Source organism: Sphaerodactylus townsendi, linkage group LG10 (genome assembly GCF_021028975.2).
Source record: "Sphaerodactylus townsendi isolate TG3544 linkage group LG10, MPM_Stown_v2.3, whole genome shotgun sequence".
In the NCBI taxonomy this organism is placed as follows: domain Eukaryota; kingdom Metazoa; phylum Chordata; class Lepidosauria; order Squamata; family Sphaerodactylidae; genus Sphaerodactylus; species Sphaerodactylus townsendi.
Genome location: NC_059434.1, coordinates 64,165,223 through 64,237,311, shown reverse-complemented (window position 1 = coordinate 64,237,311; position 72,089 = coordinate 64,165,223).

The following is a 72,089-nucleotide window of genomic DNA, read 5'->3' as shown; positions in this document are numbered from 1 at the left end:
CAGTGGTTCTCAACCTTCCTAATGCCATGACCCTTTAATACAGTTCCTCATGTTGTGGTGACCCCCAACCCTAACATTTATCCATTTTACAGATGGAGAACACTGATGCAGAGACTCTTAGGCAACCCCTGTGAAAGGGTCATTCGACCCCCAAAGGGATCCCGACCCCCAGGTTGAGAACCACTGATCTACTGCATGATACTATTGACACCCCAGTCTAATCCCAGTGAAATCAATGCTAGTCTTATAGGCCTATGCAGACTGGTGGTGATTCCAAAAGGTCTCAGTCAGAGAGATCTTTTTCCAACTCTGCTGCCTAACATGCTGAAGACTGAACATAAGGCCTTCTGTATACAAAGCGGGGGTTGGAGCCAGCCAGTTTTTTGTTTCTGCTCAGTTGTAGTTTCTTTCCGCACTACATCCCTTATACTACATGGCTTTTATCCATGCAGACTTCATGATTCCCCATGATTCCATCCTCCCTTTTTCACTATTAGAAAAGCTGGTTGGATCCAACCACATGTATGCTGCTACTGAGCTACTGCCCTACCTCATATTTAACAAGAAATTTGGGAGCCATATGGGAGCCAGTCTTTCATCCCAAAGGAAGTAAACTGTAGGACTAGCCCAGAAACTAGTCATCTCTGTGGAAGTGAACAGTACATAACAATCGTATTGCTTTCATTTTCCTATCCATCCGCTGATCATCACTCCTGCTCAGAAACCTTGAATTCACCTTTACTTTAAAGGGAGGAAAAATACTTTAAGCCATTATCATGGAGAGAAGCATGATTAACTGATTAACATCCTGGTCTAGAAGGTTAGAAAGTGAATTTTCCATTATAGAGCAATTGCTGTTGGGATGAAATCCTGTTTATTAACTGGGCTTTTATCTTCTCTTGAGGTTGCTTGACACAAGATAATGGAATTTGCTCCCTCTTTATTGTTTAAAACTACACTCATATCGAGAAAGGTAAGCATTTACAGTACCCTTGCACAAAGGCAGGGAGGGATGACTTGAAGAGGTCTACATATCCCATAACCTATTTTATCATTTCAATTAGCATTGGCAAATATCCTATTTTATATTACAGTCATAAATGTGGTTTTACAGTCCTTCTAGGTATGTTTATATCCTAATTAATTTGAGTAATTGAGATTAGTAACAGAACAAGGTTCTTTAGGAAGAACAATTATTTTTTTAAAAAGCAGTTCTTGAAGCAAGAAGGCCTTAAATGTGATGTCAGTAAGGCTACCACAGAATCAAAGTTGCTGGCAAGATCCACCCAAAATGCATGTTACATTCATAATAAATTTATACTTCTCAAATATTGATTTGAAGGGTTGATTTACTTTCCTTTTTATCCTTTGGAAAAACAAACTCCTTCCAATTCACCAATTTCCAGCATGACATGGATTGTGAATTATGTTACAACAATATATTTTGTCACATCAGAGAATTCTATTCCAACAGCAGAAGATAATCTGATGACTGCATGGATTGGACAGATGGCAAATATTTTCCTTGAACTGGTTTGTACAGCAAGAAGCATACTAGGTACACAAAATTACACATTCTGTAAAAGCACAATGAAATTAAATTTCTCCACGTTAGACTTGGGATGATTTTGAATTTCTAAGCCCTGCTTGTTTGAACCTCAAACTTCCTTTTAAATATTGATTCTTCCTTATAAAATTGATCACACAATTATTTACTTTCAGTCTATCTTCTGTTTCCTTGCATTATTTTTATTCCCAGTAAAAGGTATCCATTTCCAAGATTATGTGTAGAAAAATAGTATACAAGGTATAGAACCTGCAAGTACTTTGTGTATGTGTGTGGGAGGGAGGGGTGGAGTCACTTTCTTTTTTATCCTTCTTCCTACACTATTATCTTCTTTCCCACCTCCTGGCAACCTCCATTATCCTTAGCTTTCCCTGCTTCTTTATCTCTTCCTCATTCACCAACCAACCTACCTTTTATCTGCCCACTGCCCACTGGTTTATCTATTTATTTACTTCATTTATACCCCACATTTCTCCACAATAGGATACTAAAAAGAATCACATCTTCAGATGCTCTTATATCATTTTTTTCATTGAAACACTGAAATTGTATCCAGATGTACACTTTAAGTGGGTCAAGTGCTGCACCCTTGCTTAGTTCTATATCTCATATATTTACCATTTGTAAGGCAGCTAAAAAGTGGATTTAGGGTTCTTGTGAGACTTTCACTGCTGTGAGACCTTCTGAATTTCCTAGAGGTTTTCATGAAAGGAGGGGTTTAAATTGTCCTCCTAGGAGTCTCTTTAAAATGAGGTTTGAGAGGTTTGGAACTAAAAAGAGAAAATAAGATTAAAACATAACTGTTAATTCAACACATGCAATATTTTTTGTTATAGGAAGCAGAGGGTGTTCCTGTCCCCTAGCAGTTGTGATTGGGCCACTTAGGCTCTGTCATGCCTCCAGAGACACCCTCACTATTTTCCTTATTTAAACCTCAGTTGTACCCTTAGTTAGAATGGGGTTAGTTGCCTTCTGTACAGTATTCTGTGGGAGGGAATTGTAATGCCCCTAGAGACACCCTCACTATTTTCCTTATTTAAGCTTCAGGCTGTTTCTTCACCGGCAGAAAACAGCGTCCCAGGGAAGTTAAAACACTGTCCCTGGGGTGCTGTCCACACTGTTGGCACTGCTGCATCGCAGCAGCACCACGCCAACCCTCCCAAAACGTCGGGAAACCACCACTTTTGAAACTCGCTCCTTCATATTTAGTTGCTTCATATATAGAGACATTGATATAATAATAACAGAGAGTGCTTAGAAATAACAAGCCTCTCTCTCCTTCAGCGGTTACAGCAGCAGCAGCAGCAGCAGCAGCAGCAGGAAGTGTTTGTGTGTGGAGGGGAGGGGAGAGGAGAGGAGGGGAAAACAATATCAGCTCTAGGACAATCCCCTTCTAAAGCAGCCTGTGGGCCAGGGAATTGTTTTGACTTTCATTGGGGAGGGGGATTATTTTTGGAAAAGTAATATTGATATAAGTGCAGTTTAAAAGGCTAAGCTACAGTCTTGACTTCCCGGTATAATGAGATCTATATGGATTACTTGATGGGCAGAATTAAGGGAACCAGGCCCAGGAGAGTTCTCTGCAGTAAAACTCCATGGTAGAAGTGAGCGCCTCCTCACATATAAACAGGGAAATGCAAGCCAACTGCGCAGAGAAGAGCCCCGCGGAAAGCATTCCACGCATAATCAGCCAATGGTCATCAAGTCACAGCTCTCTGTGGCTAAGTGCTGGGTCCAGGAAGGCAATCAGAGTTACCTTTCTATATTGCTTTATTGACTCTGTTCAGACACATACCCTAGGCAGAGTCTAATTTTTAACAGGTGCTTGCCTGCCTTACCCGCTCTTACATGCACTTGGTTTGGTCAAAAACTCCCTAAGCCGGAGTTTGCTGCTAAATGCTAAGAGTGACAGCTAAGACTTTATGGCCAAGTAGAAAATGTCTTAAATACTTAAAAACTTATATCTGGGATAACAATTTCACAGAGGAGAGTGAGATTTTATTTGAGGCCCTGATGGAGGACTAAGGAGATGCATAAATACTGCCACAGGAAAAAATTGTGTAAGCCACACCCATTTCAAACCTTTTTGCTTTGTGAAGATCCACTTGTGAAGAATTTCCTTAAATTCCTTCAAATCACCTTCTGATATGAAGAAGGTAGCAGGAGGATAGGTTACAATCCAGAAGATGATAAAGCCTCTGTGAACACAATTTCAACACAGTACAGAGAAGAGATTGATCAATGCAAAGATTTCCCTTGTCAAGGGGAGTTTGATAAGTGAAAAGAGTAATCCACTGTCCATCACTGTTGTCCTGTTCCATCTACCTATAACTCCACTAATACCTTTTCTTCAGAAGAGTGTGATAGGTGAACCGCTCCAAATAATACTAATGAGAACACTAAATAGTCCTTTCATTTTAATGCAGTTAAGTAAGAGTTTTTGGTTTCAGTACAGTTTCTAGTTTGAACAAAAGAAAACATGAGTTTTCTAAGCACTTTCCTGTTTGCAGTACATATTCCCCTGTTGTGTACTTGTTTCACAGTGACTTCAGAACTATCTGAATCATTGTCAAGCTTCTTGGAGGGGCAGATCTGGCGATGTCACTTACAATGATCCTTGGGAGGAGCCAAACATGTTGGGGAGGGCCACTAGATTTCATTAACAGACACTCTATGTTTGGTGTGGTGAAACCAGAATGATCCTCTCCCAATTTATGTAATGCTCATTTTGCAAGTTGGAATTTATCCATTTCAATCTACTGTACATACTAGACCCTTCTCTGTTAGCTTGATCGAGATATGTGCAAGTAGAAGGGAGCCTGCCTCAACATAAAGTTCATATGAGGCTTGTTGATTTAAGAAGGAAAGGGATATTTATTGATAAAGAAATCCATACTGTGATGAGAAAAAAGACATAGTAATTTTAACTAGCTGTTTAATTAGATTAGATGGAGAATGCATTATGACTTCTTGAAAGCACAGTTGACAACCTCCTGGTAAGGCCAGGAGACCTCCCAGAATTACAGCTGAGCCAGGGCATAGCTAGGGAAAATGGAACCTGGGGCAGACTCCCCTATGGGTTCCCTGCCCGCACCCACACCCACGCCCTGCACTCCACTTACCTTAGCCACCAGCTAAGGTCCACCTTCTCTCCTCTCTTTCTCCCAAAGAGAGGCCAGAGCAGGCTCTTCTTGGATGAGGAAGCCAGGGAGAAACAGCAAAACTTCTCCTTTGGCAGAAATGGATCTGTTTCATTTTAATTGCAGTGTCTTTGTTCCCAGATTATTACTATTTTTCCCCCTGAGCAAAGTGTTGCAGGTAAGTTGGCACTAGAAGTGTTGCTTCTACCCCCTCCAGGCTTTGCACTAGAAGTGTTGCACCCCCTCCAGGCTTTGCAAAGTCCGATTAGGTGTTTGTCAGCTTCTCCCAGTCAGGAGACAACAGTGGGGCATCTAGGCAGCCTCCCGGACCCAGGGTCTCCTCAGAAGATGAGGGAGGGTGGGCAGGGCACCAGACAGTAGTCTGCGGGAGTTGAGCTGGCCAAGCCTCCCCCGACTTGATGTCCACAGGGGCATGCACAGTGGACTCCACCAGACCTGGTGGGGTGGGGGTGGGGTGAAGGGGAAGGGGAAGGGGAAGGAGGAGGGATGTGGGGGTGATTTTCTGCACCTCACGTGACCCCAATGGCGCCCACCTGGGGGTGCCTATCTCCACCCCACCCTGAGGAAGCTCCATTTATGCAGCTGAGCACAAAATTACAGAGAAAATGGATGATTTTTTTAGGGGGGTGGTTAAACTATGGCAATATACCCTGCTGAGGTCCCTCCCCTCCCCAAATCCCACCCTTCCCAGAGCCTACCACCTAAATCTTCAGGAATTTCCCAGTTCAGAGTTGGCAACCTTACTTGGAGATTGGCGAAAGAGAGAAGAGATTAGAAGAAGTATAGAAATCCCGGAGATTAGCAGTCTAGGCAATGAAAGGATAGTAGTTTAGGCAATGAAAGGAAAGTAGCAGAACAGATAAAAGCATACAGAAAGATCTGACCAAAAGTATACAGAAAGATCAGACCAGCCACCCCAGCTGTTTCTCTTGCTCCTATGGTACATGCTCGCTGTAAGAGGCATTGCAGTGTCCTTCATTTCCAACATAAAATATATTCAGCTGAGAAAAAGCCACTAACCCAAGGTAATCCAGTGACATTCATGTCTGGATTTGATTTGAATCCAGGTCTCCTTTACTTTCTAGCAATTATACCACAATGTATGTCAGTGGAAGACAGATGAGCCAGCTGGTGTTACCAGTAGACAAAAGAGAACACCTGGAATAATATTCTCCCCAACTCTATCTCTTTGAACAGCCACTGAGGAATCTAGGGTCTTGAAAATATAGCTAATAGCTATGCAGTTCTTATTTTCTACAATTATAGGTGCTGGTGTTAAAACTCATTTTAAGAGCACCTTCCATAACTAGGGAAATTATCCTTAATCTGATATGTATGTGGACATGCACAAAGACTCTCCGCCCATATTTTAGATAACAGAGCTTGTATTATATAGTAATTACGTGCAGCAGACTCAGTCTGGAGAACCAAGTTTGATTCAATAAGCTCATTGGATTCGATGAAGACTGCTGGGTGACTTTGGGCCAGCTATACTTCTCTCATAACTCTCACAGCCCACCCAGAGTCAGGTTATGGCACCTAACCTCTGAATGTCTCTTGCCTTGAAAATCATATGGGGTTACCATAAACACATATTTTAGATGGCAGGGAAAGGGAAGGTTGAGAGAATATAGCTAGAGACGTTATCCTTTGAATGTGGAACTTCAGAGTAATGTCATGAGTTTTGAGCCACTATGCTAAGGTTGCTGTATTACTCTGTTTTCTGTTGCAGCCCTGGGAGTGTAGACAGAAGAATGTTTTGCATATATTGCATTAGTAGGTTGGCTTATTTGGATTTCAGTTCTATCAGAAAAGGAAGCATGATTGATCTTAACATATTGGTAAATCCTGGCTTCAGGCTAGGAATACAAACAGTATTTTTCAAGGCAAGCATTTTACTTCTCATTTGTTGCTCATTGATTAACTGTCAGTGATAAGATCTTGGTTTTCAGACTGTGCCAGCTTCCGGTGGTCCTTGCAAATTATTTATTTAATTGTTAGAGTCAAATACAGAATCTGTAAAAAACAACAACATCAGAAAAGGAAGTACAATGTGATATTTGGAAGTTAGCATTTTGATAGAATATGATCATGTTAAAGAACAGCTCAGAATGTTTCTCAGGACCCCCAGGGTATAAGACTTCTGAATTTTTCTTTCAACTGTTTGCAATGGGTTCAAATGCAAAGCTCTGCAAGCTTCATTAAGGAGAGGGGAAAAGGTGGAAGCTGCATGCTTACAGTATTTTTTATTTTATTTATTTATTTTATTTATTAAACTTTTATACCGCCCCATCCTCTAGGGGCTCTGGGCGGTGTACAGCATAAAACATGGTAAAACAAGTCACTAAAATCTTTAAAACAGCGGTAACAAACATTAATAGTAATCCATAAAATAGCTTAAAACTCATAAAACAGCAAAAAACCATAATACATAATAAAAGGCGTCCGACCCCAATTTAAAACCTACCCCCATGGGGGGGGATGGCAGGACCCCTCAATATGAGGGGACCCTGATGTAACTGCCCTAGGGGCAGGGCAGTAAGGGGGCACCATATCCCAGCAGCTGAGACACTCCAAAGGCCGGTGGAACAACCCAGTCTTGCAGGCCCTGGGGAACTCACCCAGGTCCCGCAGGGCCCGGACAGCTGGAAGAAGGGTGTTCCACCAGGCCGGGCCAGTGCCGTAAAGGTCCTGGCCCGCGTGGAGGCCAGCCGCATCATAGAGGGGCCGGGGGCCACCAGTAAGTTGGCCTCTGCAGAGCGCAGAGGCCGAGTTGGGACATATGGGGTGATGCGGTCCCGAAGATACGAGGGTCCCAGGCCAGCGCAAAGCCTTAAAGGTCAAAACCCACACCTTGAAGATGATTCGGAATTCAACCGGGAGCCAATGCAGCTGTCGCAACACAGGCTGGATGTGTTCTCTGAAGGCGCCTCCTGTGAGCAGGCGTGCTGCCGCATGTTGGACCAGTTTTAACTTCCGAATCAAACGCAAGGGAAGGCCGGCGTACAGCGAGTTACAATAGTCCAGCCTGGAGGTGACCGTTGCATGGATCACAGTGGCCAGATCCGCCTGGGAGAGGAAGGGAGCCAACCGCCGGGCCTGGCGAAGATGGAAAAATGCAGTCCGGGTTGTATGGGCCACCTGGGTCTCCATTGAGAGAGACGAATCCAGGTGGACCCCCAGACTGCGAACAGAGGGGGTCGGCGCCAATGAGACCCCCTCCCACACCAGCGGCTGGAAATCCCTAACCTCACCCCTGCAGTCTAGCCAGAGGATCTCCGTCTTCGATGGATTCAGTTGCAACCTGCTCTGCTGCAACCAACCAGCTACCGCCTCCAAACAATGCTGGAGAGCCGCAGGATGATAAGTATACGGGTGTCATGAACCCCACTCCTAGCATTTATTTGATGTCTTCTTTGAACTCCAATTCAGGTCAAGGTCAGGTCTAGTCAACTGAAGGCAATTCAGGTCAAGCTTGCCTAGTCAACTGAAGAGGGCTTACAGAGAACATACGGAGAGAGGGAGAGAAGAGTGTAGGAAGATTGGTTGAATTGACCATTACTTTCATCCTGCAACTTGGGCCCATGTCCTTGTTCCTTTGGCACATTTCATTGGCAGAATTGATATATCATGGAAACACTAAAATGGTGGGAATTATAATGAACTTTGAAGCATAGGAAATGGCAGTCTTCCCACCAATGCCCCTTTCTACTTGGCAGAGACATAGGGAGGGGGAAACGGCACACTGGGCAACACCTGCTTTGGCTTCCTCCTCCCCCCCGGTCCCACTTAACTTAGCTGGTGGGAGCCTGCCATGGGCCACCCCTTAGCCCAACCCTGGCACTGCCAGGGTGCTATTTCAGCCTGAGGAGCCTCTGCCAGATGAAGGAGCAGCCTGGTGGGCCAGCCTGAGGGGAGGGGGCATGAGGGTGATTCTCCGCTCTCCATGTGACCAGCTGGCATGTGCCCAGGGACATGTGACCCCACTGCTACTTGGAATAGCATAGAAGAAAGCCATAGGAAGTCCATCTGAGATAGTCTAGCTTCAATGCCCTTGACATCACTGACCAATACATCAGCAATTGAATAATTCAATTAAATTTATTGGACTTAATAGGCCACCCCTCCCCTTCTGAGCTCAGGACATCTAACATCATAATGAACAACTTAAGCTTTAACTACACAATTTTTATGTTATGAGCTCTTCCCAGCATTATTTTCCTGATCAAAAATAGCCCCAAGACAGTGCTGTCTACCCCGTTGTGAATATTCCTGTGTATCTGATACCAATATACATGTATTTTTACAATGGAGCAAAAAGCACTCCTTTGGGAATATTTTTTTATAAGGAAGATGGGCAGGGAAGGCTTGATCTTGTGATGCCAATCCAAATCAGGACTCTTTGAATATGGAAGTGTGTCTGTGTCCACGCATGTGTGCTTAATGATGGGTTCCCTCTATGGAATTCACAGCATATTGTACAGTTGGGTCTCAATCTAAACAAATCGTACCTCCTGGGGCTTAGTTGAGAGCCATGTGCTAAACTGCATGTGCTAAACTGACCTGGAGACTTTGATATTAATTATCCATTAAAAATTATAGAAAAAATAGGACAGAACAATGTTGGAAGTGGTGAGACTGGGAAACAGAGAATGAGAAAAGGAAAGAGACAATAGGGCTGAAGAAAAATGGCTCTCAGTAAGGACCATTTTATACGTCTGGTACCTATAAAATTGAGCTTATTTAGTGCAATATTTGGTTTGTATTATTAGAGATACTGCCACTCAGTTCATTAGAGTGTGACTAGGTTTCTTGTTACCTATGATCTCAGTAAGAACTGCAAGAAATAGGAATCATGAAAATCAAAGACAGGGCAAAACTGGCTGACTCAAAAAAGGAGAAATGGGGCTTATAACCTTTTTTTAAAAAAACCTTAACTATCAATTGTCTTTCCTTTTTCTTTATTACAAGTGACCGTCTGGCTAGTGTGAAATAAAAATCCATTGATCAACAGAAGTTTTTCTTAAATTAGATGCAATTTAAAAGTTAAAAAAGGACTTTATAAAGCACAAAATCAATAGGAAACTATATTCTCTACATTTAGTTTGTCTAGTTAGGAGAGAGGAGACATTTATGTAATTTAATTACAAAACAAATGTGTGCCTAGAAGTAGCCATAAGCAGCATTTAATGACTTTTCAGGAGCTGTGAAAACCTAATTGATGATAACTTGTTTTATCCTAGGGGAATAAAATGTGACTGTATTTTGTTATCCATCAAGCTGCCTAACAGTGTTTTCCCAAACTGTAATCCAGTTTATATGGCGCATATTCCATTAAGGGCTGATTCATACTATGAGTCCAATCCAGTGAAGGCTGAAATCGTGTTGAATTCTGCTAGATCCATTGAATGGACAGTGCTGCACTTGCACCAAGTTTCATTGGAATTTAAAGGTTTTGGTTTTAATTCCCTTGTTCTATTGACAACTTTAAACAATGGAGCTGGGATTGCCATTGGAAAGGAAAATGACTTTGGAAGATAGGGAAAGATATCTTTGTAGAATGAATAGGTCCTGGTTCGTTGTTTCTCTGTGCTGTTGTTTTGGGGATCTTTACATTTTACCCATTTCTATTGCAAGTGTTCCTACATCAATTTTCACAGTAACAGTTCTTTTACATTCTGTTAATATGATTGGGATAAAAAGATAGCTGCAGTTTCACCCCAAGTGAGAAGAACCTATTTCAGGAAATGGGATCCAACCAAAAGAATAATCAGTCTACTTGGAGCAGATGAGGACTACAACTATAGATGTACAAAGTAGGATCAACATAAAATCAAATGTAATCTAGCAGAGTGTTGGTGAATAATGTCTAACAAATCCAAATAGAAATGTATACCTATATAGCTTTAAGGGTGAGATATGCAGAAATATGAACACTTACAATGAGTGACTTACAAAGTGTTCAAACTTTGGAGGAAGAGAAATAGGTTTGAATTTATCGTTTTATCCTAATTCAGGCATTTCCCCCTGAATTCAGCAATTCTTTGTAGGATAATAGTGAACCTTTAGATGCAGATGTAGTAGATGATGCAGATGTAGCAGTAACAGTGATTGGTACACTTATGAGTGTGTAGTTCCCAAGAGAGTCTTGTAAATACCATTTGGCTATGTTCCTAGTATTTAAAGCTGTACAAGTACGTTATTCCTGGAGCTGTGTTGGCTGTTTCAGTCACTGCGTACAAATTGTTTCTTTACTGAAAAAGAAAACTTAAAGGCAGCTTTGTGAAGGTTAGACATGGGATGGTGGGGGGGGGGGCAGTCTTATATTCCTAAGGGAACTGTACAAAAAATTTAATCAACACATTTTTGTATTTTCACAGGATGTAAGAGACTCAAGAGTGATTCCTCAACTAAAAACAAGAACATGACAAACATTACAAGGAAAAAAAATTAGAAATGAAAGCTATGATCAGCCCTGGAAATATTAACAAACGCGTTTCCCGCCCATAAATTGAACGTGGATCTTGATGAGTTCATCTAATGGGAGTGCAGCAAATGGGACTGCTTCTGGGGTCACTGCCAAGCTAACTCGCATCATACAATTTTGTATTTTTTTTCCCATTCAGTTCTGGAACACAAACTGTCTCTCACTCCCAGTATGACATGTATCAAAATTGAGGTGACTGGCAGCCTTCTGTGTTGCTGGGCTATAAATTGCTAGTTCTGCTCTCAAGATAAAGGGTAACAGCACTCACACATGTGCTGGTGGGACGGCATTTGTGCTCTACACATTGGCAAATGGATAGGTTTGACAATGGCATCTGTATATGTGTGTGTATATATATATATGCATGTGTACAAGCCTGCCCTTCTCACTATGGCCTTAAAATTGATGCAGTTCTTTCAGGATTCTCTGACTGCCTGTGGGAATCTTTTTTTCCCCCATGTGAGCTTCCCTGCCTCTGTTATCATTTCACATCAAAGAGTCAATTGGCTGGCCTTTATACAGCTCTTTGTATCCTTCCCTGATAAGCTACAGGAAATTTGTTTTACATTGCAATTTAAGCCCCATCTCCCCTCCTGAGTAAAAGAAAAGGTTTGTACTGAATGTGATTAAGCCAAAAGACAATACCTTTCATATGCATAAGGCATTTTCCCCGCACCACAATATTATTTAACATTTTAATGGACAATGAGTGATGAATACACAATGCATATTCTGCCCTGATTTCCTACATCCTGCAGGCTGTGGCCGTCGACTGCCATTTATCAAAATGGTGAAATGTGTGCTTTCTTTTCTTCTCGTTCCGTAGGAAATAACTGAATCAATGTGGATTTTCTCTCTCTTTTTTTGCAATTTGGAAGATTGTACAATACTACCCCACCGTTCCACTTCCTATTTTTTAAAAAAGGTATCGACATGACATAATGACTCTTGACTTGAAGAATAGGCCTGCATGCACTATTTTTTAAAAAAAACTCTAACTTTTTGAATGCCTTATTGTCTTAAAATGCCAAAATGGCACTTGGCAAGCCTTTAGAACTAGTGGAAATCTAAAATTATGGCTATCACAAATAAGTAATATCCAGCTTTCTTACTCACAGGGTTTTTACAATAAAAAGAAAGTTACAATCATGTTCGGAAGTTTTCAAAGGAACCAAGAACATTTTAAAAGTTATGAGACATAGCACAAAGTAAGTGATATTTATTGGTTGAAAAAAATGGCTGAAAAGGAATGTTTTAAATGCCATCAAGGAAACTTCTATCCTCCTCCCTACAGGTCTACTCACAATCAAGTTCTACACCTTGTCAAGGAAAGCTCTAGTCTCTTGGAAAATGCTGCAAACATTCTGTGTGGTGCTTTAGGAGAAATATCTTTAGGATGCAAATTAGAGTAAATAGATCAATTATGTTACAATCACCTCCAGACTAGATTACTGTAACTCACTCTATGTGGGCCTACCTTTGTGGCAAACCTGGGAATTGAGATGGGTTCAGAATGCAGTGGTGAGGCTCCTCGCCAGGATACTGGTGATGGAACATGTAACTGGTTGTTGGTCAAGTTCTGGTTCATGTTCACAATGCTGGTATTAACCCTTAAGGCTTTAAGAGGTCTGGGGCCCTCATATCTTTGAAACTGCATCTCCCCATACCACCCTCAAAGGACACTTTGTTCAATGGCAATCTGCTGGTCATCACCTGCCCAAAGGACACCTGGTTGCCCACAGCCAGAGCCTTTTTGGCCCTGTCTCCAGCCTGGTGGAACTCTCTGGCAGCTGACCTCAGGACTCTGCAGGACCTTAACCAGTTCTGCAGGGCCTGTAAGACAGATGTGTTCCACCAGGTCTTTTGTTGAGGCCAGTCTGTGAGTTAATAGTTTATTTGATTTAGCTGGCCTCCCACACCTAATTAAATCTGGTGTATGATAGCATCCAGATCATCACACGTACTTTCTATCTTGTGTACTGGCCCTCCCCATTTCTGTTTCCCTTCTTCTGTCTGTCCCCCACCCTTGGAAAATTGAATACAATAGGGGATGGGGAATATTTTTTTTTAGGTCTGGGACTTCAGTTGCCATCTACATTAGATTAAGATTTACTGATGGTGATTGTTATATGCTTTTATCTTCTGAATTCATATTTTTATTGGTTGTCAGCTGCTCCAAGTCCAAGAGGGCTAGTGAATTAATGAAGACCTATTTTGCTGAAAATAAAAAAACTATAGTTCTTTAGAAGTACTTTTCCCCCTCTTTATAACACATGATAAAAGGGAGGAGTTCGTCACCAGCTTAAGTGAACATCTGAGCCAGGGGAGAACTCATAGAGACATGATGCTTGCCCCATACCAAGATTTGTATTATATACCAAGGAACTATGAATGTGAGTGATTTTAGGACAGTTTCTCTTGGTAGAAACCTCTGCAGGCACCTAGATCTGCCCCCCCCCCATTCTTTTGATCATCCCCTCCATGTAACTGGTATACATAGAGCCAGTGTGGTATAATGGTTAACAGCAATGGATTCCCCAGTCCTCCACATGAACAGAGGACACTTTTCTGATAATCTGGATTTGTTTTTCTGCTCGTACATATAAGCCTGTTGGGTGACCTTGGGCTAGTCAAAGTTCTTCAAAACTACCTCAGCTCCACCTACCTAAGGTGTTTGTTGTGGGGAGAGGAAGAGAAAGAATTTTGTAAGCCACTTGAGTCACCTTACAGAAGAGACGGGATATAAATCCAAACTACTACTACTACTACTACTACTACTACTACTACTACTACTACTACTACTACTACTACTACTACTACTACTACTACTACTACTACTACTACTACTCAACATTTTATCCTCTGTCATTGTTGAACTACTTAATGGATGATTCATGCCAAATCCTCTCTGATGCCTTTCAGGAGTTCTGTTCCCAAAGAGTACTTTGCTGATTGCTGTTTTTACTCAGTGTTAATTTGACCGTCTCCAAACTATATGTAGAACTGGTGGGTGGCACATAGTAAAGTGATTCCATATTCTGAACTTCTACACAGCCTGGCCTCCAATGCACTGTGGATAAACTAACCCTAACCCTAACTTTTGTGCAAGCCTTTGAAAGACTGGCCAGTGACCTAAAAATATGAGCAAATCAGTCCATAAATGTCATTACTGGGGTTAGATCCAACCAGCTTTTTCAGAGAGGAAGAGTCCCCTTTGAGCACCAAAAATTTGATGTTGTGTGTTATGGGACCTTTATGAACAGATGTTGGACATAGGCTGTAATAAAGCATGAGACTGGAAATGATCAGCATTGTGACAAACTCTGGATTAAACCAGACTACAGACATATTATTGTTGGGTGAAGTATGTAAATCAGCCACTTAAGCTATTTGCTTGCATTACTGTCATCTTAGTTTTCAACTAAGAAGACTACAATAAATGAACTGTCAAAACAACTCTGGCTTGTAGGTTCATTACAAATGTGGAATTAACCTACAATCTGTGCCTAAATTAGATGGTTTTAAAATGAACAAAACAGAACTTATTAGATCAATTTTGTTTTCCTATAGGACACTCCATTAATATTTATAAGAAAGTGTTATGCCTAGATTATGATTTAGATTCCAATTTAAATTTTAGATGACATTTCCAGTTGAATTTTAACTACAGCTGTGTGAAAATGAAATTCCACACTTCTCACCAGGTATTAGTCTGAATGCATTTAACTCTTGCAGTGACATTCCTGGGAAAACCCCTTTCCAAATATTAGGTCAGACAATATTTTTTGGAAGATTCCACTTATCAATCACATCTTTGCATAGCAAGTTCCACCCAAACACTTACTGATTGGTTCCCCACCCTGGGACATGGACAATATATACCCCAAACATTTCATTCTCTCTGAACACAGTGTGTAACAGACTTCCCTCTGTGATACACCTCTAAAGATGCCAGCCACAGTTGCAGAAACATTAGGAACAAGATCCACCAGACCACGGCCACACAGCCCAGAAAACCCACCACAACACGCTTCCTGTTTGCCTGTACAAACTACAGCAAGCAGGAAGCATTCAATACCCACCCCCTTCCCTCTATTATTATGGTGGATCCCCCAGGGGGCTGCCTGTAGAGGGAATACTCTAATAGGCAGCAACCATGCAGTGCAGGTCGGTGGGGTGGATTCTTGGGTGGGGGAGATTCTCATCTGTGCAGTTCTCATGGATGTGCTGTGCTTCCGTGCGAACTGCGCATCTGAGAATCCCCCCCACCCAAGAACTGTGCTGCATCCTGCCTCTGAGCCCCCAGCAATCTTGCCTGGCCCCTGCAGTTGCTGTACAAATAGCATTAGAGGCAGCAGAAACAAGTTCCATGAACCCATCACTGCCTGTGCAGAATCAGCCTGGCCAGTTCATTACAATACAAATACAAATGACCTTTATTGGCATGTAATCAGTTTATTGTATCTATTACCAGCACAGCTATTATTTTTGAAATGAATTTTAACACAAACATTTCAATAACACAGCTGAAGAAGTTACTGGTTTTATTTTTAAAAGATTCCATGGAGTAGCTTTCACTTTCAGTGGGGAGTAGGGTTGGTCAATACTAAAAAATTCGGTAAAATTCGGATTTGGGTATTTTGGGGCATAAAATGATTTGTATGCCCAAATCCGAATCATAGCTGATTCGGATATGCCCGAAAATTCAGGTAAATCCGAAAAATTCGGGTCCGTTTTATTATTTTTTTGAATTTTTTGTGTTTTTACACGTTTTGGCCTGCAGGGGGCGCAATTTTAAAGCTAGCGGCACTAAACTTTCAGGATATCATCTGGAGACTGTCCTGATTATTCTTCCCAAGTTTAATGAAGTTTGGTTTGGGGGGGCAAAGTTATTGACCCTCAAAAGGGGTGCCCCATCCCCCATTGTTTCCAATGGAAGCTAACAGGAGATGGGGGCTACACTTTTGAAGGTCCATAACTTTGGACCCCCTGAGCCAAACTTCACCAAACTTGGGGAGTATCATAAGGACAGTACTTGTATGATACCCTGAAAGTTTGGTGACAGTAGCTCTAAAACTGCACCCCTCACAGTCACCCAAAGAAATTTCCCCAGATTCTGTGCTCTGTAGTGGCTGGCTGGCTCCATTGCAGCCAATGGGAAATTTCTGTGGGAGGACTGTGGAATGCACATTTCTCATGGTAAACCCACAAAACTTTCAGGGTGTCTTCAGAAGAGTCTCTTCATGACACCATCCAGGTTTGGTGACCGTTGCTTCAAGGGGTTCAATGTTATGGGTAGGGTCCATCTCCCACTGCCCCCATAAGCAAAGTTCCTCAAACCTGGATGGTGTCATCCAGAAACTCTCCTGAAGATACTCTGAACGTTTTGTGACTGTACCTTGATAAATGTGCACCCCACAGCCCTCCACCAGAAATTCCCCATTGACAGCAATGCAGAAGTCACTGCAGAAAAAAGAATCTTGGGCAAATTTTTGGGGTGCCTGCAGGGGCGCATTTTTAGACATATCAGCACCAAAATAGCAGGGTATCATGGAGACTGTCCTGAATACCCCAGTTTGCAGTTTGGTTTAGGGGCCAAAGTTATGGGACCCCTCAAAATGGTAGCCACCGTCTCCTTAGCTTCCATTGGAAACAATGGGGGATAGGGGGTACACCTTGGGGGGTACATAACTTTGGACCCCTGAACAAAACTGCACCAAACTTGGGAGGTGTCATCAGGACAGTCTCCTGATGATACCCTGAGAATTTAGTGCCACTAGCTTTAAAATTCGGTTTGCATGTTTCACACCACTCCTGCACATGAAGCCTGCTGGAGTGAGTGAGCGTGAAACACGCAAACCAGCATTTTTAAAAGCTAGTGACACAACTTTCAGGGTATCCTCAGGAGACTGTCCTGATGATACCCCAAAATTTGGCAGTTTGGCTCAGGGGAGCCAAAGTTATGGACTCCTCAAAGCTGTAGCTCCCATCTCCTCTATCAGCTCCCATTGGAAACAATGGGGATAGTTGCACCCCTTTGAGGGGCCATACCTGAACCAAATTGCACTGGGGTCCTGGTGGGCATCATCAGGACAGTCACCTGATGATCCCCTGATAATTTGGTGCCGATACATCTCAAAATGCATCCTCTGCAGGTATTCTGAGAATTTGCCCAAGATTCTTTGTTCTGCAGTGATGAGCTGTGTTGCTGTCAATTGGGAATTTCTGGTAGAGGGCTGTGAATTGCACATTTCTGAAGGTATGGTCACAAAACTTTCAGGGTATCTTCAGGAGAGTCTCTGGATGATACCATCCAGGTTTGGGGAATTTTGCTTCAGGGGTTTAATTCTATGGGACCCAAAAAGGGTAGGGCCCATCTCCTACTGCCCCTAAAGCAAAGTTTCCCCAAACCTGGATGGTGTCATCCAGAGACTCTCCTGAAGATACCCCTGAAAGTTTTGTGGGTTTACCATGAAAAATGTGCACCCACAGCCCCTCATCAGAAATTCCCCATTGACAGCAAATGCAGCTAAGTCACTGCAGAACAAAGAATCTTGTGCAAATTTCTGGGGAAGCCCGCAGGGCATTTGTAGATGTAGTCGGTATTAATATTAGGGTATCAGTGGGGAGACTGTCCTGATGATACCTCTGGTGCAGTTTAAGTTCAGGGGCCAAGTTATGGACCCTCAAAAGGGTAGCTCTCATCTCCTTAGTTCCCATTGGAAAGAATGGGGGATAGGGACACCCCTTTGGGGGGTCCATAACTTTGGCCCCCCTAAACCAAACTGCACCAAACTTGGAGGGTATCATCAGGACAGTCTCCTGATGATACCCTGAAATATTGGTGCCTATATGTTTAAAAATGCACCCCCTGCAGGCCGAACCGTGAAAAAAACACCAAAAAATAAAAACGCAATTCGGCTGGTGATCCAAATCCCATGGGCCGTTTCTGCACGGCCTCCGGTCGCCCCCACGCCGGCGAGAGTTTCGCGTAAGCGCAGCGGTGAAGCTCGCTCAAAGACGAAGTGTGCGCAGCAGGCGAGGCGAGGTTTAGAAGGCAGGCGTTCAAGACGTGAAAGCCGCCCAGCCTTCCATTCTACTGCGGTTTCGCCGCTATGGGATGCCACAGCCCGCCACGCCGCCCTCCGACCCTGGAGGTCGGAGGACAGTGTGAGCACGCCCGCAGACGACGAGGAGGACACGGTAAGTGGGGAGGAGGAGGGGGGGAATACAAGCGTTTCGCGCGCCGTTCGCGCACCGCCAAGCAGGGAAGACGCCTTCCCAACAACAACCCTTTAAAGGGTTGTTGTTTGTATGCCTGAGGTCACCAGCGGGGAGGGAAGCGCATTAGTCGCCGCTGCCGCGCTAAGCAGCGGCGCCTGGTGAACGCGCCTGGGGCTTTGCTCTGCGTCACGCCGCAGATACGGCCATGGATTCGGATCTGATAGGATTCGGACAGCTCAGATTCGGATCCTGTTTCGTCCAAATCCGTCCGAATCAGTGCAGATTCGGTAAAAATCTAGATTTGGACTGTCCGAATCTCCAACCCTAGTGGGGAGTACTGAATGCCAAATTCTGTATGGAACAGTTACTGAAACTACTGTCTTCCTGTACAGTATTCTTCCCCACCCATTCATTTGTAGCAGCAAATCTATATGTCATCAACCTATTTCCCTGTCTCTACATCAACCAATTAAGCATTTAAAGATTTAGTCAATAAGGAAGATGCTGATTTAGTGTAGTATTTATTTGTTGTTTCTACAATAGATATTACCAAGCTTGGGGTGTGTGGGGGATGATGCCAGAGGTTAAAAGTTGACTATTAAGACAATAGGATATTAACACACATGGACACAAATACCTGGATAGCTAGCTCAAAGAAAGCAGATTACAAAGAAATCTAATTCAATTAAAATGATGTCCTTTTATTCTTGAAAAAGTACAGCTCGAAAGTTAGTTTTTCAGACAGAATTTTTGGAAGCTGTAAAATATGAATATTATACTATTTGGCGGAACTTGTGCATTTCATATATGGGATTATATTATTTTTAAAATATTGACAACAATGTACTAAATGGTACTTGAATTTAATATCATTGGAAGGGATTATAAAGGCAGTGGGGCATTTCTTCCTGGCTCACCAATATAGTTAATATGATTTTAGGTTGCGGTTCTATGTAGACATTCTTATATATAGTACCTTTTGGTAGGAGAACAAGTTGGCCTTGGAGAAGGGATTAAAATCACCACTACCTCCACCATTACCACAGCCGATAGTATCACCACCACAGATCCACAAATGGAAAGAACAAGCTGGCTACAGTGGGTTGTTGTAATTTTATTTCCCTTTTTGCATGGCCCATTGGCTCTCCTCTGGGTACTGGGTTCCCACATTCACCTGACTTCATGCACTTCACATTCAGGAAACTTCAGGAAGACAAAGTGGGAAGCCATTCTCTTAACCTCAGATGTACAAAGGGTGGCGAAATTGCAGCAGTAATGGGTAGGAAAACCCTATGTGAATTATATGTGTGTGTGTGTGGTGGGATGTTACTTAGGACATCAGGCATATTGGAGGAAATGGCGCCTGGGGACAACACCCCTGTACTCCCCCCCGGTGCTTGGGGGCAGCACTTTGGGTGGGGGCAGCTTGCCGGCTTTGGAGCAGCAAGCTGGCTTTGGAGCTACCCCCCTGCGTCCCTGCAGGCCACTCCCTGCCCTCCCCAGGCCCTGGGGAGGCCCTGGGGAGGGCAGAAGCTGGTCTGCAGGGAGGAAGGGCATCACAGTATGTGGCCCAGGAAACAGCCTGCCACCACGGTGCCCATCTGAGCCACCCTTGCCCCTGAGGGTCTGGGGAGATAAGGGGGTGGCTTGGACGGACGCCACAGCAGCAGGCCAGCTCTGTCTTTAGGCACCTCCCCTGTGCCAACCCAGCTTTTACGAGCTGGGTTGGTGTGGGGGAACAGGGGAGTGGTGGCACCCCACACTCCTGTGCCCAGGGTCATTTGACCCCACCTGTCCCCACCTGCAGGGCATACAAGAGTCCATGTGGATCCTTTGGTTGATGGCCATTGCAAAATTCTCTCTGCAAGCCATGGAGTGAGCACCACATCTTTAACCTTTTGTGCCATTACCAGAATAGCAATGCCATGATTGGAATAGCTCATTGCCATGAATAGGTATTATGTAGGTGTACAAGCGAGTATTTGCTGACATTCTTGCATACCATTTCAATGTCAAACAGTCAATCACTTTCTGGTTTTCCATCTGTTTCATGCAATTGCAGTGGAATGAGCCTCTCACAATAGAGATAATGTGAAGTATTTCACACCCTCCTCCTTGCATGAGTGTTCTGTTGAGCTTATTTATGTGTGTGCATCATTATGTAGTAATTAATCTGAATATTGCATCTCACCTGACTCAGAAGTGTAACAGAAAATATAATTTTGCCTCTTTAGAAGCTGCCTGTAAACAATGTGAACTTGTTCTGTCCTAGGACAGTTCAACAGTCTTGGAGAAACTCTCATTCAGGTATTCAGGATTAATACAAGGAAATGGTGTTAATAGTTGTGCACAGTATCCAGTTCAGCAGATGGCTCAGACACCTGTCATGCATGTGGTAGCTTGTACTGACAGACTTATACCACACTCAACAAATATTACAGTGTGAGAGATGTTTTTAAAAGTGTATGTGCACTCCATTTTTTCATTCTACATTATTCAAATTTACCTTTATAGTCAAGGATGGAAAAGAGTTTCGCACATATTGTTCTTTAATGAAGCATTGGATACGTTATTAACTTTCCATGCCTACTAATTTCCATCTGATGAGAGAAGTGTTTGGAGCAAAAGAGAACACAGCCAGTCCAGCCTTGACATAAGCTAAAATAATAGATTGGATCTAAGGGTAAAAATCTGTGGTTTATAACACAAACAGACTGCCACTTCCATCAGTGGAGGAGAGGTTATTTGACAATTCTATCCTCCAACAGCAGATACCCCTTCTTTCCCACACACATTTTGTGAAATTCTCCTGGCCTCTAGCCAGTGGTGGGATCCAAAATTTTTAGTAACAGGTTCCCATGGTGGTGGGATTCAAACTGTGGCGTAGCGCCAATGGGGTTGGGCGGGGCACAACGGGGGTGTGACCGGGCATTCTGGGGGTGGGGCATTCCTGGGCGGGGCTGTGGCAAGGATGCAGCCGCTGCGCCGGTCCATGGGCAGGAAACAAATGCACGCAGGCGCAGGCTGCCACGCACGCCGGTGCACCTCCTTCTGTGTGCTACTGCTGAGAGGAGGGGCGTAACTAAGGCAAAAATCACGTGGCAAAATCACCAATTAGTAACCCCCTCTCGGCACACACAAATAATTAGTAACCTACTCTCGGGAACCTGTGAGAACCTGCTGGATCCCACCTCTGCCTTTAGCAATTACATTTGGGTGGAGGCTGATGGGCGATGGGAGGGGGAATCCCATTCTGTGAGTTTATATATCATGATAATTCGCAGCCAACTCCGTGCATCAATATGCAGAAGCATTCCAATATCAAGTCCAATTAAAATATAAAAATGCCTAACATTTGGAAGTGCTTAGATGTCATGGAAGAGACTTCCAGTCTTTCTTTCTGTTGGTCCACCATGTTCTAAATGGAACACAAGGGTGACTATCAGTGAGTGAAGATTAGACTGGGCAGTTTACACAGCTGTAGACAGGGGCAGTTGAGACACCTCCAGGAACCTTCTCTGATTTGCAGAAGGAACCTCAGCCTGTGGAAGGAGTCAGCCTGCTCACCCTGGGATACAACCCTGCCATCAGATTTGAACTTGGACTTAGAACCTTTAATGCTGAACCAGAGGTCTTTCCCCCTACCAAGACCTTTAAATATAGCACCTTTAAATATTGGAAGCCTGTTGCTGGGGGGAAGGGACCTTTATTTCCATCTCCTTGAAAGAGTGTTTAAGACCTCACTTCACTTAGGCACCTTATGCACATGCAGAATAATGCACTTTCAATCCACTTTGCACCTGTGCGGAATAGCAAAATCCACTTGCAAACAATTGTGAAATTGGATTGAAAGTGCATTATTCTGCATACAGGAAGAGGCCTCTGGTAATAATGTCATTCTTGATTCTCAGCCTATAGTAGGACAGAGCCTTGTAACTGAGTTCCAATTTGAACTGAGGAGCATTCATGACAAAATTTGAATTGTGGAAGGATGTCTGCCCCTGCTTACTGAAAGAGGTACAGTTGCTTTACATTGTTTCCATTAGAATAAACAAGGTTGGGCCTGAAAGACTTGTGGGGGGATCCCATCTCTCCCTCTTGTTTTCTAGGCTTGATGTGGCTCCCTAGCTGCTGGGCTTCACTGCTGTCAAGCCTGCAGTGGTTCCTGGCCTTTGCTGCTGTAGCTGGACTCATTGTGGTTCCTGGGGTTTGCCACTGCCACTGCCACTGGTCCTGTTCTGACTTCTGTGATTCTGTTGCTATGGCTGGTGGTCCTGCTGCAGTTTCCAGGCTAGGCTCACTGTGACTACTGCAAGTCGCCACAGCAACCAACCACCATGATGTAAGTGAGAGAGAGTGTTTTCTGTGCGTGTGCAGAGAATTTTACTTCAAACCACAGTGTATTTTTTAAAAAAAGATTTCAGATTTTTCTGCAAATCTGAGAGGGTGGGGTTACCCAAGTGGATAGGAAAATATATTTAGTGCAGATGTGGGCCCAGTCTGCAAATTTAGATTTCTGCAGATGAGGACCATACTTGAGAAGTAAATATGTAGATGAATGAAGTTTTCTACACATTCTGCAGCTTTTAATACAATATCCTGAGAATAACTTTTTATGCACCGGCATACTAATAGCAGAGTCTAATGTGTCATCAATGTTCATCAATTTGTACATAGATTTTCCAATTAGAAAATGACTGAGTTAGCAGTACTGCAGCAAAGAGTAAGGGAAATGATTAATCAAACACTTGAATGAATGTCAGATTTACAACCAGCTCTCTAACATTGCATTTTTTACCCCATGTCTTTTCTTCCACAAATATTTTGAACCTAGCATTTCTCTCCACTGTTAGAAATGGAAAACAAAATGCTGCTCACAGAGGTATGTTTTAAAAGTAATGTATTGTTAACCACAGTAAATTATATGGTTCATTTACTGTCTATTTACTTGTAAAATGATCCTGTTTAAAAACCTCTTTCACATTTTAATTTTTTCAACACTGCAGCTTGCTTTAGAGGTTGATATATTTTGCTTTCAAGACCCTATAATATGAGATTTTTTAAAAAATGGAATTAAGTTTTTAGGAGGAGCACATATCCTACTTGTTCCTTCAAATAGCTGTATGATTACAAGTTAGGCCTAAACTTCACATTCTAGCCTGTAATTGTAAAGTGACATTTTCAGCTAGTAAAGTAATTTCAAACTGTGCTCTGGGGAACCCTGGGTTTCTCTGCAAAGACATTAGGGTTTTCTGAAAGGTTGATAATTGTCAGACAAGCATAACGACAACCACCCACTATTATCTACCTGTGATGTACATTTTCGAGGGACAGCTGATGCAAATGGCTTCAGTCCTAGGTACTTGAGAGAGCCCGTCTACCCGGATATTCCTGCCTGGACACTGTGGTTGGAGTGGAAGCCCGCCTGGCTGTCCACTTTTGGAAGTGAAGGGAGTGGGGCAGCCTGGAGGACCTTCTCAACAGGGGCCCCTGCACTGAGGAATGCCCTCCCACTAGATGGCTGCTGGGAGGCCACTGTTCTGGAGTTTCAGTGACTGGTAAAGACCTGCCTCTTCACCTGGGCATTGGGCTGATTTGGCCGACTTGGATGGGGAGTGACCTTGAAGTGTACTGTATACTCTATCCACCTTTTGGGGAGTTGGGGTGGGAGTTTCAGAACTTGGAATGTTCTATGGCAGGGGTAGGGAACCTGCGGCTCTCCAGATGTTCAGGAACTACAATTCCCATCAGCCTCTGTCAGCATGGCCAATTGGCCTACCCCTGTTCTATGGTTTTGGGGTAGTTTTTAAAGGGGTGATGAATGGGATTTTATCATGCTTTTTATTGTAAGCCACCCTGAGACTATTGTAAAGGGCAGGGAATAAATCGAAATAATCATAATCATAAATAATGTTCATGTAAGGTGACACTGGGCTCCAACAGCCCCAGTAAAAGATTGGAATGTTGACAGCTTCTACATGACCATAGTCACCAGGAAAACTCGACTTGCTTAAGTTTCATTTAATGTGAGGAAAGGTCCTGATCAGTGCAAAATTTCCTAGCAATGTTCATCTCAAGCATAACATTATGATGAGTACTTTGTATCTGCACAACAGCTGCTTGATTATCATTGTCAGTGGTTATTCCTTTCCAAGCCTAAGAATGAAATCATCTTACTTACTAGAGAATAACCAGTATTTCCTTGAATCATAGTTGTTTTGTGATATATAATGGCACTAGAATCAACTAGGCCGTAATTGCGACAGGGGGCAGGGCACATGGTGCGCTCTGGAGCAGTGAGCATGCGAGCCCTGGGTTGGCTGTGCGGCTGAGCCAAACTCAGCCTGATTGTGTGATGCGCACGAGTTTGAGGGGTGGAGCACACTCCCTATATATTAGGCAGCACATGGTTGCTCCAGCCTTCTTTGACACCTGGAGAAAACTGACCCACTCTCCCTCCCTATTTGGGCAGGGTTTGCTGCTTGATTTGTCGCAGCCTTGGCGGTTTGGGCAAAGGAGCGCATCCTTATGGGGAGCCAGAGCTTGTGCGCCAGACCTCCCTGTGGTGGGGGCCTGCATAAGAGGCTTGGGGTGGGGTGGGCTCATGGTGCATGCTGCAGAGGCCTCTGCAATCGAGCCTGACATCCCAGCAGGAAGGGGGCCAAAACGGGCAGGCGCCCAGGTGGCCCATACCTCTCTGCCCTCCCAATATGGATTGGGGTTGGTGCCGGGGTCAGCCAGGGGTGCTGACTAGCTGCTCGGATGTGCTCGCTTGCCCAGCTTCCGCCTCAATAAAAGGGCTGCGACCCATTTTAATTCCAAGACGTGTCCTGTGGTTATTCACCAAATGGAACCTCTGCACATCTGGGTGCAATAAATTGACCACCTTGTATAAAGCATGGAATCACTTGCAGTTTGTTTCCTGTTTGTGTGAAACTACATATTCTGTTTTTTGACAAGTTGGATCCAGATTCCCCAGCATACACAGAATAATCCACATCCAATTCCGAAGATAGCAAATTATTCTAGAGGCCATGTGTTCATTATTATTTTCTCTGAAAGTAAGCCCTGCACATCCAGTGCACTTCCAGGGTCCTTTCAGGGTCTGGATCTCCCAGTGCCTACTTTGTTATTGGCCGGCATTTGCAGCCTCAACTGCTTTGGAACCTTTTTGGGGTGGGGGATGTTATTTTGCTCTCTTATTTTCCTAGAAACAATGAAGCTGTCACATAACTGATGATATCTGGCTGTTGATGTCATAAGAAGGTAATTCAGCACATAAGAAGGTAATTTCAGAGTAGGGGAAACAGATTAGTTTTGCCTTTCCTTTGATTATCCTCATGATCTTGTCTTATAGCCAAATCTCAGTGGTTATGGAAATTCTAAAAACATCAAAGGACAGTGTAAATAAAAAATGGAACAAATAAAATAGCAGATTGGATTTGTGAAGGTGATTTGCTTGGGAATGCCAGTACCACTTGAACTGGCCATTTGAACTGGGAACATATGTTGTTTAATGTATTGTCGAAAACTAGACACAGTGTGAAACAGACTTCTCTCTGTGATACACCTCCAAAGATGCCAGCCACAGATGCAGGCAAAATGTTAGGAACAAGATCTACCAGACCACGACCACACAGCCCAGAAAACCCACCACAACCATATTTTGATACAGTTACAGTGGCTTCCAGTCTGTTCTGAGTTTAATTCTAAATGCTGGTTATGGTCTTAAATGATTGATGAAAGAAGTCCCATTTCACTAGGTGAAAAGTGTTTCGCAAAACATGCTTCTTTTCTCCAGTTAAGCTAAGTCCCACCTTTCACCTTTGCATTCATTTGGAAATATAGATTGGATTTCTACATTGTAGTTGTAGTTCACAGCTAAGCAGAGTGTTAGCATTAATAGGTTTGAAGTGTGATCATTGCACTAAAGAATTAGTTCCCATAGTGCCTCAAGTTTAAGATAGTATAATAGTCAAAAGTCTACTCCATATTTCCATCATCACTTCACGGTACAAGGATCTGAATAGCACCAGTCTAGGTTTTACTTATGCTTCTGTCCAGGCAGAATCTAGACAAGTTGTGTGACATACCCTTTCTTGAAACTAAAAAGAGCTGATTTGACTCTCTGATGAATTTGGGGAATTTAGTTGCTTCTCAGATCTAAATCTTCTCAGGTAAAATATGTTCTTAGCATAGCAAGTGTAAAGGCTTTGGATCAGTGCTGTGATGTGAATTTTGTATGCATAAAGAGAACAAAGGTAATTGAAGTAGGAGAATTAATAAACCAAAAAAGATTTATTTATGTACAGCTTATATGGTAAATTCTCTTTAAAACTTATATCTACTAGGTCTGCTCACATTCAGACAGAGGCCTCACAACTCTATCCAGTCTCAGAAGTTAAACCACTTTGCCACAGTATCAAGCAAAGCTGCACACAAAATTGTTTGCTCTCTTGCCGAGACAGTTGTCCTTTGTCTGTCCTCTTCGTCCAGCAGCCCTCAACTTTCAGGCCTATGTTTCCCCCACTCCCCTACTGTCTATCTTCTGGGAAGAGATTGGATGCTGGAGAAGCACTCCCATAGGCTTAGGTGTGAAAACAGCTGAGTAGTTCTACTTCTCAGGGCAGGACAGTCTCTTGCCTGTCTACAAACTGCAGTGAAGATAGGATTGCCAGGTCTGGATTGAGAAATACTTGGAGATGTTGGGGATGTAGCCTGGGCTTGGGTGATGGGATAGACTTCAAAGAGGGTATGATGCCATAGAGTCCACCTTACAAATGGGCTGTTTTCAGATGAGCTGATTTCTGTCACTTGGAGATCAGCTGTAACAGCAGGAGATCTCTAGTCATGACCTGAAGGTTGGCAATCCTACATGAAGGCCTTTGGTGAACTATATTTTCTTTCCATACACTTTATTCTAAACAAAAATACAGTTTCTTTACTAAAAGAAACCTCAGCACATTCCTGGATGAGTGCATCTTACAGGTCATCTTTCTATTCTTACAAGTAAATTTGCTATTTGGGCTGTTTATTTATTTATTTATTTATTTATTATATTTGTATACCGCCCTCCCCGAAGGCTCAGGGCGGTTTCCAACAACATAAAAATTTAAAACATCATAAATATAAATATAAATTAGTTAAAATACATAAAATTTTAAACTAGAGATGGCTTCAGCTATTCTATTCCCCCTTTTATGAACCCACGGGAGGCCAGATGTTTACTTATTATTGCGGTTGATATCATCCCGGCTGTTAAACGCCTCTGGCGGAACAGGTCCGCTTTTACAGGCCCTCGCGGAAACTTTGTAAATCCCGCAGGGCCCTGATCTCACCTGGAAGCCTGTTCCACCAGGTAGGGGCCAGAGCCGTAAAAGCCCTGGCCCTTGTAGAGGCCAGCCGGATCGCCTTGGGGCCAGGGATCACCAGCAGGTCCGCCTCCGATGAACGGAGGGGCCTAGAAGAGGCTTATATAGGGAGAGACGGTCCCTTTAGATATGCAGGGCCAAGGCCGCTAATGGCTCTTTTAAAGGTCAAAACCAGAACTTTAAACATGACCCGTACTCGATCGGCAGCCAGTGCAGTTGGTATAGGACCGAGTAATCCGTCCCTTGCTGTTGCTCCGAAAGGAGTCTGGCTGCCGCATTCTGTACGAAGTTTCAGTTTCCGGATCATGGCCAAAGGTAAAGCCCGCCAGAAGCGAAGTTACAGTAGTCTAATCTAGAGGTGACCGTGGCATGGATCACAGTGGCCAGATCAGAACGGGAGAGATACGGGCCAGTTGCCGCGTGCCTGCCGCAGATGGTAAAGCTGCCTGGGCTGTCTGGGTGACCTGACCACCAATGATAGAGATGGATCCAGAGTCACCCCAGGCTCTTGGCGGACGAAGTTAATTTTAACGCCTCGCCAAGAAGGGTAGGGCAGGCCAAAGGCCACCGACACTCGCTCCGGCCAGCCACAGGACCTCCGCCTTAGTGGGATTCAACTTCAGCCGACTCTTGCACTCAACCAACCAGCCACAGCATCAAGACAACGCTTGGAGAGCATCAGGGGCGAGGTCGGGCTGCCCTCCATTGTGAACAAGAGCTGGGTGTCATCAGCATATTGGTGACACCGCGGCCCAAAACTCCCTAACTAGACTTCGCCAGGGGGTGCATGTAGATATTAAAAGCATCGGGAGAGTATCGCTTCCCGCGGCACTTCACACATAATGGGGCTTAATGCTGGAGATCTCACCCCTCGATGCCACCTGCTGTCCCCGATCACCGGAGGAGCGAGATCAGCCAATTTAAGGCTGAATCTCAACCCCGATACCAGCCGAGGCGGTGGACCAAAAGATCGCGTGATCTACCATATCAAAGCGCTGGGTGAGATCTAACAACACCAACAGCCGAACGCCTCTGTCCAAGTGTAGTCGGAGGTCGCCCACAACAGTGACCAGCACCGCTCGGTCCCATGACCAGCGCTGAAGCCAGACTGGAAGGGATCCAGTACGCTTGTGTCATCCAGGAATGCGCTGGAGTTGAGCCGCCACCGCCGCTTCAATTACCTTGCCCAAGAATGGCAAATTAGAAACTGGCGGTAATTGGCGGATCTCCAGGATCTAAGCGCGGTCTTTTAGGATGGACCACCGCCTCTTTAAGCCGACCAGGGAAAACTCGCTTGCTCAAGGGAGCAGTTGACTATATCCAACAGGTGGTTCGGCTCCTCCCTGCCGGCTTTCACCAACCAGGAAGGGCAATGGTCAAAAGGACAAGTGGTAGATCGTGACAGCATCCAGGATCCTGTCAACATTCAAGTTGGGTCAAGTAATGGCGGTCCAAGAAAGGACTCCAAAGACGCTCCAGGGGCCTCTAGTTCACATACCGTATCAATAGTGGCAGGGAGGGATTGGCGGAGGGTCAGGACTTTGTGTGTGAAGTGAAGTTCGCGAAAAGCCTCACAGCCTAATGCCAAATCAGTCTCTTTGGACCTCATCGAAGAGGTTGTCAGCGTCCGAATTACACGAAACAATTGTGCTGGGCGCCGTAACTAGCAGATTCAATAGCGGAAGCAAAGTATGCCCGCCCGCCTCCTTCACAGCACCTCTCATAGGACTTCATAAACGCTCGATATGAGTGTCTTGACCCCTCGTCATAATTCGGGCCGCCACCCTCGCCACAAGCCGCCTCAGTTCCCTTTTCATTCTCAGCTCCTCGGGTGTACCAAGGAGCCGGGTTGATGCGGGTACGGAGAGGACGCTTTGGAGCGATACCGCCGACGCTTCAGAGAGCCTGCGTCCCAGCTCTCTACCAGCTCATCTAGAGTAGCCAGTGTGGGCTGGAGTTCCCGTAGAGCATTTTGGAACCGCTTCTGGTTCCATTAGTCTCCTCGCTGGCATGGCTAGGTAAAATATGCCCGCCACCTAGACGGGGCATGGGAGCATCAATCCGAGCCTTTCAGGACATAGTGGTCAGACCACGCACTCTTTCTACAGAGGATAAGACCACATGCACACCTGCCGCGAAGACTAGGTCCAGAGTGTGGCCTCCTTGATGAGTAGGGACACCAGTATTTATAAGAGAGAGGCCTAGCGTCGCCATGGATGACACTAGATCAGCGGCCACTGACGAGGAGGCCGAATCAACATGGACGTTGAAGTCACCTAGCACAATTAAGCGAGGGTGCTCCAGCGCCCACTCAGAGACGACCTCCAGAAGCCGTGACAGGCTATCCGCCGGTGCGCTAGGTGACCGGTACACTAGCAGGATAGCCAGCTTCTCTTGGTAGTCCCAATGAAGGCCTAGACACTCCATGCCATCTTCAAATCTAGTTTTCAAATGACAGAGCTGAAAGACAGACAAGAGCTAGTTTAGAGCAGGCAAACACCAAGACAACTTCAACAAGAAGGAAGAGACTATGAAAATGAACAAAACTTGGTTACCAGTACTTAAAAACATCAGAATCCCTGGCGATCAACCTGTTAGGTACATGGACAATGAACTCCACCCAGACACAGGGGCCCCTTCTGCACATGCAGAATAATGCGCCTTCAATCCACTTTCACCATTGTTTGTAAGTGGATGTTGCTATTCCACACAGTAGAATCCAGCTGCAAAGTGCATTGTAAGTGGATTGAAAGAACTTTTATTGTCCAGTCTTCTAATTTAGGTAGATACACAATCAAGTGCATATGTGATTTCAATGTTTCATCCTTATAAACAGTAGGGCCCATTGGTTTTCTTTTCTTCTTTTTATTGTTTGTTTATTGTGTAACTTCAAATAAAGGTTTAAACTTTTTAAAAAAGCAGATTGAAAGTGCATTATTCTGCATGTGCAGAAAGGGCCAGGATCTGCATTCACTAATACTGTTGTTACTGCAGGGAATGCAAATGCCAATCAGAATGTAAATGGACTGAAAACCCTACCTGCAATACAATGCTGTCAACCATACTGAGCCCTCTGGGGGAGGGCGGTATACAAGTATAATAAATAAAATAAAATAAAATAAATACCTTTGCATAGCAAGTTCCACCCAAACACTTACTGATCCCCACCTGGGACATGGACGATATATACCCCACTAAACATTCCCTTCTCACTGGATTCAGTATGTAACACACTTCTCTCTGTGATACACCTCTGAAGATGCCAGCCATAGATGCAGGCATAATGTTAGGAACAAGATCTACCAGACCATGGCCACATAGCCCAGAAAGCCCACAACAACCAGTTGAGTCTGGTCATGAAGATTGCAAATCTGATCTGAGGCTCATTCCGCACATGCAGAATAATGCACTTTCAAACTGCTTTCAGTGCTCTTTGAAGCTGTGCGGAATGGCAAAATCCACTTGCAAACAGTTGTGAAAGTGGTTTGAAAACGCATTATTTTGCGTGTGTGGAAAGGGCCTCAGATTGCAAATGCCTTAACAGACCAGGTGCTCTGGAGCAACAGAAGGCCATTGCTATCACATCCTGCATGTGAGTTCCCAAAGGCACCTGGTGGGCCACTGCGAGTAGCAGAGAGCTGGACTAGATGGACTCTGGTCTGATCCAGCTGGCTTGTTCTTATGTTCTCATGAAAGCCTTCGACAAAACTTTACTTTTACAACAGTGGCTGGTTTTCAAAATGGCCATTGCTGTAGGTTTTGATTCTGTACTGGTATTCCCCAGAACTGCTTCTCTCCTTGCTTTTCCCCACACACAGAAGACTTTGGTTGGTGCTATCATTACACAGATTAATCAGACCATGGTAAGACTTTTCAGTTAAGATTACACTTTTTTTCCTGCAGTACAATTTCTTAAAAGATGGGGTTAACCACTCATTGATTTTACTTCTCTCCCTTACTTTCAGGACAGTAACAAATAGGCAGCTTCTAATTTTGTTATGAAGTGAAGGTTCATAAAACTCACAATTATATTGCTCTGAAAATTCACTGTAGGCCTGAGGCACTGGCAGGAGAGTGTATTAGATTAGCCTTCACTTTTGTAACTGTTCATTTGTATTATTGCTGTTGGTCACAGAGTTTTTAAGGCATCAGGCACACAAAATTCATTTTAATTGCTTTTGTTTTGCTTTTCTGTTGTTTTTCCACCCCCTTGGTGTGATGTGAATCAATTTTGCCATCATAAAGTTGGCAATCAAAGAGAGAATATCCATTACTTTAGTTTACCAAGAATCATTATTCTTCCAAGACTATAAAGCACTGTTGCTAGTAAAACAGCTTTGATTTAGGAAAGGTAAATAGTAATAAATCTTTTATATTTACTCAGGTGACAAAGTATTAAAGCAGCATTTTTTTCATTCTTTTGGGCATTATGTAGATAGAAATCTGGAGAGGATGAAAATGGTAACTAGCTTTCTTGATATTTACTGTTTATATTAGCTCCATTATTTTTTGCAATTTTGGCCAACACCAGACTCAAAACAGTGGCAGTCATGTGCAAGGGAATGCTGGGCATGACTAATACGATACAGATACTTAAACTGAATTTCATATTAATGCTGGTATTTGTGATACATATATGCATTTGCTCCAGCATTTAAGGATTAGGTAGCTATCCTGGGGGAGCAGTCAGGTTGTTTAGAAGGGAGACCTAGGAGACACAATTCTAGGTATCCTGCTCCCCCAGGATCCTATGGAGTTGGGTAAGAATCATGATTAGCTTTTCTGTATGTTTCATCTGGGCCTGAAGGAAGTAAGGGAGAAGGAATATTTTCTTCCTAGCCTTGAGAGAAGACTGGGGCCAATTATGCACAAGGTGTCTGCTGCGTGATAAAGTTGAATGTCCGTTGTGGCAAGATTTTTTGTATGGATATATTTCCTTGAGCACAACTTTCTTGAGCATTCTCTTCATGGCAAGCAACACCACTTCTAGCATGACTTTTAATTTGATTTGCAGCCAGAATGGGCAGATTTGCCAGTGAGCATAGCTTTGCCCCAGACAGCTTTTTCTGCCCATACCCAGCCTACCTACCTTCACACTTCCATACCTCCCCCCCCCCTTTCCATGTTGCTGGCTCCTTCCTACTTCTCTAAATGCTAATACAGATATTAATATTTCAATATAATAATGCAAGGATTGGCCCAGATAATCTTGGGCCATGAACTGATACTCATGCTTAGATTGCCAAGCATGCCCTCTTTTTGGACTGTCATCCACAAAACAGTGTCACTAATAAACCAGGTTTAAAGCTTTTAGAGAACTTTAAAGGTACATTCAGGCCGCTTCACAAGACGGGCGCGAAACGGCGAGGGGCGACAGCGCCGTAATCCAAAGATGCTGGGACTATCCGCACGGACGGTCCTGGGAAGAGGCGGGACGTTGGTGCTGGGCGGAGCTGCCAGCTCAGCAGAACTTCAGCTGGCGTCAGCCAGTGCCTGGGGACACGCCCCCTGGCCCTGCGCGCCTGCTCCAGCGGCGCAGGGCAGAGGGGCGTGTCCCCAGGCCTCGGAGACGCGCCAGAGGCCCAGGGACAAGGTAAGTGCCGGGTGGGGGAGGCGGCGTGAAGCCGCTGACGTTTGCTCGGCAGCGGCTTCACGGCGGCGTATCCCCAAAAAGAGAGCTTCCCAGCGCTCTGGGAATACGCCGGCTTCAGGCCGGGCGGGCGGGCTGCAGCTGCACCCCCTGTGCGAATGGCGGCCTGGAGATGGCGTTTTTACCGTCTCCAGGCCGTCATTTTCTGCCCGTGCGGAAACGGCCTCAGAGTTCCTTATTATATATCAGCATACAACCTTAGAATAGCATCCGCCTGGGTACCCAGAATTTCTACATGCATTTCAATGCATGGGCATGGAACCATATGTATATGTTCCTACCAAGGCAAGTAAAACTGTAAAATACACTGCACCAGCAGAAATGAAAACAACTGCAAAGTGCAAAAGGTGCACAGGGAGCTTTGAACACAATTTAATAGGATGTCCCCAGTGTGTTTTGTGTCAAAGCGCTTCCTCAGAGGATCAGACTTTACCACCAACAACGCTTCAAAGTAATTCTGAAGTATTGTCCCTGGTAACGTTTGATCCCCTGAGGAAGCACATTGATGCGAAATGCGTGGGGGGCACCCTATTAAATTGTGTTCAAGACTCTCTCTGCGCCTTTTGCATTTTGCAGTTGTTACCACTTGAGGCAGGACCAGTAGGCAAGGTCTTGTGCCCTCCATCCATTTCCACATCCTTTGAACATTGTCACAGGGCAACAGGGCGTGAAATTAACAAATAACTTTGTAGCATCCAACCAGGCCAAAAAGGGTGCATGAACATTAAGTCACCAAAGGAAAGTCAATTCCATTTTGATGCAAATTAATTGCTGCAGCTCACGCACGAACTAAATGAAAGCTACTCATACATACTTTGGAAAAGAATATTGAATATGGGATTAAGCCATTTTAATTTCTTCCCCAATATCCTGCTTGAAGGAGATCTTTTCCAGTTGAAGCATGTTAAGTGGGAGATATATGCTTCAATCACAAAATGTCTGAATGTCCTTTCAGCTTGGTTTAGCAGAGAGATGAGATAGCTTCAGTGGGTTTTTTTAAAGGTCCAAGACAGAAAGCAAGAGATGCTCTCACTAATATTTATGGATTCATATCAGGGAAGGGCTGTGGCTCAGTAGAAGGCTCAGTAGAAGGCCTTACATGTAGAACGTTACAGGTTCAATTCTCAGCATTTTCAGTAAGAACCAGCCTTATGTGAAAGTCCTCTACCTGAGACCCTAGAGCAGTGGCTCTCAACCTTCCTAATGCTACGACCTTTTAATACAGTTCCTCATGTTGTGGTGGCCCCCAACCATAAAATTGGTATATATAAAATATAAAAAGACCATTTTCCGATGGTCTTAGGCAACCCCTGTGAAACCCCAAAGGGGTCGTGACCCCCAGGTTGAGAAATGCTGCCCTAGAGAGTCACTGCCAATCTGAGTGAACTACATTAACCATGGTGGAGTGATGGTTTCATTTAGCATAAGGCTGCTTCATGTGTGTACTTATTTGCATTACTGATTTGTAACTATTGATATAGCAATATATACATTAAATACGCGTCCATGACTTACCACTGCCGCCATTGCAGTCCAGAGAAAGGGGAATAGGCATCCTTCCTGCTCCTCTGCCTGGTCTCGTGGCTTGGCTTCATGAAACCAGGCGGGACCCTGCGCGTAGGCGACTTACAATCTAAAAGACTGAGCTGGAAATCAAGAAATCCCTGGTTCAAATGTCAGATGTGACAAATTACTAGACAGCTCACTCTGCCGGCCTTAATTCAGCTTCACAACAACCTTTCCCACAATATGGGAATAATAATTGGGTGCCTTATGGTGTCAGAAAACATTATTTTATTTTAAATGTGGGAATGATACTCTCATATTTCAAAATCAGGACATGACTTTGAAACTCATCTGTACATTTGTCTCCTTTTCCACAGAGTAAATTTTATTTTTGTAATTGTGCAATGTTCAAACTGGTAGCCTGTGTCCCACTTTATATTTAATGAGAAATCACATGCGGCTCCTTCTTATGTAGCTTAGAAGGACGGTGAAGCCCACAAAGAAAGTTTCCTTGTTCTGGGCTTCTTGCCATTAATTTTGTTTTTCCTTGGTTATATGTTTGGCAACACGGTATGCTTTTTCTTGCTTAATCTTGTCATGTGGTTATATGAGATCACTGCTTGTAAACATTCTCTTTTAAAAGAGAATATAAACAGCATGAAAAAAACCCACCTTTGCTTCTTGGTTTAAATAAAAACAGGAGTTACTTGAAAATGATCTAGAATAGTGATTGCCTATTCTAATGTATTCATCTAATCCAAGTCACATTTTCAAGGTACTTGCATTGTATTAGCAATTCCTGCACTCTTGCTTTGTACTTTACATCTCAAAGTGCCTTTCAAAATAAATTACTAGTATCTCCCATGCCTTTACACACCACTTGTTTATTCCCCCCCCCCCACCTTTTTTTAATGATCAATGTTAAACGCAAAATGGATACAGGATGGGCAATCAGACAGGAGGATTAAACAGTCAATAAACAGAATTTGTATGTTTTGAGTGTTTGTGCTTGTATTTGTGAACTTTAACAGATGCACAGTGATCTGGCATCATAAACAGCATAACCATTGTGAGTACTTCAGTCTTCCCAATTGTAAAGAAGAAGGACTTGTGAAGAATTTCAAGTTGTGTTGCCACCAACATTGCATCAAAGGCTGAATTCAATGTTAATTTAGCAGTTGAAACACCTGAGGAATTCAAAAGGAAGTTAAGTGTGGGGATGCAACAAACATTATTTGGGAGATTTTGAGATGGGGATGTTTCTGACCTCAGAAATTATCTAACTTCTGTCATCAGTATAGAAATCCCCAAACCATAGAGATGGGGGGGGGGGAGGGTCCTAGACCATTATTTGAATGCAAGTAACTTCTGGGGTTGGCTGCCATTCCCTGCCCCTTTTCTATGATTGCCAGTTATCAGCAGCAGTGGGCAGGTAAGTGAGGCAATAGAAAAATGCCTTTTGTGGCAGGCAGTTGGCAAGCCTATGTAGACAATGTGTGTGTTTTGGTGATGTTATAACCACCAATTCTTAATCTGCCAGGCTGGCAAGTAATTATAATGTTATACTTTGGCAAACCAAAGGATCTGGCATTGCAATAGTTATGAACAACAACTATAAAAAGAAGGATCTAGAAACCTGTGCAAAATTTGAAAGAGGCAACTCCCATGAGCTTTGAAACAGACCAGCAACAGTAAGGCAAAAACATTTATCTTCAGTTAACTTGCTTGCCATAAAAGAATTAAGGTGCCTGACTATTGAAATAAAAACACACACCGTAAAAACATATAAAGGAAACCTTCTGGTTAGATTTGGTAAAATGAAATCTGTCATGCCCCCACAGAATCTTTGTTTATTTCCCTTTTAAGATTTAGTTTCCCTATAGTCAGTGTGGTTTTGCCTTATTGTTAAGTCTTCCTTGGGAGGGTGTTTTAGTTAGGCCTTGCCCCTTTAAGACATTTTCCCAGCAGGCAATTTCCTTTTCCCCACCCAGAAACCCTCTGTGTTAGTTTGTTCAGTTAGTCAATGAGGTGCTAAAGGTGAAGATGTGCCACTGTTTGTAAAGTCCATATAACCTTAGGGTAGTTTAAAGAGAAGTCCATAGGTTTATATGGTGGGCTAAAAAGAGAACAAGCCAAGATTATCTACAGTGAGAGTGAAGATCAAGGATTCCAGAGCTACAAGGAAGCAGAGACTGTCAACCATCCAACAGGAGCCAGCAAAGAATCAAGTTTGCAGCTTCCTACAGCCTGAGGATAAGTAAGTACTCTGTTTAGTTAAACCCTGGGAGGAAATAGGTTCTTGTTTCTTTCCTTGAATAAAGCCATTTTAAGAACTGTAGAAACTGGCTTGTATTCCCCCTTTCTGTCCCAACCAAAAACAGGGCACCTCAAGCAGAGACACTTGGCGGGGGGGAGGGGGGCAGAACAAAATCCCCTTGGCAGTTTTTGTTAAGAAAAGCCAGCTACAAAGGTATAAGTGGCTACTGGATCATTTCCTACTGTTCTTGTTGTTACAATAGCCAGGGAACTGCAAAAATGTTGTGATTTTTCAATTCCACTAATTTATTTTTAATTAAATTAACTGCTTCAAGCTGGTTGCTTCCTCAGTGCAGAATGCATAAAGCTAGGTAAGTGTGCAGATGGTTCAGCTACTGCAGAAAGGGAACAGATACGTGCATACATGTACATTAAAGTTCCCATTATAAAAAATATTAATTGAGAATTAGTCCAGTAAAATGGATAGGTTTTTGAGCTATAAGCTGGAAGCCCCGAGTCAAATCTCAGCTCTGCAGCAAGAACACCCTTGGTTCCTTAGTGACTCATCTGTAATACAAGGGTAATAATACTGGGTTAACAGCTGTATTATTAGTGTAAGCTTTAGATGTTGGACTGCACACTTAAAATGCTGTCCTTAAGCACAGCCCCAACGAAGCCACAGGACATCAATCTATGGGTTAAACTGCATTTTGTTTTGTTTATTTCTCTCCCATTAGAGTATGTTACCATTAATAGGCATCCTCAGCTGGATGCCAGCATTATGGACAATCCCATCCCAGCTTCAAACTCAGAAGCAGTATTACTTCTGGCCTTGATTGTCCTATTCTGCTTAGAAGTATAACAGAACCCCTATGCTGTCCTAAGCTTCATCTCCCTCACGGCATGTGGCGCAGCAGTTAAGGATCCAATTGACACTGCTCAGCATTGAGGGATTCTCCTCATTATACAGCCAGACAGTGACTTGTTTCGGAAGATCTCACTTCATCTTCAGATGCCATGGGTGCTTGCCAGTCACCCCTACTTATGTGCTAGCAACCCACACTATTCATGCCAATGCCTTTAAATGGGGCTCATCCAGTCCATAAAAAACAGGCCCAACTAAAACAACCCTTGAAAATAAAATGGAACATTCAAAAAAGGGAGGGAAAAGAACACCACAAAATTCCTGCTCAAGCCCAAACAGCAACCAGCTAGCACTGTATTGTTTGCTAGAAAGTTGCCTGCTGGGACCCTAGATGCAACAAATGCAGCCAGGTGTTTTTATATAGCTGCATTATGCCTCCTGTTTACTGGCTGGGTCATATAAGTTACCTAGCCTAGACATGTCACAAATGAAGCCTCATGTTCCATTTTCTTTGGGATATGATAAAAAATGCCATCTGTTCTCATTAGACTGAGGTTCAGAATTACAGCTGACCTTCTTGGCTTCTGGGTTTAATATGCCAGCTAATTCACACCCATTCTATTTCAGCTCTTTTTTAAAAAAAAAAAGTTTGTTAAAAAAAAGTAGCCAATAAAATACAAGTCCCCCTTCCAGCAATTCAGTAAAATATTTGATAGGTATCATCCTAATAGGGACCATACTAGTAAAAAAAAACAATGTGAGAAGGTAGTATGACCACTGGGAGGGGTGCCAACCTGCAAGTGGGGTGTTGAATTCTCATGGAATTAAAATTGTTCTCCAGGCTGCAAATATCAGTTTCCCTGGAGAAAATGACAACTTTTGGTTAGTGGGCATTACACCTCTGCTGGGCTCTCCTCAAACCTGCCCCAAAACCGGGAAATTTCCCAACCCAGAGCTGGCAATCCTAACTCTGTGTTCTTTGGTGAGACTATCTAATTGTCCCATCACAGTCATATCATGCCAAAGCACTAAAGGATAGAAAGAATGATGATATATGAAGCTCATGTGTGAAGGATTTCCAAAATTCCAGTGCCATCACAGAGAAGGTCCAATTATACAAAGTCACCAGTTGAAAATCCAACACTTGTGGCATGTGAATCACAACCTCCAGAGGATGTAAATGTAATAGTAGGGTCATATTGGAACAGATGATGCTTCCAGTATTCTGGTGCTACTCTGTTTAGGGTTTTCAAAGTGGAAAAAAAGGTTCATTTGAATTGGGTTTGAAACCCAGCTGACATAACAAGGTTAAAGTGGTTCACGTCAGTTGGGTAGACATATTTAAAACTTTGCAAAGGCTGCCCCACATGTACCTAGGCAAACAGGAGCCCTGGGCAAAACCTGAGCTTGATGCCCCCCCCCATGGGTGGCCACCCTCCCCCACCATGACCAAACAAAGATTTTTTACACTGGAATCCACCCCCAAACAGCATCATTTCCAATAGTGTTTAAACTAGGGAGCCCAGATTCTCCTTTTAAATCCACCTTAAAGGGAGAATCTGGGGTCCCCAGTTCAAACAACATTGAAAGTGATGCTGTTTTGGGGTGGAATATCCCCTCACCCTGAAACAGCATCACTTTCAATGTTTAAGCTGGGGACCTCAGATTCTCCCTTTAAATCCATGCCGAGGGGGGGGGGGGATTTAATAATAACAATAACAACAACAATAATAATAATAACAACAACTGCCTTTATTAGGCATTGAGAGAATAAAAGAAAGAAAACAAGCATTGGCAGGAAGGGGGTGGATTTAAAAGGAAAATCTGGGGAAATTTAGGGGGTGCCTGCTTTCAGGGGTGCAATGATTAAGATAGCAGCACCAAAATTTCAGAGTATCTTTGTGGGACCCTACTGATGATACTACCCAGGTTTGGTGAAGTTTGGTTCAGGGGATCCAAAGTTATGGACTCTTAAAGGTGTAGCCCCCATCTCCTATTAGCTCCCATTGGAAACAATGGGGGATGGGGCACTCTCTTTGGGAGTCCATAACTTTGGACTCCCTAAACCAAACCTCACTAAACCTGGGTGATGTCATCAAGAGAGTGTCCTGAAAAATCCCTGAAATTTTGGTGCTGCTAGCCTAAAAACTGCGCCCTCTGCAGGCTGAAAACAGAAAAACACTGAAAATACAAAAAAATCACACAAACGAACCTGCAGTTTTTGCGCCCCCCACTTTGCTCAATGGGAGGAATGCCTCTGCACTGCCCCATGTTGAGCATATTACACCAAGTTGTTCCAGATGTCACCACATCAAGCATAGCTGTGACCAGAGTCAGACTTGGCCAGGAAGAATACAGTTTGTATATCAGCTTATGTTTTCTTCCCTGCCCTTGTTGCTGATGTTCATGTGTACTGCAAAATCTTGACTTGCTGCTCCAGTAATTACCATCTAAGTCATAATCTGAATCAAGCTGTTTGGCCCTGAACTAAAACAACAGGCTCACACCATTTGGTAATATTGGCCCCACTCAAAAAAAATGTTGGACTGGGTAATATACTGCCTTATGTTCCTTTGAAAAATACAAAGTTCTAAAAAATGTACAGTACAGTGATGTGACTTGTTCAAGCCAAACAGTTTTTGCATGTTGATATTTCATTGCAAAACATGCTTCTTTGTCCAAACTGAAAATCAATTGAGTACTGTCTTTCTAGAAGGTAGCAGGTGAAAAGAACTTGACGCTCAAGCTGATTGTGTTTTCTCTTACTAATGCACTTGAGCTTGTGTTGTGCTTAGAAGTAACTACACATCCAATTCAGTTTCCATCAGCTTCCCCATCAGTCCCAGTTATTGCTTCTGCATTTTGATGCATGAAACTGTCTGCCTTGTTACTCCCATTTGGATTTCAGTGAAAAAAAAACATGGATAGAAAGTGAATTTTTCTTTCATTAATATTCTGATCCTGTGCACTCCACTTTCAAAGATCAGACATATATTCAAACAAGCAAAGCTCTGGTATGAACATCCTGTGATATCACACCCACACAGTCAATTTGTCCTAGAGGCTTTATCATGGCTGCCACAAAGAACAGAAACAAACTTTCCCTTTGTGTTTGTCTTTAGATATGCACACTTTATCATTGGGAATGATATACTACTGCCTAAGTTTGGGAGGGGTAGTGAAAGAGCCACATTTCGCAAAGTGATTTGAACCCACAAGTCACTATATAGGGTAAGAAGTGAAGCAAATTCTAGGCAGATCTGATTCTTCCTCTCCCTTATGGATAATCAAAATATAGTGGTGGACAGTGCCTTTGGAGATTTTTTTCTGAGAGAACCAAAGCTGCTTCCAAAACTGAAGATGACGAGTACTGCAAAAAGCAACCATCTATTTGCCCCTTTCAAATATTTATTTAAAACATGTCTATATTGCCTTTCCACCAAATTCAGAGTCCTTAAGGCAACAAATATTAAAAGATTTTATAAATTAAAACATTTCAAACATTAAAAAGCGTTAAAAAAAACAGAGCCCTTTGGCTCTGTTTTTTAAAAAAATAAGTAAATAAAACATCTGAACACATAAAAACACACAGATGAGGAAGAGGGCTAATAAAAGCTGCTGAAGGATCACCAAACAAAACAATAAAGTCCTCACCCAGTGAACAAAGAAAACAACAGAGGGAGAGTGAGTTTTGGCATTACAAAAGAGAAGGGCGATTTGGGGGGTTGCTACCTCCTTAGCCTCAAATGGCTAGTTAGGTTCATATGGGAATAGGCAGTACATAAGGTGTGCTGGTCCCAACCCATGTAGAGATTTAAATGTCAATATCAACCGCTAGAATTGGGTCTGGAGACCATAATGCATGTCAGTTAGTGAAGCCACTGCAGCATTTTGTATTAACTATAGATTTTGAACAGACTTCAAGGGTAGCCCCATGCAGAGTACACTACAACAATCAAATCTAGATAATGATACTAACTAGGGCATTGACTACAGTGCCAAGATCTTTTCTGTCAAGGAATAGCCTCTTCTACCTCACCAGCCACAGTTGGTTAAAGGTGCCCCAACCATTGCTGTCACACATTTATGCATCAGGATCCCTTCCCCCACAGCATCCCAAGCTATAAACCTGATCCTTTAAGGAGTGAAACCCATCCAGAACATGACAAGCCAGTTTATTTATATATATTCAGCATCTACCCTGCCATCTTCTGATAGACGGGGCCCAGGGTACCATACAACAAAATATAAACAATTAAAATACATACAAAACAATTAAAACCTTATTATATAGAACTTAGTGGTGCTTAACCATACAGAAATGGGGACTCCTATAAAGAGGAAACAACTAAGCACTATTTAACAAAAAGAAGGGGAAAGGAGAGGGGAGAGGGAAAGGGAAAGGGAATAGAAAGGGGGGCAGCTAGATGAAAACCTTTGCTGTCCTCAACCAAGGTCTGGTGGAACGTTTCTGTCTTATAGGCCCTGCAAAATTGCCTCAGATCTCACAGGGTCTGGGTTTCACTTGACAGAGTTCCACCAGGCTGATCATTCGTGGGTCAGATCCATCAGTAGCACTGCCTCTAGACACCTGTTCATGGTTTCAACAGCCTCTCTGGGATCTGCTGGAAATACAAGATAGAGCTGACTGACATCAACGTGTTGGTGACAATTTAGTCCAGATCTTTGGATGATGTCATCCAGTAGTTTCAAGTAGATGCTAAAAAGATAGGGGAATAAGATGAAACTTGCTGGATCTCAAGGCTAGTGCCAAGTAGCAGCCCCCAGCACCACATTCTGAAGCCTATTTTTGAAGTAGTATTGAAACTACTGCAGAACAGTGCCTCCTAGTCCCAACTCCAAAAGGCAGTCTGGAGAGATACTGTGGTTGAAAGCACTGAAAGCCATGGAGAGCTCTATGAGAATTAATGGAGTCATACTCTCTCAGTCCTTTTTCCAGAACAGGTCGTCTGCCAGGGTAACCAAGGCAATTTTCATCCTGTAACCAGGCTGGAAACCAGGTTGGAAAAAAATAATAATACAGATTTTCCTAAGGGGTATGGATATGAAGGTGGGAAAGGTGAGAAAGTTCTGCCCTGACCTCTGTATATTTATATGACTTTCTGTAGAGAATCTATGCATAGGTATAAGGTGTACCTATGAATTGCATCCTTTTGTAATCTCTATACATTTAAGGCCACGTGACACTTGGATATAGCCTATATGTATACAGATAATACAGAATTTGACATGAATACATGGAAACTGGCAGTGAGCGGGACATGATTCTGACTTGTTCCTTCCATATATTTATTCCCCATAGATTTTACTGCATATAACACTAGTGTTGAGTTGTGAAGGGAAGTTACATCTATATCATATTTATTTAAAAATATTTCATGCTGCTTCTCCAGAGACCTGCGCAAGCCAGAACATTAAACACATAAGGCAATCCTAAGGCTATAGCAAACCAACTGATGCACAATGTTTATATTTTAGTAGGAAAACCATATGATTTACCCAGCCTTTCAGTTTTCAGTTATGATTATACTCAAAGCAGTCCATGTTGATTTATATACTTTGTCTAGTTGGGAGACAACCCAGCTGGAGCCCATTGGCATTCAAGTGACTTATCCGTGTTGGGCCACATTCTCATTCGTGTAAATCAACAAAACTCTGTTGACTTTAATGGATCGGTGCCTAATGCAACATGCTGAAGATCTAGCCCAATTTGTTCTCTTGGCACAGCACATTTGCTGTACTATTTAGATAGAATGAAATATTCATTTTTGCACAGCCAAACTAAATTCAGAAGCTACTGCATGAGTTATGACATAATGAGTCATAAAGTGATGGAGAGACTAAGCAAAACAAAGGGTTGTACCATCTGTTCTGCAGGATGAATTGGCTCTGGTGTTCACTCCTGTGTTTGCTATTCCCAGTGGAGAACCAAGAACACCTGCACCTGAACTTCTTTGATTCATTCTGTTCTTTTCAACCTAAACTCACAGATAATCTTAAATATATTTAATAGCAACAAGTCAGAGACGCTGGATACAAATTCTTTATGATTTTAGTCTGTTTTCCCCCTCTAAAGATAATTTCCCATGGTTTATTAAGTGAAATCCATGTTTGCCCCATTCAGGTCAGTACTGTCTACTCAGCTGTCCAGAATCTCAGGTGTAAGTCCTTCTCACCATCTACTACCTGATCTTTTTAACTAGGGATTCCAGGGACTGAACCAGGTATCTTTTGTGTGCCAAGCAGACTCTGTTCCATTGAGCCATGACTCCTCCCCATATGAAGTATGAACTATGTAAATGAATATAATGTAAGACACCAGAATCCAAGAGAAGAATGCTCCTTGCACAACGAAAACTAGTTGGACATGAAAACAGCTAGTTCTTTGTTATATACTTGCTTTCCACATGAAAAGAGAAATGTAATCTGCCATCTAAATTCCAAAGTGGCACTGTTGCAGGAGGCTGAAAAGATCATTTCCCACTCCCAGCCACAAAATGTAGACCTGTCATGAATTAATGTTTATATTATTATTGCTTTAATGAATGAAATATTGTTAAATTTGGTGTTTGAAAACAAGGAAATTGTTTGTTAAAAAAAAGGATGTGCCTTAAAGAAATTGTCTACTAGCAGCAACCATTTTTTTTTTAAAAAACCCTGCTATTCAACAATTATATGGTTTTATAATGTTTCCATTGCTGACTTCGGTTAGCATTTTTGTCAGTTTATGTAAACTAATTAGTACAGATTTTTATTTTTAGAGTATTTTGGTAAAGGTTTACTCTAATTCATAGTTTTGCATTTTGGTTATGAATACTTGAGTTTCTTGAAGCAAAGTCTTGATATTATTATATACATATTAATGGAGCAATTCATGTCAAGAGGTGACACAACCAAGCATCAGTTCAAAATGTCATAACCTGGGAAGTGTTTAGATGATACCATTCTTAGGTGATTAGCTGAGAGTGCCCAGTGAATGTTGTGCTTTCTTTCTTTGCAAGCCCCATCTTTCCACCTTCACTCTATGCACAACAATGCAGGCTGTTTTGTTTTTTTTTTAAAAGAAGAGGTCAGCACTGAGTATAACACTATAATAAGATAAATATGCCCTTTGCTTCAAAAATATGTGTGTGTGGGGGGGGGGGGTGCTGTCAAGTGTTTTGCTCAGGGAACAGCAAAACCAATTTGAGACAAACAATTTAAGTGGAAACTATTCACTTGTTACAAAATTCTCTGAAAGATCAAGGGCACAACAAGGAATGGCACAATGAAGTGATCAAATGTTGAGCTTGCCTCACTGTGTCCTTGAAATGATGATGATGCAGCAACTAATGACTACCTGAAAACAGCGTATATCATACTGAAGCAGTGTGCTGCAAAACTGCATTGAAACTGATTGCATTTAGTAGTACCAGCATGCACTCTTACACCATAAACTGCATCAACGTTAAGCATTACAGTTATGGTATCCAGATCCTGGGCTCCACTTGGCTTGGTGGGTGGTAAGTAGTACAAGCATGGCATATCCTAATATGCCAAAGATATAATTTTTCAGACTAGGATAAGTACATAGCTATAATCACATGAAAAATAAAACACATTTTGCTAGGGCCCTTTCCACACGGGCGAAATACAGCGACCCAGGGACAGCAAAAACACCGTCCCTGGGCTGTGTTCACACAGGAGGTGCTGCTGCAGCGCAGCAGTGCTGTCCTGGTCACCCGGGAGCGGCATGAAGCTGCTGCTGTAAACCTTGCTCGTTGAGTGAGGTTTTTGCAAAGCGCCGTCTTCCTGTCGGCGCGGTGCAAACTGCACCACTGGGAAGATGCCACTTTTCCCGTCGCCTCCACTGACCTTGTCTTCCAGCGTCACTCTGGAGGGCTGCAGAGGCCCGCCCATGCTGCCCTCTGACCCCTGGAGGTAGGAGGGCAGCGTAGGCAGGTCCCTGCAGCCCTCCAGAGCGACACTGGAAGACAAGGTCAGTGGAGGGGGCCAATCGACAGGCGGCTCCAGGCGGAACCGCCTCTCCGGCTGGAGGGGAAGTTGGGGCCGATCGCGCACTAGCGTTCAAACGGCCTCCAAGCCTCCACCGGCACAATTCTTGCCGGTGGTGGTTCGTTTCCGTACGTGTGTGGAAAGGGCCTAGGATTGCCTGCCTCCAACTGTTGCCTGGAGATCTCCTGATTACAAAGGTCTATCCTTCTGGAGCAAATGGTTGCATAGGAGGCTGACCTATATGATGTTATACCCCACTGATGTTTCTCTTCTGCCCAAACCCTGCCCTCCCTAGGTCAGTGGCATAGCGCCAATGGGGTGGGAGAGTGCGACACCCTGAGTGGAGTCATGGTGGAGGCGTGGCTGGGCTGTGGCAAGGGAGTTCTGGGGCGGGGCAGGTGTGAGTGGCAATGTGGCAGGGACACTGGGAGCGTGCATGCCCCAGGCGCAGTTTACCTTCACTCCGCCCCTGCCCTAGGTTTTATCCCTAAATCTTCAGGAATTTGCCAACACGGAGCTGTCAGTCCTATGCTTTACACTAGAGTGAATTTGATTTAAATCACAATTTAAATCACTGGTTAGTAAAACTAGCTTTAAATCATGATTTTCAACATAAAGACTCAGGGTGAGTCTGCACGGGCCATAAACAGCACCCCAGGGATGCTAAAACTGCTGTCTCTGCAGCTCTGTTCGCATGGCTGCCACTTCCAAAATAAGGCAGTGCTGTGCTTTTTCTGGGGAAACTGTGTTTCCCTTCCTTGCTCGATGCAAGCTTTTCAGCAACTCCATCTTCCCCCAGACATACCTTCTCTCCCTGCGGAGCTCTGCAGGGAGAGAAGGTTAGTCTGGGGAAAGAAAACGGAGGTGCCTCCATGGGCAGTGGCCCCTCTGGGGCCACTTGCACCTGAGTGTGTGAACAGCCCCGGGGCTCCACCAGCATCATCTATGCCGGTGGAACGCCACTGCCTCCACCCGTGCAGAATCCACCTCATTCTTGCTGGTGTAATATTAATATTTACAACTCAATGAAGATTTAATTTTGAGAATAACAATTTGTCAGATTAGTTTTACATTTTATATTTGTATCAGAAATTGCTGATTTGGTTATACTGTTATAAATATATGTCGGTAATTGAGGGATTATTGCTAAGTGAACTGTCTCCAGTTTCTTCTGGGCCATCAAACCTTGCCATTTTTTTGTTGCAATGTTTGCAATTTTCATGCATGCATGCCTTTTCCACGGGTAGAGGAACTTCATTAAAATATTACCAAACTTAGTCTGTTTTATGGCCTCCTGCCATTGTAGATTTTCTCCTCCAGGAAGAGAATAATATGATAAACTGCAGACTGCATACAAAGATCCCAAGACTTGCCGAATATTCTGCTCCAAAGGTTTCACTTTCATTTTTACTGCTTGTTCCTCCCTCCACACACTTTGCTCCTTGTGCACATCTATTCTACTCCAAACAATCTTCTATTTATTGAATGTCTTGAAACTTAGCACTTAAAGAGGGAAGGGGTTGATTCTAATACATAGATTCGCAAAGGAATAGTGAGATTAAGCCCTTTTTTTCAACTTTGCATGTTTATTTTATAACATTTTTGCTGTGAAGAAGAGACATGTATCTCTGCAGACACAAATTCACGGTTTTGAGAACTGAAAGACCAAGCATCTGTGATAAGATGTTCTAGATAGAAAAACTGCCCAAAATAATCTTACATAAACCTCTGTAAGGGCATAACATTGTAAATGAATTAATGGAATTCATTTACCAAGTAATTTAAACATCCTACATAATTAAAAACTAATCCTTATTTCATGATATATACATAACTTTTGGACTAAATTGTATCTTAAATAGAAAACTATCTTTAGATAGATTTTCCTCATTTTTATTTTTATTTTTTGTATTGACACCAAGGTTATATGGACAAATATATATGGACAAATTTCATGCTGTATGAAGTGCATCTTACCTAGATATTACGATTACAGGTTCCATGTCAAGTTCAGTTTAAGTTATGAGACTTCACATTTTTAATTGCTTCTATTTTGACTTGAAAATGCCACATTTGATGCTGTATGTAACTTGTGCAAATTGTACACATGATTCTTTTTAGGTCATTCTTCACACTATATTGTTTTCAAAGATGCGCACAATTGTCAATGTTTGTGATCAGTAAGCTGGAATTATACGTATGCTATATGTAAAAATAGTGTTCTTATAAGAACAGTGTAAGTTGTCTATATATACTTTTCAACATGTATTGTCAACGTATTTCAAAAACAAAATGCAGAGACCTGAAATGTAGGTTCATGACATGAGTTGGAAAAGGTATAAGAAATTTAGGAAAGGGACTGCAGCCTATTAGACATGTGGAAGATATAAGTTTGGGAGGTATTAGCTGACTTCAGTCAGATATGCTTAATTTTCCTCACTGAAATCAAGCAGGAAAAGGTTTTACTTTGAGACAGCCAATTTTTTCAATCTAAAAATAAAATGCAAATCACACAAACAGGAATATTTGTATATTCAATTTTCTGCAAAGCTGTTGAAGCTTAATGGGAAAGTTTACAATCATTGATCAAGATATGTCACTGATACATTGCTAACAGCAAGAATTCAAAGTTAAATGAGTCTAGAAGAGATCATGGTGTCCATATGGACATCAGTTTGCCAACACATATCTGATGGAAAATTGCTTGTCTGAGGGAGATGACAGCGATAGCAGCCAAAGGATTAAACTGATTCAGCCATAAAGGGTGGAATTTATTAAAAAGCTGAGCTGAGGCTTCAGCTGGTTATCAAAACAAAAAGGTACATGGCCTTGCAAGGTGCTGGCAGCATCATAATTAGGAGGTTTAATTAAATGCATCATTCATGTGAAGAACGGCCATGATCCTCATGCTATCCATGCAAAATTAGTGTGAATGAGGCCAAGTGCCATGAAGAGTCTGGCCATATCTAGGAAAAGAAGGTACTGGTAGGATTACTAGGGGTAAGCTCTTCTTTTTCTTATGTATATGATCTGCTCTTCAATCCAGAATCTCTGAGGTATTTGCATGGAACTCCAGTTCCATGCAACTCATCTGACCAGTTCCTTATTCTTACTCATCTGACCAGTTCCTTACTCCATGTTAACTATGGTTCTTCCCAGACCATTCACTAGGTCCTGCATTCCCAATCCCTGGTGTCAGTAAAGTTAATGAAAAAATTAATTGTAATTATGCCAATAAAATGCATTTCTGATCAGAACTGGCCTATTACCATTTCTTTTCAAGAACATATGCACATGTGAACCAACTTACATTAAATATTTGAGGAAAAACTGTTTTTTACCACCTTGTGAACAAAATTTCATTGCACCTGAAACATAAATCTTGTATTAGGGAAAAAAGAATGACATACAATGGGAAAACTATATATCAGCATTTGAAGAACATAAAGAAAACATATACCTGCAAGAACTTTTAGGAATCACATTGTTAGGCAATTTTTAAAAGTTTTAGTTCATTGTTAAAAAGCCCTGGGAAGCCACAAAACAAGCCAGACATGTTTTCCAAAGTTGCCTCTTAAGCAAGTTTATGTCCCATAAAATATATCTGATAATCTAGTGGTGAAACTAAAATATTACATTTTGAAATGAAATCTCAGATGAGCTACATAAGGATATCTCTAAGCTGGGCAACAATGTGGCAAATTAAATTAAAGGTAGGAAAGTGCAAGGTGATGCTCATTGGAATACCCCCCCCTCCACTTTAAATATCTGCTGACAGGGTCTAGCCAGCATGGTGTGGTGGTTAAGAGCAGGTGGATTCTAATCTGGAGAGCCGGGTTTGATTCTCCGCTCTGCCACTTGAGCTGTGGAGGCATATCTGGTGAACCAAATGTGTTTCCACACTCCTACATTCCTGCTGAGTGACCTTGGGCTAGTCACAGTTCTTCAGAACTCTCTCAGCTCCACCTACCTCACAAGATGTGTTTTGTGGGGAGAGGAAGGGAAAGGAGTTTTTAAGCCACCATGAGCCTTCTTACAGGAGAGAAAAGTGGGGTATAAATTCAAACTCCTCCTCTTCCTCCTCCTCCTCTTCTTGAAACTGAAAGAAATCTAGGGTGTAAGGCTGGACACACTCAGACAAAGTCGACTTTGAAACAAAGGAACAAACTTTATTGATTTGTGTTGCCCTATGCTACAGGGTGCTGGAACTGAGGGTTCTTGCCCTCAGTTCCAGTATATGTAGGGGTTGTTGGGGGCGGTCCCTCCCAGTGGCGGGAACAGGAATAACTGGGGAAACAGAAACTAATAGGGAAATAGAAACTTACTGGCAGGGCCGCAGCCCTGACATAGGGGTTGTAGCGGATAGCTCAATGAAAATACCAACTTAGTGTTATAGGAAAATACAAATTATACGGGGATTGTGGAACCTTTCTTGTAGATAAAGGCGAGATTCTCTGACTTTCCAGTTGGGGGAAGTTAGTAAAGGGGGCGGGGAGGACATAAGACAGATTTATAGTAGTTGTAGTATCACAACACTACAACAATGGAACTGATGGGCAATAGGTTCAGGATGAACAAAAAGAAATACTTCCTCATGCAACAAGTAATTCAACTGTAGAATTCATTGGACATTATGATCACCAAGAAAACAGACTGCTATTAAAAGGGTTGTACAAATATGTGAAGAACAAGTTCATCAATGGCATGGTGACTAGGGGAACCTCTATACAAAAATATAGTAGAATACAAGTACTACAGTGGTAGATCTTGGCCTCTAAGTCCGATTTATTGACCCTCCAGGGCAACTGACTAGCTACTATGTAAAACAGGATTCTGTATTAGATGGACAATTGGTCTGATTCATCATCCTTTGTTCTTTAATGTTGTATCGAGAATAAGGTCTGTTTTATCATCTCTTTTTTCATACTTCCATTGACTGGGAATCATTCCCAATCCTGAGGAAGTTGGTAAGATGAAACTTTAACTCAGCAGGACCTGAGGCACTCCCTAATTTTGTGGTGGGGAAAAGAACTCTATTAAAGATATAAAGGTTCATTGGGCCAGAATGTAGGAGGAACAAGATTTTCTAGCTGAAGTTTGACTAACTGTAAATTTTAGTGTTATGACCAACATTGGTCCAACATTGGTCCAACATTGGTCCAACATTGTGTATTGTGAAGAAACAAGAGAGGAGATGGCTTGAAATCTTCACAATCACATGGGGAACGAGCTTCATTTTTATTGAGGTCTTCTCATAGTTTAATCACATAGAACAGTATTCAAATTAAATATTCAAGACATGGAAAGTGATCAGATTATATCAGAATCATTCCAAACCGGACAGAAAGCCCAAAGATAAGTGTGCCCATTAACATTAGGAATATTACATTCATATTAACAATACATTTTAAAGGAACCTTTGCAAGATAGATGCAGACTCCTTCTCCTTGATATTAACTATTGGACAGTGGTCAGTTTGGTTAAGTAATCATTTTATTCCCTAGGTAAAAGACTTCACTTTACATTCAGCTCAGTAAGATATAAAACACACTTCAAAAAGCAATTGATGGTTGTCCCTGGAGCAATGATGTAATCTGTAATCATGGAATGGAGCAAGAAGGATACTTCACATGAAAAGTAATAAATAAATAGGATAATTATATATATTCAATGTGTTTCCCTAATTAAATTTCCCTTCTTTATGAGTGCAATCCAATGACATAAAATTAGGATGACCTTGTCCCCTTCCCCTCCAGAAAAAAAAAGTAACGTGTAATTGCCGCTGACGTTTTCACCTTCAGCAGCAGGTTTTCTATTTTTAATGAAGTTCAAATTCTCAACACTGTTCAAAACAGCAGTTCAAGCTACTTGCTGAAAAGGACAATTGTTTAAAAGTTAAATGGTTCAAAGTAGATTCTCTGGTTAGAATTTCAGAGTCCCATGAATATTTACTTGGAAGTAAGTGCCAGTAAAGATTCAGTGACAATAGCCCCAAGCTAATGTACATAAGAGGGCAGAAATTGTAGCATTCTTCTAGCTGTACATTCATTACTATGGACAAATCTTAAAACCAGTGATATTACCAGATTTTCTATGTACCAGTATCGGAATAAAAACTCTTTCATTCTATTTGGCTGCCTTGTGAACTCAGTGCCATTTTCAGAAGTTGCTTTCTGATGCTCCATCAGAGCTATCTCTAGATAAGTTTGGACATGAACGCAACAGAAAATTCTCTGGGACTCGTGGGTGAGTGATTTGGGTTACTGTGGGGAGTTTGTGGGTTTGTGTGGATAGAGGGATATATTCAAATTTCCACTCTACCATGGAAGCTTAATGGGAGATCATGGGCTGGTTGCATACACTCAGCCTAAGTTCCCTCACAAAGTTGTGATTAGGATAGAGTAGAGAAGAGAACAATGTAAGTTGCTTTGGGTCCACATTGAGAAGAAGGGAGTGGTATAAATTACATAAAAAATAAATGAATATTCAGGCTTCATTGTACTCTAAGTCAGCAAGGATATGATGAAATGTCCGAACTTTGGAACTGAATGCTGGAGGAGACCTATTTGGGGGAGGGGGCTTGAATTAGTTATGCCAAATCAAAAACTGAGTGAAAAACATTTGCTTATGATTACTTAAACTCCTTTCCTATCATTCTGTGTAGTGTTTATTAAAACAATTAAGTCAAAAGGGGCCTTCTGTTAAACCTTTGTGATGTTGAAGGCTTTCACAGCCGGATTCAACTGGTTCTGGTGGGTTTTTCGGGCTTTGTAGCTGTGGTCTGGTGGATCTTGTTCCTAACATTTCGCCTGCATCTGTGGCTGGCATCTTCAGAGGTGTATCACAGAGGGAAGTCTGTTACACCGGGCTGGCAGGGTGAGGCCAGAAAGAGGTGCCCAGCAGTGGCCTCGGCAAGGCAGGGCCGAGCAGTACCTGTCTGCGGCCTCTGCCAGGCCTGGCAGGGCAGGACTGGATAGGGGTATCTGGCAGCAGCCTCTGCCAGGCAGGGGTGCCTCGGGGCGGTCTCTGCCAGGTCGTGGCACCCATCTGCAGCTTCCATTTGGCCTGGTGGGGCGAGGCTGGGCAGGGGTGAGTGGTGCCTGTCTGCAGCCTCCACTGGGCCTGGCAGGGCAAGGCTGGGCAGGGGTGCCTGTCAGGGGTGCTGGGCCAGGCAGAGCCACGTGGCACCCAGCAGCAGCCTCCACCAGCCCTGACAGTGCAGGGCCAGGCAGTGGTGTCTGGCAGTAACCTTGGCTGGGCCTGGCGGGGCAGGCCCAGGCAGGGATGCCCAGCAGCAGCCAAGTGGCGCCCATCAGCGGAATCCCCAAAAATGTTGATTTTTTCCCAGCATTTTTCAAGCCATTTCAGACCCGCTGCTATAGGGAAAAAAGAGGAGGTGTGCAGAATGAAATACAGGGATCAGCTTAGTGATCAGTTTTGTTTACAGGTTAATAGACAAACAGTTTTGCATTTGAGTTCTTTGGGAACTCTCAAGCGTATGCCATATGGATCTAGAGACTTACTAATTTTTAATTTCCCCAATAGGCCTAGAATGTCATCTCTTATCTCATTGCTTTGACTCAGTTGTTTAGATTTCCTTTCTGAACATAGTTGCTCTGGCCTAGGTACATGCCCCACACTTTTCAGAGTGAATACAGATGCAAATAATTAATTTTGCTTTCGTCATCTTTCTTAACAATTATTTTATTCATTTGTCATACAAAGGCCCAACTGCATCTCTGGCTGGTCTCTTTTTCTGAATATATTTAAAGAAATGCTTATTTTATGACTTGATTCTTTTAGAAACCTGCTCCTCAAATTCTCTCTTTGTTAAAATAATTATTATATAAACTTCTTCTGCCAGACCCTGAACTTCTTTCTGTTCACCTCACTGGGACAACCCTTTCATTTTGAAAAAAAAGAACCTTTTTGCTTTTTATGGCTTCCTTGACTAGGGTGGTTAACCGTGAGGCATCCTTTTTAGACTTGGCAGCTCTTTTCCTGACCTGGGAAATACATTTGGTCTGGGCCTCAATTAATCTGTTTTTTTCACTGCCAAGCATCATCTAGGGATTTGATTCTCTTATGTTTCCCTTTCAGCTTTAACTAGTACTTCATTTTGGTGAAGTTACCTCTTTTGAAATCAAATATGATTTATTAGATGCACCCGAATAACCGGGGGCAGCCATTGCTGCCGGGGTGAGCAACGTAGCAAAATAAAGGGGCATGCATGGCTTGGCAGCATGCTGCAGAACCGGGTGCAATGATTGGCTCCCAACCGTAAAGGCGGGAGGAGCCAGGATATATAAGGACGCCTCTCCCAGTCCGCGCCCTTCCCGGCGGCGAGACCCAGCAAGGCGTCGTAGTGCCGGTTGGTGTCTCTTGTAAGGCCCGGAAGGAGACTGGTTGCGGCCTTTTCTCACTCTCCTTCTCTCTTGCTTCCATTTCTACTCACCTTCCTTCGTTTCCTCTCCATTTTCTTTGCTTTCCTCTGGTCGTTGGCCGGTCTCGCAGTTTGGACTGGGGCCAAAGCGGGCCAAGAGCAAGGAGCTCCCCGCGGGGGGGGCGGCACCTTCGGGCAGAGCCCAAGCCCTCCTCAACAGGGTCCGGGCTCAGACCGGCCCAGGGACTTCGGACGAGGGCCCCGTGGTGGGTCGTGATCGAGCTGCCGCGCTGGGCGCCACCGCCGCGAGACATGGGCCTGTCCCCGACCGGGAGGGCAGGCTGGTGGGACTGGGGAGCAGTCCTCCCCGGCTGGGGAGGCTCTCGCGACTTCCGGGCGGCGCCGATCGTCCTCGCCCGGCCTGCCAGCGAGCCGGGCCCCGATGCCACCCTGGTCCGGAACCTGGTGGACACGCTGCTGCACCTTTCCCAGGCCCTCAGCGGAGTGGCCAGGGAATCTGGAACCCCCTGCGGCGCAGGGGAATCCGAGCCCCCCGCGCCGGCGGCGGCTGGCACGATGCGGGCGGACACCGCAAGTGGAATGGCGGAGGACCTCCAGCTCTCCCCACTGGTCAGCGCGTCCACGTCGGTGGACGCGTCCGTCGGTCCCTCCAAGTGAGAGGGCTGGAGGAAGAAGCGGTTGTCGAGGCGTTCCCGCTCCTCCAGACGGTCTCCCAGCTCTTCATCGTCGGGTGAGTCTACTGAGGACGATGACTTGCAGGCTAGTGGGGAGTTTTGGTTCCAGGGGAGAAGGTGCCCGCTCTCCCCCCTTGGCTCGCAAAGCGGAGACGCTTGGGGGGGATGGAGGCGCTGTCTCCTGGCCCGGCCCCTGATGACAGCGGCAACCCTCCCGGGTCCCATCTCCCCAGGAAGCTCCGGAAGCGGGTGCTCGACAGGTACTACGTGGATATTTTCAGGTTTCCTCGGCGGGAGGGGGAACATGGCTTGTCTGGCGGGAAGGCTGACAAAAAACGGAGGGACCCAGTGGCAGCCGAGTGGAATTTCAACAACTGGCTGCAGGGTTTCACCGAATACCTAGCCCTCATTGGGGCCGCCTACCCCCTGCAGGCTTGGCACTTGGCGGCCCATATGGCCCATGTGCTGTGGGCCCGGGCGCTGGCCGGCGAACCCGCGGCCATAGCCTTCTTAATGGCGAGGCGAGCACGCAAGAACGCCTTCCCATAAGAGCCGCTTTCCGGCTAGATCTCATCCACGACCAAACATGGATGGTCGTGGTCCAGCCTGCCATGAAAGGGGTCGCGGAACCCTCCTTTCCGGACAAGTCCACCAGGGCTTAACCAGGGCTGGCGGGGGCCAAGGGGCTCTGTTGGGAATTCAATAGAGGCGCTTGCCAGCTGCCCAAGTGCAGGTATGAGCACTTTTGCTCCAACTGTTCTGGAAATCACAGCAGGGTGGCCTGCCCTAAGCCAGCCGGCCACTCCCCCTTTCGGCAAGCCCGGTCCCCTGGCGCCGGGCCCTCCCAAAAAGAAGCCGGTGGCCAGGGCAGAGCTACCGCCGCCCAGAAGCACTGAACTCCTCGCCCAGCTGCAGTCTTTGGCCCCCACACCCATCCGGGTGGGGTGCTGCTGGACTGGCTGCAGCATTATCCCGACAGGCGCGCGGCGCGCATGCTGGGTGATGGTTTTTCGACAGGTTTCAGGATTCCCTATCGCGGCCTCAGGAAGGCCTACCAGGTGAGCAACTTAAAATCTGTTCGCGATCACCCTGGCATGGTGGCCGATAAGCTTGATAAAGAAATCAGGGCCAGTCGCATCGCTGGCCCCTACAGCCACCCGCCTCTCCCCAACCTCCGGGTCTCCCCCATCGGCGTAGTGCCCAAGAAGGCCCCGGGGGAGTTTCGTTAATTCAGCACCTCTCTTACCCTCGGGGCGACTCAGTAAACGATTACATCGACCCTGAGCTTTGCACAGTCCAGTACGCCACCCTGGACGAGGCCGTCAGTCTCATCCGGCAGGCCAGCACAGGTGCCTCCTTGGCAAAATGTGACATCCAGTCGGCCTTCCGGCTCCTGCCCATTTCCCTGCTGGATTTCGAGCTTCTGGGCATCCACTTCCAGGGCATGTGGTACGTGGACAAGGCCATGCCCATGGGCTGCTCCTTTGCCTGTACCGCTTTCGAGGCTTTTAGCACCTTCCTCGAATGGGCCTTCAGGCAGCGGGTGCCCTCCGGGCTGGTGACCCATTCCCTAGATGATTTCCTGTTCATTGGCAAGCAGGGCACCAGGGAGTGCGAGGTCGCCCTGCAGGCTTTCCAGACCATGGCGGCCGAACTGGGGGTCCCCCTGGCCCCCAACAAGACGGAGGGCCCCACCCCCGCCCTCAGCTACCTGGGCATCCACCTGGATACGGTCCTAGGCACGTCATCACTCCCTTGTGACAAACTCTTGGCCTTAACCAACCTGCTTCAGTCCGTTCTCCCCCTGTGCAAATGCAGGGTGCGCCTGGTGCAGTCCTTACTGGGCCACCTCAATTTCGCCTGCAGGGTGGTGGCACCAGGCAAGGCTTTCTGCTCCCGGCTGGCGAGGTCGTTGTCTGGCTGCAAGTCCCCCGACCACCACATCAGGGTCTCCCGGGGCCTAAAAGATGATCTGCAGGTCTGGCTGTCCTTCATCCGAGGCTTCAACGGCATCTCCTTGTGGCAGACACCTCTGGAGCCTGGCCTGGAGTTGCAAGTGCACTCTGATGCCTCCGGGGCTCACGGTTTTGGTGTGTATTTCCAGGGTCAGTGGGCACAGGGCCTCTGGCCTCCAGCTTGGCACACACAGGGCATCACCAGGGACCTCACTTTTCTAGAACTGTTCGCCATCTTGGTGGTGGTGCACATTTGGCACGATCTCTGGCTCAATAAAAGGGTGCTTTTCTGGTGCGATAACCAGGCGGTGGTGCGTGTGGTGAACAGGCAGTCGAGGAAATCCGCACGGGTCATGCGTTTGGTTCACAATCTTGTTCTCACCTGCCTCACCTATAACATTTCTTTTAAAGCTGCTTTCGTTCCAGGTTTGCAAAATGAGATCGCTGATGCTTTATCTTACCAGCAGGTGGATCAATTCCGGCACCTGGCCCCCGGGGCGGAGCTGTTCCCGGCGACAGTGCTGGCGTCCCTGTGGAACCTTGGCAGCGAACCGTCATCACAGGTGTTTTGAACTCGTTGGCACCGGCCACGCGCAGGCAGTAGGACAGAGCCATGCGCAACTTCCGGAGCTATGCAGTGTCCAAGGGGCGCCCCGTCTGTGGCGGGGTGGACACAGGCCTCCTACTGGAGTATTTGGTACAACTCCATAGGCGGGGGATGCACCCATGCTCCATGGGGGTGCAACTGGTGGGCATCGCCTTTTACTGCAGGGTTTCGGGCTTCCCAGATGTGACCAAGGCGTTTGTAGTTCGCCAGCTGGTGGCGGGCTGGCGGTGGGTAGGCCCCAGACAGAGGGACCTCCGGCGCCCAGTCACCAGGAAGGTGTTAAGGGCGGTCACCGGGGAGCTGCGGCAGGTGTGCGCTTCACGCTATGAGCGTTTACTTTTCGCAGCCGCCTTTCACCTGGCACATCATGGGGCTTTCAGGCCCGGGGAACTAGTTGCCCCCACTAGGGACCAGCCATCCAGCACCGCGCTGCAAAGGGAGCACCTCGTCCTTTCGGGGGACATGGTCTATGCGTGGCTTGCCCATTCCAAAAACGACCAGGAAGGCCGCAGTACCTGGGTCACCATGCCGGTCCTGCCGAGCGACGTCACCTGCCCCCTTGCCTCCCTCATCTCTTGGCTTCGGCACAGGCCTCGGATGGGCGGCATGCTCCTGGTACACGAGGACGGTTCCCCCCTCACCAGGTTCCAGATGCTGGCGGTGTTTCGGGCATGCTTGGCCCGGGCCGGGCTGCCAGCCGCCGAATTTGGCTTGCACTCCTTCCGAATAGGGGCCGCCACAACCGCGGCACAGGAGGGCAGGGCCCAGGAGGACATCTGCACCTTGGGGAGGTGGCGGTCGGGGGCATTTCGGGCTTACATTCGCCCCCATCTGACTTGTTGATTCTCTTTACAGTGCCTCCAGGGATGCCGCAGACTGTTTTTCGACAGGTGTGGGTCATGGGGCACAGCTTTGTCAACACAGCCGGGGATTACGCCTGCTCATCTGACTGGGGCCAGCATCTCGGACTCAGGGCTCACGTAAGGATTACCTGGCTGGGGCAAGGGTGCATGCTTTGGCATGAACTTGAGCCCAAGCTCATCGAGTACATTTTCCAGTTGGTCACACCGGATCTCCTAGTTATCCACCTGGGGGAGGAGGATCTCCCGGCCAGGTCGGGTCTGGAACTCCGTTGGGCGGTGGCCACCACGCTGCGGAGCCGCGCCAGGCATCGGCCCGGCATGACCTTGGTCTGGTCCAAGCTGCTGCAGCGGGTCCACTGGAGGGGAGCTGTGGACCCCACTGCCGTGGACAGGGCTTGCAGAAAAGTCAACAGGGCGGCCGCCAAGGTGGTGCTCTCCCTGGGGGGGGCGGTGGTGGACCATGCTGAGATCACCTGGGACAACAAAGAACTTTTTGAGCCGGATGGCGTCCACCTGTCCCGCTGGGGCATGGACTTGTGGCTTCAATTAGTCCGGTACACCCTCCTCCGCTGGGTCCGGTCCAGACAGGCTCAGGCTTGAGGAGCTTGGGCGGGGAGCTGCAAGGGGGGCAGCTCGTGGCGGGTTTGCAACGGGTGTCGCACATCTGGGGAGAAAAGGAGCCTTCCGGCTGGGTCTCCCAGGCTTGTGCCCTGTGGAAGGGCCGGGGGTGGGGCGGGCAGGCTGGCAGGCTGGCAGGCCGGGCCGCTGCCCGACACCCCAGGGAGTGGGGTTGGGTCGGGCCGATAGGCGGCCGAGGGCTTAGCCGGTGCCCGACACCCCAGCAAGCAAGGAGAGGAGGGCGGGCCGATAGGCGGCCGAGGGCTTAGCCAGTGCCCGTCTCCTCAGCAGGGGCGGGAAGGGTGAAGCCAGAGTGTTATCTCTGGGGCTTCCCTTCCCATCAGTTTCCCAATGGAGATTGGGATGTGATGTGCGACCCGTTTGCCGCCCAGCTCTTTTGTACATAGTTCATGTTGATTATGTTATTGAATAATTAATAAACTGGGCTGCGGCCCATTCCTTTCCAGCCTGTCGTTGTTGTGTGATTATTAAGCAAAGTCTCCCCATCTGCAGCAAATTAGATGCACCCGAATAACCGGGGGCAGCCATTGCTGCCAGGGTGAGCAACGTAGCAAAATAAAGGGGCATGCATGGCTTGGCGGCATGCTGCAGAACCGGGTGCAATGATTGGCTCCCAGCCGTAAAGGCGGGAGGAGCCAGGATATATAAGGACGCCTCTCCCAGTCCGCGCCCTTCCTGGCGATGAGACACAGCAAGGCGTGGCCCACCCTCCCTCCCTCCCTATGGTTTTAGGGGTTGGGGGGGTTGTGGTCCTTACTGTCGCAGTCCTGGCGGGTTTGCAACGGGTGTCGTACATCTGGGGAGAAAACGAGCCTTCCGGCTGGGTCTCCCAGGCTTGTGCCCTGTGGAAGGGCCGGGGGTGGGGCGGGCAGGCTGGCAGGCTGGCAGGCCAGGCCGCTGCCCGACACCCCAGGGAGTGGGGTTGGGTCGGGCCGATAGGCGGCCGAGGGCTTAGCCGGTGCCCAACACCCCAGCAAGCAAGGAGAGGAGGGTGGGCTGATAGGCGGCCATGGGCTTAGCCGGTGCCCGTCTCCTCAGCAGGGGCGGGAAGGGTGAAGCTGGAGTGTTATCTCTGGGGCTTCCCTTCCCGTCAGTTTCCCAATGGAGATTGGGATGTGATGTGCGACCCATTTGCCGCCCAGCTCTTTTGTACATAGTTCATGTTGATTATGTTATTGAATAATTAATAAACTGGGCTGCGGCCCATTCCTTTCCAGCCTGTCGTTGTTGTGTGATTATTGAGCGAAGTAAAGTCTCACCATCTGCAGCAACGTACTTTAGGAGTAACTTTTCCTTCACACTTATGCTGAACTTAATATTACTGTGGACACTGTTCCCAGCATCTGCAACTCATACCAGTTCTCAAGTGGGGGGAGGGGAATGTGATTGAGAGCTATAGTCTAATCATTTGTAATTTGAATTTGAGACAGGTAATATTTATTTGTCAGTGACTGAATTTGATTTGAATAGTTTCATAGCTATGAAACAAGCATTTCCTAATGCAACTTTTTGAAGCAAGGATGCTAAAATAGACGTTGTTTACTCTCACGTCTGTTTAAGATACATGCCATGGTTCTCATTATTTATTCCACCTTTAGCATTCCTTTCTCTTGTCAGTGCTAATGCAGAATTGGTAATGCAGTGATCTTAATAATTAATGCCTTGTTGACTTGATGAAGGTTTCAGATGTTGCCTCTTGCACAACAATGCTATAACTTCACAGCAGAAAATGAGCAGTTAACACTATTCATTCCATCCTACGATACTTAAATTCACAGGACGTTGATGAAGAGGTTCTTGCTACCATGTTATACAGGTACCAGAGAATGTAAATCTCAAAAATTAAACAAAAAGATGGGCATAAATTAGAGACAATGTTATTCACAATCGGGAAATTGTTTTTGTACCAGTTTCTAATATTCTAGAAATGGTCGTGTGATATTTCCTAACCCCTATAGAACAGTGATGGCGAACCTATGGCACGGGTGTCAGAGGTGGCACTCACAGCCCTCTCTGTGGGCACACACAAACAGAGTGCCCCCTTTACACATCTAGGCTGGCCTGGGCCACTGGGCTCAATTATTGGCATTAAACCTAAGACCTAGTTTTGAGGAAGCAGTGTAGGTAACCCTGTTAAGCGCTGTTAAACTAAAGCGCAATCCTTTACCTGGGAGTAAGCTTGGTTGCTGACAATGGGGCTTGGTTCTGAGTAAACCCTCCTAGGGTCGTGATTCACTCATTGGAAGAGTTGCACGGTTGCTTCAAAGCAAAGCCACCGACTACCACCAAGCTTACTCCTGAGTAAAGCACACCTCGGAGCCAACCGTTTTTCTAAACAAAAACCTCAGTATTCAGGTTAAATTGCCGTGTTGGCACTTTGCGATAAATAAGTGGGTTTTGGGTTGCAATTTGGGCACTCTGTCTTGAAAAGATTCGCCATCACTGCTATAGAAGCTTAACAGTTTAGTGTTTTCATCTAAAGAAAGAGAAGATTTCTCCATGAGGTAGCTCCTCGTGTTACAATGTTGTCTTATGATCCTAACATTACTGCTCATTGGTGCCTTTCCTCTGATGTCTTCCTTCCCGTCCTATCTGAATGGAGTTGCTTTCATACTAGATCTTGACCTCCATCTGAATAATGATCTCTTCAGAACAGAGATATTCTGAGAATGATGTCTTGGCATTTTTATACTGCATTTGCCAGACAATTTTTTTGAACCTTGCAGTACAGGAAAAGAGTTTTGTAGGAGGAAAGGCTGTCATATTTAATTAGGCATCATTCTGTGGGTTGTCTGGACTAAATTCTCAAGAATACCTGCTCAAGTAAAAAGTGAATCCTGGAGGAGAGCTTAAACATATATGGGGAGGTTACTTAGTTCAGGGAATTTCATAGGAACTCTGTGGATCATAATGGCCAATACATAGTTCTTTTTAAGAACCATATGAGTTTTTTCCATGATTTCAAATGGCTAAACCAAAGACAGAAATATATTTATCTGATATTTGTCTCAGTTCTGGATGGTAATCACAGCTCAGGCCAAACAGTGTAAAGTCCCTCTGTACCCTGCATTTACTAAAAGTAAAGAAACTTTGCTTAAGTTTATTGGGTGGGGGACACCTTCAAAACTTCACTAGAAATTCAGAATTTGGACAGCTCCATTGCTCCCAGGTTTCAGAGTTTCCCTGAGATGTATCTTGTCAGGTAAAATTGGTTGCATGGCTCTGGAGCCTTAGAAATCAACTTTGGGGGCTTTTGCCCACTTCTTTCTTCAATTAAAGTGTCTTCTATTGCAAGACAACAGTCAAAAGCATACCTTATATATATTTTCAGCAGTAACAAGAGCTATTAGGAAATTAAACAGAATAGATCAGTTCTGTTCTATGTCTTACATATTTCTGGAAGGTGTTTGTATGGTTCATTGTATTATAGTCGCAGTTGGTAGATCTTCTATGTTCTGTAATGTCATGTTGCCACCTGAGGAAGGGTGGAAGCAGTCTGAGGATGCAGAAGGGGACACAAAAAACCCTATTGTGTGGGTGAAATTTGGGCACAGCCATTTTATTGGTATTGATGTTGAGCTTGCCCCTCTCCCTGCCCCACCCCCAGGCAGCAGTGGCTGCCAATGTAAATCTCAGCTGCTCTTTATTGTTATATATGATGTGTTCACTGTCATAGCCAGACTGACAAGTTGCACATGGCTACTGATATGGTGAGGGGTGCTGGGGAGCTACCCTCTTTGGTGGTACCTCTGTAAGAGGTTTGGAGTGGAGCAAGCCACAAGTCAGGATGTTCAGACGGGGGCTACTGAGACTTGCGCCCCTTAGTGGTTTAAAGGTTCTTCAGCATGGAGCCCACAACCCAGTTGAGTTCCACAATGTTAATGCACAATGTTAATGGTCTCCTTCAACATGTGGGTTGGAGGAAGGTTCATTGGGGGACAGCACCAGGGCTGTCCAGTGTACAGTTCAGCTCCCATGCTGCGCCTCACGCTTATTTCATCCTTGGTCAATAAACAGTTTCAGCTAAGGCCAAAAATTTTACCCCACAGACAAGAGTGTTGTGTGGTTATTGTGGTTTGGGGACTCTGAGCAGTATCAGTCCCGCCCTCAGATGGCAAAAATATTGAATAGCACTGGGCCCAAGACAGAACCCTGTGGCACCCCACTAGTCACTACTTTCCAGTTTCATAGATTTTCATACTCAATGCAATAATTGATCCAGATAGGTCTATTCCCACTTCTTCAGTGATATGCATTTGGATAATAATGAATAAAGAGCTAATCCACATAATTCCATTTTAAAAATATAGTTAATATAGCTAATCTGATAGCAGTAATTTCTGACATTTGATAAGAACTGGAAAATTTTGGACAGTACTGTTATTCATGTGCCTTACAGTCTGATTTCAGTTTATCAAGCTGCAAGAAATAGTATGAGAGTGACTCAGCAGATATGTGTCTAACAGCGACACTGTGCAGCTAGAACATTGTGCCAACGTTCAGCCATACAGGACCATTTGGCTGCCTGTTATGTGCACAGTGGCCGTTTCCGCACGGCCCCCGAGGCGCCCCCACGCCGGCAAGAATTCTGCCGGCGTGGGGGCGGAGGCTGGCGGAGGACAGGCGGCTCCGCATGGAGCCGCCTCTGCCCCCTTCCCCGTCCCACTCACCTTGCCCCGTTGTCGGCCTGCTGGCCTCTGAAGCCCCGCCCACACTGCCCTCCGACCTCCAGGGGTCGGAGGACAGTGAGGGAGGGGCTGCAGAGGCCAGCAGGCCGACGATGGGGACAAGGTGAGTGGGACGGGGAAGGGAAACAGCGTGTTCCCGGCGGTGCTGTTCGCACCGCGCCGCCGGGAGCACGCTGTTGCGGCAAAAACAACCCTTTAAAGGGTTGTTTTTTAGGGCGGCCTGACGCTGCCCTGGGGGAGGGGGAACGCCTGTGCGAATGGCTCCCTGGGGACGGTGTTTATCCCATCCCCAGGGCACCATAAAAAGGCCGTGCGGAAACGGCCAGTATTAGCACTGTCCACCAATAATGGCAACATCTCAGTGGATGAGAAGCTGAACATTCTCTTTGTGTGAGCAGTTCCATTCTCTAGGTATTCAAGTGCAAGGCAGAAGCAGAGCCTGGTTTGGTTATCTCTCCAAATCTGTAGATACCTCAGGGAGTTTGCAGATTTAATTCTGTACCAATTTAATTTAATACTGTACCTTAATCACCAAACCTGCTCTAATCCTGCCAGTCTTTAGCTGGACTTAGCCAGTTTTGCATGGACAAGACCTATTTATAGTACCTCCCTAACACTCACATGCAAGCCAAAAACAAACCCCCAAAAGGAAAATTTTCTTCTCTTCTATATTGAAGATCTCAAAAAATCATATTGCGTTCCAAAGTGACCTGCATATCTCACACTGTTTTTATAAAAGGAAGAGCGGGAAATCTTTGCCAGCAAAAGTCTGGCTAGAATAAGTGGGAACATTTTTATCTTAAGTTTCATCCAAATGCTGTATTTTCTTTGAGAATTATACTAACCACATGATCTCTTCACTAAAGCTTTCTTTAGTCATCCCTCCATCTATATTAGAGTGACGTGTTTGTAAGCTATTCCACTGCACATAGGAGAATGCATAACTGATGATTAAGTGGCTCCCATTAACTATGGGGAATGTCTAATAGTTGTATTCTTTTCTGAAGTATGTTCACTTGAAATTGTCCTGAGTTTAAAAGATAAGCCAAAAAGATATTATGTGTGACTGTGTCTTTACATGTATTTTTAATTCATATACTGTGAAAAGAATCAAATTATAGAATTTAACTTCTGTTACTCGCAAGTAGGTTTATAGCAGTAAGTTAGTGAACTAAATTCTGTATCCAATATAAACCTGGAGAGATGAAGCTACTGCTTAATGACTGTCATGGGAAAAGAGACTAGAATAATCACATACTTTAAAAAGCAGGAATTTGCCAGGAAAGAAATGCAGTCCACCTGGAACTGCTCCCTCCCACCACACACATTGCCTTACAAGGTCCTTATTCTCTTTCTTTTTTAATGTTCATTTATATTTTAATCAGTACTTTTAATTCTCTGCTTTTTTCCCATTGGCTTTGCAGATTCATTTGTAGTATGCACATGGGATGGAGTAATGAATCAGTGATAAGCACTGCTTTGCGTGGTGAAGGTCCCAGATTCATCCCTGGGCATCTCCAGTTAAAAGGATCAGGTAGTTGGGGATATCTGTCTTACATTCTGGAGAGTTTCTGCCAGAGCACACATTATTGACCTTGATAGACCAAGGGTCGGACTAAAAATCAGTTTCATGGGTTTACATTTGTACACTTTTTATACTAAATTATATATTGACACATTATATATCATGCATATATATAATAGACACAAGCAGGAACCTGCAAGGACTTGTGAGGTTAATCTTATTTCATTCTTCCCCATTATTTCCACTTTCCCTTCCTTGAAAGCATCCCATAGCTTCTCTCCCTTTATTGACTCCTCCTTTCCTTCCCACCTGCCAACTGTCCTACCTTTATCTCCCTTCCATCTTCAGTTTTCTTTCTATCCTTACTGTTTGCACCCTTTACCCTCACATAGGGCTCCACCAGCCCAGGCTCCATCATCTGCCTTGCCTTGTACAGCAGGGCTTGTCTGGGTGACATCCAATGTCTGATTTGCCTTCAGCGGGGATTAGCTGTGTGCTTCTGCCTGCCTTGCCTTGGGTACACTGAGCCACATCCTCTATCGTGCTACTCATGCGAGATCCAGTGGGCCAGGCTCTGTCACCCCTACCTCACCTCAGGCTAGTTGGGTGCCTCCTTTCCTACCTTGAGCAGTTCTTGGATGCATCAGCCCTTTGTCAGAGCACTCATTGACTGAAATGGGGGAGAAGCAGCTAATCTGGAGACATCTAGATGCTTTTCATGGTCATCCCCCCTAAGTAAATTATGCAGAGAATTGGCCCAAGGTCACCCAATGATTCCAGAGCAGACTGGGAAATGGGGATCCTAGTATGAAACTCTATCTCCTGCTAGTATTCTTGTGGGGGCTACCATTGAACAATATCATACAGCTGGACCTGAGTGAATCATCCAAGTTTGATGGTTATCTAAGTTGCATCAATTGAAGATAGCAAGTTGTCTAGTGGTTGCTGGTGGGTCTAATCCCAAAAAGTCTTCCATCAAAGGCCAAAATATCCCAGGAATGACTCTTCTCTCCCCACCTACCTTTTACTGATAATAACCTAGCCTGTTGTACTTGCCTGTTTCTTAAACTTGGAGGTGCTTCTTTCATCGTTTAAGAACATAAGAAAGAGCCTGCTGAATCAGACCAGAGTCCATCTAGTCCAGCAGCACTCTGCTACTCGCAGTGGCTTACCAGATCCCATTGGGAGCTTATATGCAGGATGTGAAAGCAATGGCCTTCTGCTGCTGCTGCTCCCGATCACCTGGTCTGCTAAGGCATTTGCAATCTCAGATCAAGGAGGATAGATCGAATTCTCCTCCATTTAATCTGTCCAAGCCCCTTTTAACACTATCCAGGTTAGTGGCCATCACCACTTCCTGTGGCAGCATATTCCAAACACCAATCACACATTGTGTGAAGAAATGTTTCCTTTTATTAGTCCTAATTATTCCCCCCCCCCCCAGCATTTTCAATGTATGCCCCCTGGTTCTAGTATTGTGAGAGAGAAAAATTCCTCTCTGTCAACATTTTCTACCCCATGCATAATTTTATAGACTTCAATCATATCCCCCCTCAGACGTCTCCTCTCCAAACTAAAGAGTCCCAAACGCTGCAGCCTCTCCTCATAGGGAAAGTGCTCCAGTCCCTCAATCATCCTTGTTGCCCTTCTCTGCACTTTTTCTATCTCTTCGATATCCCTTTTGAGATGTGGCGACCAGAACTGAACACAGTACTCCAAGTGCGGTCGCACCACTGCTTTATATAAGGGCACGACAATCTTTGCAGTTTTATTATCAACTCCTTTCTCTAATTATCCCCAGCATAGAGTTTGCCTTTTTCACAGCTGCCATGCATTGAGTTGACATTCCCATGGAACTATCAACAAAGACGCCCAAATCTCTTTCCTGGTCTGTGACTGACAGCACTGACCCCTGTGGCATGTATGTGAAGTTTGGATTTTTTGCCCCTAAGTGCATCACTTTACATTTTGCTACATTGAACTGCATTTGCCATTTCTTACCCACTCACCTAGTTTATAAAGGTCCACTTGGAGCTCTTCGCAACCCTTTGCGGTTCTCACCACCCTACATAATTTGGTATCATCTGCAAACTTGGCCACCACGCTACCCACCCCTACTTCCAGGTAATTTATGAATAGGTTAAAGAACACTGGTACCAAAATGGATCCTTGGGGGACACCACTCCCTACCTTTGCTTTCTGTTTCTCAACCAGTCTTTAATCCATAGGAGGACTTCCCCTCTTATTCCTTGAAAATATTTATTTTAATCTTCAATGCAATTCTTTTTTAGATTTCAGATTTTTCTGCAAACCTGGACCATTGTTCATGTTTTAGAAAGATCTGTCTTGCCCGTTTACAACTCCAGACACTGAATTTGGCAATTTTAGTTTTAGTATGTAGATTATATAAAGTATGACTTTTTGCAATAAAAATCATGTTGAAAAATTATTATAGCATAAGCCTTTAAGTGGCATTGGGGTGATACACTGGCTCAAACCTCACGGAAGCTTATATACTGCAATCAGTTTTGTTAGTCCTTAAGGTGCCTCTGGCCTCCTGTCTCATTTTGCTGCTGTAGACCAAATGGCTACTCATCTGGAATTCCTTAACATTACTTGAAGTCTTAACTCCATTACAAGCTGTCATTTGTCAAGGATGTGTAGTTTTTATCTGGATTAATGTTGCACAGGTCTTAATTTAATGCTGGGAAGAGAGATCCTGTCCTGAAGACATGTATACTACTTTGTGCCTAGTCATTTGCCACTAATTTCAAGTAGCAATAGGAATTTAATGCAGCAAGCCATCCATGCCCATTTGCCAATCAATAAGTTACCACACAACTGAAAAATCTCATTGAGATTACAAAGCTCTTTTAACATTTAAGTGACAGCATTTACAGACAATATAATTAAATCTTTAAATTAAATGTTATTTATTAGTTAAACTGAAGTTAGCAACCATTCCTCTTAACCTGAGTTTTTCCAGTCTCTGATTGCCTGGCAATGTGGTACAAAGCAAAACCCATTGACATCAATGAGTTTAGGTGGATGCTTAGGACAATTCTGTGGATTTCCTTTTCCATTCATTTTTACACACTTCCCAGTCTTTGCCAGTGTACTTGAAGGAGGCAGCAATTGTTACTGCTCTTTCAGCTGCTTAATTTAAGACTGTGGATCAGATGTCCCATTCAATAGTCCAGAAGTGAATTCCCCAAATAAACAATAATCAGATTTAATTGAAAGCAAAGATCAATCAAAACCAGTTTAGACTCTCTAAGGAATCCCCAATGGAAAAGAGGAGAACAGCATAAGCTGCTGTGTGTTCCCAGTGGAGCAAAAGACATGGGATAAATGAAGAAAAGAAATAGATTAAAAATAAGGAACTATCAGTATGTTTCAAGAGTGAAGCCTCTCATTGTGCAACCCTAAACAAAATTACTCTCTTTCACATCAATTGAATTAACTGTGCTTGCCTTTGTTCTTTTTAAATATCTTTTTTAGGGTTTGGTCTTTCAAAATTGTTTTTATAGTCCGCTGCTAGCTCAACGACTGTTTTATGAGATTTATTCTAAGCTGATAAAAAGTTTGTTTTTTTTATTTGAATGGTTTTTATCTTGCTTTATGATTTTACTGCATTTTGTTTTGTGAGCTATCTTGAACAGGTTCTCTGAAAAGTGGCATGTAAATTTTCTAAAAGAACACATGTAGATGTTTCTAATATAAAGAACTTAAAATTTTACATTACAGCCAAGCATGCATAGGATACTGATTTTTCCCATTCCCAGGAGTCTGACCCACATATACATGGAAGTATATATTGTGACTACTCATTCTTGTTTTCCTAGATTTTATTCCTTTTCTTTATTATCTGCATCTAAACCCTGCTTTTATCCCCAGTGGAAACTAAAAGCTGTTTATATCATTCCCCTCTCAGCTGTTTTACCTCACAACAATCCTATGAAACAGGTTAGGCTGAAAGTTTTGATTGGCCTAAGGTTAGCTAGCAAGTTTTCATAGCAGAGTTGGAAACTGAACCAGAGTCTCTAAGATCCTAGTCCAATACCCTAATCACTACATCACACTGGTTCTAAATGATCCCACAGGGATGCAGATGGCAGTGGAGAAGATTCACTCCTCGCCTTGGTGGTCCAAAATTACCTGGAGTTTTCTAGAAGCCAACAGTCACCAAAGGCAGTGTTAGTGCCCCACTTCTATGGGACTCTAGAAAGGTTCAGAATAGTTTTCAGATATAGTTGTCTCCATAGTTCCAATAAACATTGCAGTTTCATGATAGAATTCATCTTCAGATCCCCAAATCCACCGCCAAATTCCATTTTGTACATTTTGAAAAAAAAAATGCCTTTTGAGAAATGACAGTTTTATGAGTGCAGTAGCCACAATTTATAGTGCTTTGATGGCCTAGAATGGTTTAGGTGCCAAGAAAACATTACATTCTGAGACAATGAACAACATGCCATAAAATGCCTTATGTTGTTCTACTAACTTATGTAGTCAGTTGACATACAAATCATTGCAATGTCAATTATGGTATTTCACCCATCTCTGTTATGATATCATAGTAATTGCGATGTCTGATACACTTCAGTGTTTTGAAGTTAATTGCCAATTCTCAGACATTTCCACTGACACAGCAATAGCTCCAGCAAAGTCTCACTGCAGTGTTAATTGAAGTGTCTTAGACTTAGACACCACTATTAACCCTATAACATACCTAATCTGAGAAAATGTGTATGTGTGTTTATCAACAAAGAAAAATGATCTGGGACTAAAGATAATTTATCTCTGGAATCCAGTCTTTAGCATCTGGCAGGCTGCTTTCTAAATATCAATGACAATCATATTTACAACTTTTTAAAGGTAGATCATTATTGCTATGAACCATAATTATAGTTAAATGTTTTAGGTTTTGCAAAATTCTACAGTAAAAGTCTTTGCAAATCCATGCAAATCCATAGTATCCCGTGCATTCCTACCCCCACCCCCATTTTTCCCATCAGTGTTTCAGATGCCAGCAAGCAACAAACTTTAAATGGGAGAGAGGAGAATGATATAAACCACATTGGACCTTCATCAGGGAGAAATATGAGGTATAAATTAAATAAAAATAAACATTATTTATGTATAATGAAACACTGATTTATTGGAGGGCAAATAATAATGAAATAATAAAATGCACATTTAATTCGGGAAAATAGTCTGAAGAAACAGAAAAATCATGAAAATAACTCCATACGTTTACACAAACCTGCTATATAATGAGACAGATTATTGTTCTATCACATCTTTACAGTCTCCTCCGACCAGGGGCAGAGCGAGGGAGAACTGCATCGGGGGCATGCGTGCAACCTGCGCCCCTGTCACACACTCCCTGCCTCTGCCACACCCCTGCCCTTCATACCTCCTTCTGGCCAAGGCCATGCCTCCCTGCACGTGGGTGGCATTGTGTCCCCACCCCCCCCCGCCCTGTTGGAGCGCCTTACACCTCACTGCCTTTTTTTTGCCTCTGACTGGCAGAAACTCTCCAAGTTCTCAGGCAGAGATCTTTCACATCACCTCCTACCTGCCCCTTTTAACTGGAGATGCCAAAAATTGTATGTGGATGTTCAGCACGCAAGCTATATGCTCTGTCTCTAAGCTACAGACCCTCCCTGAGAAAAGATAAATGTAATCAAAATGGATATCTGGGGATCAGAACAACAGAGAAATTTTAAATCATCCCTAATATCCATCCCTGGAGGATTGATTCATGTCCACAAACATGGTATAAAATATGTTAATGGATGATTTCAAATTAAGATTGTCAATGTGTATGTGTATAAACATCATGAGATCTGGAAGTTTAAATGGGTTGACAATATTATCTGAATCTATATAAATATATATAAATCAACCCAGGAAGCTCATTCATCTCTAGTTTTCAAGTACACAAGTTCCAAGAGTTCCAAATTTGAGAAAAAGCAAGGATGTTCTCTTTTATACTTGAAACTTTTATCATATTAATGGAGGAAATGATACAAAATAATGTACCGATAGAGAATTAGGGACAACATGGTAAAGCTGTGTGTTGCACCTTTCTCTGAACATAGTTCCCTATGTCTACATAGCGTAGTACTGGAACAACAACAACAATACAACCATTCTTTTCTGAAATAACCAAAAAGATCAGTTAAGAAGCTATTTTCCTTCCTTCCTCTTTTTTTTAGTGAAATGTTCTAAGAGCACAAGGCAACAGGTAGAAAATGATCAAAATTAATTAGCTTGATTTTCATAATTATCAAGCAGTTTGCATAATAGGGAAATTAGGGATTGGGGCAATGGAATACACGAAGAGTAGCAGATGTGCCTAGGGTTGTTATTGTTTGTGGGGGAGGAAATGAATGAGCAACATGCTCACAGCACTCCTAACAGGGCACTTCTTAAGGGAAAGTGGTTTATGCTGCTTTGAGAGAAAGTAGAAGAAAGCACATAGATAAGCAACAAAGGATGAAAAGTTTATCTCTCCCCCTTTCTCAGGCAAACAAACAAAAGAAGAATTCTGAGGTGTGAGGTAAAGAAGGCAATACTGGGTTGTTACTGAAACCAGGGAGGGACTGAGGAGGAAAAGTGACTT